Raw genomic sequence first — 72089 nt, 5'->3', positions numbered from 1 at the left:
ATATTGACTCAAGTGACCCATATCAACATCAATGCCTCATATCGAAGTCAAATGAACCCATATCGATTCTAGTGACCCATATCGCAATCAATTATCTCATATCAAAATCAAGTAACCCCTTCTGTGATGCTAACCACACTAGAGTTTTGATCCTACACTCTATCAATCAAAACATAAATTTGAGATCTCACCAAGTCCTATTACTGTCAATAATCATCATTCTCGACAAACTGGACTACATCAAGACCTATCAATCATCAGACCTAATATTGCAGATCATGGTAATTATTATTATCAATTTTGTACATGTCAAAAATATTAAAAAAAATTTGTTTCATATGCACTACGAGAGTTGTTGTATGCACTAATTCAAATGCGTTATGACAGCTAGAAAATGTGCCACAATATTTATTGTATGCACCAAAATAGTCAATGTATGCACTACAATCCTAGTCAAATGTGCTAAATCCTTGATCGTATGCACTAACTAATCATTCACATGCGTCATGACAAAATTCAAATGCATGACGCAAACATACAAATGCACTTCAAAAATGAATATATGTGCTAAAAGAAAGTACAAAAAACTAGGGCATGGATTCGTGCTAAAAATGACTAAAAAACTTGAAAAATCTAACTAAAACTACGTACAAATCACACAAGAAAGTTTCGAAATCCCACTTACCAGAGGTCCATACATTGTCGGCCTCTCAAATTGATGAAATCACTCAAATCGGTGGTGGTGATGAGGTGGCACCATCTTGTTCTCTCTCTTCTTCTTCTCTCTAGGCTCAAATCTTCAAATGCCAAGTGCACAAATGAGCTGGAAATGGACCCTTGGAGGCTTATATAGCCAATGGTGATGTAAACGAGGCATGTTGCCTAGATGGATGCATTGGGAATGTTCGTGCTATGCTCACACCATATTTTCTCCAAATATAAATAACTTTTATCGATAGATCAATCTCAAAAAATTTTAAAATTCCAAAAAATTGAAACATTTTAAAAATCCAAAAAAATTTCAAAAAATTTAAAAAATCAACAAAAATAAATTGCAAAACATCCAACATCAATGAATCGACTCAAGTATCAAATTTTTCTCAATTTCTCTCCCGAGGGGACATCATTATCATATCAACTTCATATCAATATCAGTATTCATATTTAGGACATCATATCAAAAATTTTGGCAATGACAACAAAATAAAAAAATTTGGTGACATATCGAGTGATTTTTGTTTGAATCAACATGTGGTCACACCTCACTTCAAAGAGGGGCAAAATGTAGACACCTAAATTTGCACACTTAATTAAATGAATTTTATTTGTTTAATTATCATTTATCCACCTATTAATTAAACTAAGGTTTGATTAATATCCCTCTTTCTTTTATCTAAATGTTAGTTAAATTGAATATTTGATTAATACCCCTTTCTTCCATTAATTGAATAAATTCTATTTATTTGATTAAATTCCCTCTCCACCATTTAATTAAATTATATTTAATTAAAGTCAATTCTTGCATATAAATAAATCAAATTTATTTATAACAGCCCCCCCTTGCAGTTTCCTACAAATGCAAGTTGCATTCATTTTTAGTTAAAATAAATCTTTTTATTTTAATTAAAATCCCTATTTCTCCCACTTGCATTCTCCTACATTTTCCATTAACCTCCTAATCATTCTTCTATAAGTCCTCAAATCCCACTTAATGAGCTTGACTCTTTTAATCATGTCACATCCCTAAATTTGGGGAAGTCACTTCTCTAGATTTGAAAGAAAGTCTTCTAAATGCATTAAAGACTTTATGTCTTCAAAAATTTAACTTGTTGAGTTCCCCAAATTTGTAAGCCTCTTACAAATTAGCCTCCAAAGTCTTACAAAACATTAAAGACTATTGCAAAATCTTTGAAGGTTTCCCTTCACACAAGCTAAACCTCCAAAGTCTTCAAAAAGCATTTATTACTCTTTCAAGACTTTAATTCTTCATCACATCACCCCTTGCACAAGATTTTATCCAATGGATAATATCTTTCACCATTGGATAAAACCTTTATCAAACAAACTTTCCCATAGGGGGTTAACCATTAAGTCTTCCCAAGCATTTAATGTTTCCTTCCTCTCTTCTTAAGCAACCTCCTAGTGACACTTGTCAACATGAGATTGGGTTGAAAATCTCACATCGATTGATAGCTTTGAATCTTGGCCCTTCGTAAGCCAATTCAATCTTGGCATTTTTATTTCACCAATTCTTCTATAAATAGAGTTCATTTCCCCATATCAAGGATCCCATCTTAGTTATTTACATCTAAGCTATAGCTAAATTGTCTTGTACAGGTTATCAAGGAACTCCATTGCCATCTTCAAGCATTTTAGATCATTTTAGTTGCATTATAGCATAGATTTCATCATGTTTACTATATCATGCTAGTTCCATATAATTTTCATATCTTCCTCATGCTAGGTTAATCTCACACTAATCTTCCCATTTTGGTAACATAACTAGTTTCATATCCCTAATAATATCACTAATATCATAGTTTCATACATTTAGATCTTAGATTCACATATCTCTCATTCTTTAGGTTGTCATCCTAGAGATCAAGTGCTCTTCCAAGTTGAGAGCCACCTTGAATCTGAAGATCCTTGGAGATAGAGGACAAGGAGACACTTTTAGAGTTTCTGGTTGATTAATATATTTTTCTGATTTGAATCCTCTAACATAATGTCCCATTGGTGTGTTTGAGTTGTTTGTGTCTCTCTTGTAGGTGTCACTCTTTCAAGCATATAGTCACCTGTCTAATAAGTCATTGTTGGAATCCAAGAACACTAAGAGGGGGGTGAATTAGTGTTCTACTGGTGAAATCAATTTTAAGCTTATTAGCAAAGTATTTTAGTAACCGGTAACCATAAAAGAATATAATAGTAAGTAGAAATGAAGTGACCATAAGAACACACACTATAAGACGGATATTTATACGTGGAAAACCTCAAAGAGGAAAAACCACAGTGGGATTGGTGACCCACAATAACTATCCACTGGCCAAATGAATAAATATTGCAATAGGAGCCTACACATGTAGGAAGGCCAATAGCCTAGAGCTCACTTCTCATCACAAAAGGAGCCTCACTAACTATAAACACCAAATATGGAGTTACAAAAAAAAGTTTGAACCTTAGAGAATGCATCTACTATGATGGATGAGTTCTAGTTCAAGCACTGTCTATACCATTTCTCACTGTGTCCTCCCTTACTGATAACTTACATCACATCCCAAACCTCTAAACCAATAACTAAGAATGACTACAAAATATTATATTCACATTCAGTTGATCAACATTGCTCGGACAATATCACATCACTATACATTTCATCTATCTGTGTATATCTGCAAAATAACCTAACCGGACTGACTTAAATACCCTTCCCAATCATAAACATAAATGCCTTATGTTGACTTACAATGATATTACAAGTTATTTACATGTCGACCTAGACAAAAATAAATGCATTAAAATTTGTGACCAATGTCGTTGATTTCTATCGTGTAAACCTACCAGATCTATCTCCTATGCCAGCCTCATATAGTGGTTCTTAGTTTGTAGGTTTCCCTAAATGTCAGTTGTTGAATCATGAATAACGATGAGTAACAGTTAAATGTCAAACCCAAAATGATGTGTGTTGCCATCAATGACAACACAACTAAACTGAATGAGTGTTAATTTCCAACAATCTCCCCCTTTGGCATTGATGGCAACACTCATGTGAAAAAATGGATCGCTGAAGTGTTGTCCTGGTTCCTCCCAAAACTGATGACCAAAACTGACCTTGCTCCCCGTGAGGTATACATCACTTCTTATGTCCCTTTACATTTTTCACATCAACCTCTCCCCCTTTGACATCAATTACAAAGGCTGGGGAAAAAAAAAGAAAAAAAAATGTGTTTATTGGATCAAGATGTACTTGAATATATTTGGGTAAGCACCCTTCAAAAATCCTAAGTATCCCAACCAATTTTCAATGTTCCCAAAATAGATACAAACCCATTAAGAATTTATGCATTTAGTTATTTTTCTGTTAGATCTGGTGTTGTGGGTTTATTCATCAATTCTATACTTTCCCGCTTATGAAGTAACAAAGTGTTCAAGCGGGGACTAACCAATCCTCTCAATTCTATAGCGCACCAGATTAATTTGTCCATATCTTTCTCCAAGGCTGATATCTATAATTCTGTAACCAAAATTTGACCTTTCAATAGTGCTAGTCAATGACTGATTACCATCAAAATTGTTAGCTAGATGTTCCAATCAGGCCTTTGCAGCTTTTATTTTTACTTCTAGGTCAGTTTTAAGTTTGTCGGTGTTAGTACAATATCTATATATACAACTGCACTGATCAAGAGCCTCATCAATCTTTGTTAGTTCCTCTATCATCTTGACCTTTTCTGATGTGATCATATTGTCATAGGTGACCTTCCTAGCTACATTGTACCTTTCTATTAACAATCGGTTTGATATCTGTTGAAGAGTTTGAAACTCTTTTGCAATGTGTTCAGTCAAACTCTTAAGCTTACTAGAGGGGCTAGCTACTAGACTAGTGTATCCTGGAACTAGTTGTTGCACAACCAGAATGACCTGCTCAATGACTTGCTTGTCTTCTATTCCTTCCTTAATTCTGACCTGCAACAAACATCAATTCAAAACTGCTTAGTTGCTTAATATTCCTCTGTCCAAAGTCAACTTGATCGGATGAGCCAAGTGCCAATAATGAATGACTAGAATCTTCAACCTACTGACTGGCACTGGTGGCTTCTCCACTTGGTGTAGTAACCTGCTCAACCTTAGCCTCTTATATATGTAAATTTGTTGTTGGAGGTTCAATATCCTCAACCTGTTTATTGTCTGTATCCACATCAATAACCTCTACATTTGGAATGTTTTGTTCTGGTGTATTCTGCTTATCATGCACAACTTCAATGTTATCTATCGATTTCTCTATATTATGTACAAGTGATTTTGCCAGAGGAATATCCTCTATTAGTTTCTGTTCCAAAACCAATGAATCCAAACCTAATATACCTTTCTCCTTACCATCAACTAAGATGCCTTGAATACCAAACTTAGGAGGGTATACCAGTGGAGTAAAGAAATCAAGTTTATCCATAAAGAATTTTACCCATGCCTCATGGGTCTCCTTAACTATTTCATTTACTCTACCTACCATGAGACTCACATGCAAATGTCTACTCTGGAAAATTGTTTTAATTGCATATTCTAGACACTTTTGCATCTCCTCATCAGTTATAGCACCACAAACAATCAATAACTCCTGCATCTTTATATATTTATCCTCTTCAACTACAGACAATCTCCTAGCATCTAGCTTATTGTACAAATTTCTTGATATTTGTTTTTCAATCTCAAGTAATGCTTTGTTGTATATATCTAAGTATAACAAAACTTCTTCCTCAATCTCCATTTGTTCCTTATCATCCATATATACATAGTAATGTAGGACATTGGTCAAAATTCCATCTTTAGTTATTTGATCAATCAATTCAGCAACTGAGAGAGGATGAATGACTTCAATACTCTTACTGGATTCGAGAGCAATATCTATATAAGATTTCTTCTTCTTGCCAGAAGTAGAAGTAAAATCCTTAACCGATTTCCTCTTCTCTATTGGTTTCCTCTCCTTCAAAATTTTCTTTGGGGCTGCCGGAGGGGTGACCTTTACTTTTTGTTTCTTTCCTTCCTTAGGCTTCCTCCTCTGTATCCTGATGCAAGTCTAGGAAATCTTTGGGGGCACAACATCAATATCAGAACTAGATTCAACAGGGGCAATTTAAGTTTCTAGTTTCTTTCTCTTTAATATGCCCTTGCCGGTTGTTGTTGCCAGTGGAGTCTGAACTGCTGCTAGAGATGACCCTTCTACTAGTCCAATGATCTATTTGATTTTAGAGGAAATTGTCTCCATAGCTTCCCCAACCTTCTTGATTTTTCCTTCCCTTTTGTTCTTGCTAAAACCCATCTGAACTTCAGATTCCTTTTTCTTTGTTGTCCCAAAGGTTTTCTCAGCTTCATCAACCGAGGCATCAATAAGAGTCTTGGCATATAAGTCCAAGTTCTTAGCATCAACCTCATAGCCCATCTTAGTGATCCAGACCTTTCATGGTTGCACTGCCTCCATCAATGTTTCATCCTTCTTCACCATAAAGAGGATTTGTGTAGAGTATTTATCAACAATATGTCTAGGCACTTTTTCTCTCTTCTTCATTGCCTTCTAAAATGATTTGAAATAACCCCATAAAATGGAGTCTCTCTCCTTGTCCTATCCCAAACCTCTTATAGCATTTTTTATTTGTTTCCCTACATATCAAAGGCCCATTGTGTTTTGCCAGATCCTAGTAACTCATTCAAAAAGAAAAGCATCAAGCAAACAAAGAGGTTACCATACCAGAAAACACCTTTCTTCTTACCCTTAATCTTCCCAAGGTTTAAAATTAGCTCTTCACACATCCATTGATAGAGATCATACCTATCATTTTCTTTGACCATCTTATGAGCACAATAAATGCATGAATTGGAAATAGAGTTCAACCAGTTTGATTGGGTTACCTTTTAACCGATGATCATGCTTGCAAATTGAATAACTTTGTCTCTGATAGTGCTTATCCTCATTGACCAGTTATCAAAAGTTGCACCAATTAACTTCTCCACCTCATTATTAGATATTTTCTTCCTTTTGGGAGTTTGACCAATTTGGGGAAAACTGGTAATTGCATGAATAGCCTCCTTGGTGATTTTGTAAGGTCGATCTAGCCACATGAATTCCCTGTGGACAAGGCTCAGCACATACAGGATCATTTCATCTTCAAATTTCGGCATCTCCAAAATGTCTATGAAATCTTGATCCTTCATAATTTGGAATTCTGGTTTCATCGATCCCTTCCTATCCAACAGATTTGTCATGTACATTGATTTGATTTCAGCAGAACCTAAAACCTCTAGAATGCAGTGGATATATGCATGAACATCTTTAATATACAAAACTCTATCTAGAACCCTATAAAGTGCACCGACTAAATCATCACCCTTCGCAATCTGAGGGCAGTGCTTGAAAATTGGGCGAGGATGATCCTTGATGTCAACAACAACAGGGATAGCCACACCTACAGGAATGAGAGTTGATCTAGAAGCCATTGCAAGCAAAATATAGGATAGAAACTGATAAAATACCTCATAACTTTCTCCGGTGAAAGCTCTTAAAAATCCGCTCTAAATGCACTCAAATTCACTTGAAAATTCTCTATATCTTCTTGAATAATTTTAAACTCTCTCTGAATGTTGTGTGATCAGAAAGGAACCAACATTTCCCTTTTATTATGTGAAAACCCAATTTTACATTGACATAATTGCGTGTCGGCCTATCATACCAAATTCAAAATCCACAATCTCAGTACCCGAAAACCTTCAGACTAACTTCTCTAAGATTTGAAACAAGCTTTGAAACCACTACTAGGGGTAATGCAATATCTATCATTAATTTTCCTCCTCCTAAGGTTAATGCCTTAGTTACCGGATGAGTTTCCTACCAGTGCAGGAACATTCTGCTTTATCAGTTGAGTAACGGGGTTGTTTGTCTCTATCAATTGATCTTCAGATTTCCTAAGCCATTTCTTCTCATGCTCCTTTCGGATATCATCTATTTTCCTTTCTCATCATTTCCTACTGGATTGTTCTTTCTTCTACAGAATTTAGTAATATGTCCTATTTTGTGCATCCATAGCAAGTGACATTAATTTTCTGAATTGCTTTACTATATCCTTGATCATTCCTTGACCTGCATTGATTAGCCATATGTCCAAACTTTCCACATGCATGAAATTTCACATTCATTCTACAATCTTCTTTCCTATGACCATACTTCTTACAATTTGAACACTAACTCGAAACTGCATTATTATTCTGATTTTCTCTATTTCTATAATGTCTGGTTCCAGTTGACAAGTGGATTCTCCTTCTGATCGGTTGCTTCAACTTCATTTGTAGTACTAGAGATTTCTCCTTGCTCAAATGCAAGACCTCTAGTGTCTCCCTTGCACCTTTTATCCTTCAATAGCTCATCAAGATTTGTAGAACTGTCCTTAAACTTGTATTTGTATTCATTTGTTGTATCCAAACCTCCCCTTAGAATTGTTATCAATTTTTCCAACTCTTGCTCATTATTCTAGGATTGCACTAGCTCAATTCTCAACATATCATTCTCATGTACCAACCTAATGCATTCCTCAGATATGTCTTTTTGAGATTTGCCAAGATTTTTTGCATTCTTCTTCTCATCTTCAATCTCCTTAGACATCCTCATAGTTAGGGCTTGCATTTCATTCTTCATGACACTATTTTGCTGACTCATCTTCTGACATTGTTCTTTAGGGACATTCTTTTATTCATCATCTTGATTTTGTAAAATTTCCTTCATTCTAGCTTGAGCAAATGACAACCTGTCCTGTATGATAAGAATGAATTCCTTTGCATAGTTCAATTCATCTTGCTACTTCAAGTTCTTCATCCTTTTAGCATCATAGTCTTCAAGTGCTACTTCAAGTTGTTTTTCCATACTCATCTCCATGGATTCCAGATTCAGGATCTTCCTTAAGTTGTTAGAATTACTCCAAGCTACCAGGCTCTGATACCAATTGTTGGAATCCAAGAACACTAAGAGGGGGGGGTGAATCATTGTTCTATCGGTGAAATCAATTTTAACCTTATTAACAAAGTATTTCAGTAAATAGTAATCATAAAAGAATATAATAGTAAGTAGAAATGAAGCAACCACAAGAACATACACCATAACACAAAGATTTATACATGGAAGACCTCAAAGAGGAAAAACCACGCTGGGATTGGTGACACACAATATCTATCTAGTGGCCACATGAATAAATATTACAATAGGGGCTTGCACATGTAGGAAGGCCAATAGCCTAGAGCACACTGCTCATCACAAATGGAGCCTCACTGACTACAAACACCAAATATGGAGTTACAAACAAAATTATGAACTTAGAGAATGCATCTACTATGCTAGATGAGTTCTGGTTCAAGCACTGTGTGTACCAGTTTTCACTATGTCCTCCCTTACTAGTAACTTACTTCACATCCCAAACCTCTAAACCAATAACCAAGACCGACTATACAATATTATATTCGCATTCCATTGATCAACATCACTCACACAATATTACATCACTATACATTCCATCTATCTGTGTATATTTGCAAAATAACCTAACCGAATTGACTTAAATACCCTTCCCAACCATAAACATAAATGCCTTATGTCGGCTTACAGTGATATTGCAAGTTATTTACATGTTGGCCTAGACAAAAATAAATGCATTAAACTTCGTGACCAATGTCGGTGATTGCTACCATGTAAACCTGCTAGATCAATCTCCTATGTCAGCCTCATATATCGGTTCCTAGTTTCTCGGTTTCCCTGAATGTTGGTTGTTGAATTATGAATACCGATGAGTACAAATTAAGTGTCCAACCTAAAATGATGTGTGTTTTCATCAATGACAACACAACTAAACTAGATGAGTGTTAATTACCAGCACTTAAGCAAATTCAATCTTGGCATTTCTATTTCACCAATTCTTCCATAAATAGAGCTTATTTCCACATATCAAGGATCCCATCTTAGTTATTTACATCTAAGCTATAGCTAAATTATCTTGTGCAGGTTATCAAGGAATTCCATTTCCATCTTCAATCATTTTAGATCATTTTAGTTGCATTAAAGCATAGATTTCATCATGTTTACTATATCATGCTAGTTTTAATTTCATGCTAGTTCCATATCATCCTCATGCTAGCTTAATCTCACACTAATCTTCCCATTTTGGTAACATATCTAGTTTCATATCCCTAAGCATATCACTAAGATCATAGTTTCATACATTTAGATCTTAGATTCACATATCTCTCATTCTTTAGGTTGTCATTTTAGAGATCAACTGCTCTTCCAAGTTGAGAGCCACCTTGAATTTGAAGGATCCTTGGAGATAGAGGACAATGAGATGCTTTTAGAGTTTTTGGTTGATTAATATTTTTTTCTCATTTGAATCCTCTAACATAATGTCCCATTGGTGTGTTTGAGTTGTTTTTGTCTCTCTTGTAGGTGTCACTCTTTTGAGCATACAATCACCTTTGTCTAATAAGTCTTGCACTAGAGTTTTCAATCATTTTCAATCATTTGTCCTATGACCTTTGCTTCTATTGAATTCACAATGATGTGCGTCATTCCACCATGATGGTTTAACTTATGGTTCAAAGTCTCTTGTGTTAGGTAATATTATAAGTTTGTTGGCAAGAAGTTCCTTGAACATTGATTCAAGTGACTTCCCCAAACGTGTAAATTTACTCTGATATGGGGTAGGTGTTGGCTTTGGTTTGGCATTATCTAAATTGTTCAAAGGTTTAGTTCCTGATAGGTTCAATACAGGTTGTTTTGGTTTTACTTTATGTGTGTCTACTACACCGTCATTAACAATGTTCTTGTTCCTTGTCCAAAATTTGGATTTGTCATTGTTATTGGGATTGTTGTAATTGTTGGAAGGAAAGGCTCCCTCCTTGTAGAGTTGAACAATACTCCTTTTTTTGATTAAATCCTCCTCAATTTTGAGACCATTTTCTATCATCTTTTTAAAAGATGGTGGAAATTGTAGTTGAAGTTGATAACTCATTTCATCATTTAAGGTTTTAATGAATATATCCATCTTTTTGGTTTTTGGTATAGGATGAGAATACCTAGCAAACAATCTTGGTCATCTTTGCAAGAATGTAAGGAAGGGTTCACCATTTTTCTATTTTGTATGGCATAAGTCAAGAATGGTGATATTGTGTTGAATGTTGTATGAGTATTGAGACACAACTTTGTCTACCAGCTTGTTGAATGTCCTAATTCCTGATGGGAGTTTTGAGAACCATTCCATACTTGGTCCACCTAAACTTTTTGGAAACAATCTCATTAAGTAGGTATCGTTGTATGCAAATTCCAGGCTCATAGTGCAAAATTCCCTCACATGGTCTTGTTGGTCAATTTTGTCATTGTATTTGTCATATCTATAAATCTGACAATTTGGTGGAAAAGGAGGCATGATCAAATTTCACTCAAATGGATAAGGGAAAATGTAGATTCCAAAGTATATTTTCTTGTTGTACCTCTTTTCATGTTTTCCCTTTTTTGTTGAAGTTCTTGGATCTATTGTGTTAAAGAAATTAATGGATTGTTGTTATTGGTACTTGACTAAGCTTCCGCTTTCTTGGTATCGAAATCAGCGGATAGTTTGGCACCATGACTATTTAACATTAGAAGATATTTATCTTTATCATTTTCTAGAAGCCTTTCCATAAATTTTTGGAGCTTGGGGTCTTGTTGGGATTCTTGAATTTTTTCATCACTTATGTCTTCTACATCAATATCTTGATACTCGCTCCAGGGGTTTTATTCTCTGTCTAACATGGTAGGTGAATTTTCTACCTCCTTTTCCTTTAATTTTAGTCTCTAAGATCTTGTCTAAGTGGGCATGTCTGTGATCTAATTGTAACTGTCTCAATAGGTGATTTCTTGTTCAAGAAAATATGATAACGAGATTGTACCACTCCTATTGATACCTTGGAACAAATAAAATCATTGTTGAAAGGCACGTGTTTTTAGAGATTCCTCATCAAAATCAATTCCACGACCGTGTAGATAATCATGAAAATGGTGTAGGAATGTGCGATGTTTGAGAAAGAGTTCACGGTTTATGTAGAGAAATATTTTCAAGATTGCCTTTTGACTAAGTTTCCTCTTCTTTGATTGATGTTGAATGGTCATTCAAGTGATTTACAATTTATCCTAAAATTAAGATCCTTGTTGTGAGTGCTAACTAGATATGAGATACCTAAGTCAAAATAGGAAAGATCTTTCCTATTTGATAAGACTAAGGTGATCTGATTTTTACATTGGTTTCTTGATAAAGGATGATATATCCCGATGATGAAACTTTGCTAGAAACTAGAATGAAGATTGCACTATTTTGATTAATCTAAGTTTAGTTGAAAAGAGATACTTGTGATAACCTGATCCTCCTGAGGAAGTTTCTAAGCTTCTCTCTGTCTTAGGAATTTTTTTGAGTATGCGCTAAAGCTAACAAAGGATGTGATAAAATATGAGTCGAATGCGCTATACTGATCCTCCAGAGTGCTATGCTATCCTTTGTGAACACTGAAATGCTCTTGGAAAATGCTAATCTGATTGTTTGAAGTTTAGAAAATTTGATTGGGTCACATGCGCTAGTATGTGTTGTTGATGTGCTAATGTTTTCTTTGAAAGCACTACCTCATGGATTGGATGCACTATTCTAATGGTTACATGCACTAATTAGCTCTATAAAAGCACTAAACTGCTTTGTTGGTTGACAATTTGATAAACATGACTTATGTTTTGTAAAAATTTTGATAGACGATCTTCTGAAAAATAATTTAAAAACACCATAGCAATCAAGAAGACAATTTGTTTCAATCTATAATCTAAACATTGAGTGTATGTTTGATAAGACCTTTTCAAATACCATCTTGTTTTTACTATTTTGGACAAAAAGACACATCAATCAGACTCACTTTTAAGGTCAAAAGGTCATTAGAATATCAAAACCCCACATCTTGGAACTCCTTTAGTTCACACAGCCATGTCACACCCAAAGGTGCACTTGTGTTTTTGCCTTTTTCGGGAAATTAACCCAAAGAGAATTGCTTCTCAATTGGATTGTTATCTTGGGAGTCATATGGTGAATGTCTTAAGGCAAGATTCTTCCCTACCCTTGTACTTTGAATATTAGAATGTCTAGTTACCGACTCGGTTTGGCTTCTAATTCTTAAAGTTCATAGTAAGGCTTTCATTTAGTCTTCATTGATAAAATCTCTCAAGAGGCTTCCCAACCTTTAGAACAAAGGCTTTACGTATCACAAGGATAATGGGGGAAGGATAATCAATGAGAAAAACCGTTGGACATGCTTTTCATCACATCCACATTTGATTATATTTGGTTGGAATACTTGGGGTTAGCCATTCCCCACTTAGGTCATTCCCCTCTCACTGGCCTTATGGGCTTCTTGAGAGGGCGAGCCTGCTAAAGATTGTATCCTATTTTGTAAGAAAGGCAAAGAAAGAAAAATAGTGTGTTTGGCTTTCTGATCACCCAATTAAGGGGAGAGCATATACCTATCACTTTCAAAACACAGTAAATAAGCTTTCTTTTTATACCAACATCGCAGAATGATCTAAATTCTATTTGGAGATGTTGCTCCAACAAGCATGGTGTTCCTTTTATCCAAGATATCAATGATTAATTATTATTTTTAAACCAAAATCACAATGTTTGAATCTTGAAAAGATTTTTGGAAATAAAAAGCTGGCAACAAAATAAAATCATGAATCAAAGAAATTGTAACAATGAACTTTGAGAATTTTGGAAAAACGGCTTGTTCTTTGTTACCTTGCAAAAAGAAGTGTGAATTGTTCATTTTTACCCTTTGCAAAAGAAGTGTGAATTCTTCATTTTTACCCTTTGCAAAAGAAGTGAGATTTTTTTTAAAGCACCAAATAAAAGATGAAGTTCTTTTTACCTTGGAAAAATGAAGTGAAGTTCATTTTAACCTTTGCAAGAAAAGAAGTGAGATCCTTTTTAAAGCACCAAATAAAAGATGAAGTTCATTTTACCTTGCAAAAAAAATGAAGTGATGTTATAACCTATTTGTAACAAGAAAGTAAAATAAAACTAATCTAACTCCTTTAGAACCTACACAAAATGCTAGCACCTACAAAACCAATGAAAAATTAGTCTATTATGGTGGGCTTAGAAGCCTAAATTCTTCTTGTTGTTACAAAATTTGGCTCTTTGTCAAATACATGATCTGTCAATACATGATAGGAATCTTGAATATGTCAAATTCATGATAGGAACCTACCAATTCTCTCAAAAACGTGATACAAAGTTTCTGAGTCTGTCAAAAACATGGCAAGAGCTTGTTGATTCTATCAAAAACACGACAGGAAGTTTCTAAGTCTATAAAAAATGCAACATGAACCTACTGATTCTAACAAAAATATGACATGAACTTTTGAGTCTGTAAAAAGTGCAACAAGAAGTTTCCAAGTCTATCAAAAATGCGACAGGAACCTAGTTTTTCTATAAAAAATGTGACAGGAAGTTCTGAGTCTGTCAAAAACATGACTTCAACCTACTGATTCTGTAAAAATGCGATAGGAACCTACCTATCAAAAATGTGACAGGGACCTAAAAAACATGTTAGATTGATAAAAGGTGTTGCAAATCCAACCTTCAACTTTTGAAAATGCTGCAAATCTTCCCAAAAAAGATTAATAAAGTGACAAAGTGCCCCATGGTGGCCACCAAAAATGTATGCAAGAAAGATGGTTAGATGTCAATTAAGAGTAAACACAACAAGAATACCAATGAAACATTAGATGTAAGGATTTAGCAAATAAAATAAAGTAAATAAGCTATCCTTTGCAAGACGTTCTATTGTTCTCTATCTCCAAGGATTCTTTAAATTAAGGTTGCTCTTAGATCATTGAGTGTTACATTCAATGATATCCCCAAAGACACTGAGAGTGGGGGTAAATCAGTGTCTAACCAAATAATATAATATTTAAACTTATTAATAACTTTGTATCCCAAAATAATGTACCGATAAATAAGAATTATTGCAATAAACAGAAATAATAGAGACAGCATAGAAACACACCATAACATAAGATATTTAACGAGGAAACCCAGTGTGGGAGAAACCTCAGTGGTATTTGTGACCCACAATATTTACTCACTGGCCAATGAATAAATACTACTTACAATGAGGGTCTTGCACATGTAGGGAGGCCAACAACCTAGAGCTCACTACTCAATAAAGAGTCACACTGACTACAAAGTGGATTATCAAATCCAATATAGTGTACTCCTCAAAATAGCATCTCTCATGCCAGGGTCAGTACCGTTTAAGCTCAGTCAACAACCAAAACCTTTTCTATCAACTATATCACCTTATACAAAATTGCCTCATCACACATTATATCTTTCTCTCATCACTCACATAAAATGACCTATAAGATCTCATACATATATGAGTCTTTTACAATATACCATGTCGGCTTATAAAAGATAATTACATTACAAAACAAGTCATATAAACAAAACTTTATCCCATGCCGGCTAGAGTGTTGGTATGCTTGTTGCCGATGTAATCTAAATGTTGATGAAGTGCCCACCGATGCTAGTGTCTGCTGGTGTATGAATTTTTGTGATGTCGGGCATGTAGAAACCAATTGCTAGTGACTTTCCAGTTGTTTGCCAGATGGTTGCCATCAATGACAACATCAGCTATTCTCACAAGAGTGTAGAATGCCAACAATCTCCCCCTTTGGCATTGATGGCAACACTCATGAGAAAAATCAAAATTGTTATCCAAAAACTAAAATCCAAAAAGATGTGCTCCCCCTGAGCAAGTGATCTCCTTTGTACATGCATTTTCCTCTCCACTACTCCCCCTTTGACATCAATGAAAAGGGATGTCATCAAAAGAGTACAAAAATGCTACCTCAAGGTTTGTAACCAGCTGGTTACAATCTGAAAGATGTCTGCCAAAATCATATTCAGCCTCTACATAAATTTGTTGCTGTCATGTAAAGTTGCCTCAGTCTGCTAGATCATACCGATGAGATAGTGCATCTTCTACTCTGGTGACCGTTCTCCTTGTACTATTGCCTTAGACAATTTAGTTCTCTGAGTAATCAGATTATCCAACCTTGGACCAAGTTTGTCTTTTAGTTCCTGGGCATTAGACTTTATCCTTGCCTTCTCTTTCTCAAGTTTTTCTAATTTCCCCTCAAAGATTGCCATTTCCTGTTCAAAAATTGATATGAGTCCAGATGAACCTATAATATTATTCACAATTTCATCAATTTCTTTTTGTGATCTCCTTATCAATGTCCTTAGTCAAAAAATGAGGTTTACATGCTTCCCTATATAGCTCCTTATACTCCAGAATTGTAGAATTGAGTATCGGTAAAAGTGTATCCACATGATCAGTACATTTCTTTATTGTGTTTTCAAAGAATGTGTTTCTCTCTTTTTCAACTCTCTCCTTTATGATATCCTCATTCACCTTGTCTATAGTTAGAACATTATTAGAAATGAATTTGGACAATGTGTCCAATTTACCTAAAGAATCCTTAATGTGATCTATGTTACAATTTGGTGCAATCATGTTAAGAAGAGGTAAAGTGTTATCAATTGCCATAAAAGCCAATGCATTGCAATAAGATATCCTCTTTATAGAATCAAAAGTAACTCTGTGATATTGGTAGGTCTGAATTCACCTATAGATGTACTCAATTCAGTTGTAGATTTCATCTCAACAGATGTCTGACCAATCACCTTCAATATCTCATCTTTATTTCCATTAGATGTATCGATTTTTCTTCTATTTTCCTATGGTGGATATGTCTATGTTTGCACCTCAACCTTTAATGGTTTCTCAAATTGTTTTAGTGTCTCTATAACTCCCGGTTTTTCAGTCTCAACCTTTGCCTCTGTTTGTTTCTCTGAAAGTTCTACTACTAGTTTCTCAGATTCTGGTGATCCTATTCTAGTACCTTTGTTCTCTATGGGTTTTCCAGTCACTACTGATTGCTCTATTTGATTTGGTATCTTAGTATCCTGAGAGTCAACAGTTTGTGCTAGTTTCTCTGAAATTTTGCTATTATCAACACTGTCTGCCTTAACCTCTGAATTATCTTTATCCACAACAATGTTTACCTCTTGAGTATCCACATTCATTGTAAAGAGTATCTCAGACCCAGGGTTAGTATTATCATGTGTTATACCTTCTGTATCAATAGCTGGTGGATCTTCTGAGTGTACCGGTGGTTTATCCAAAGGAAGCGATGGAAGGTTATCTATAACCTTTATGTTTGGAATACCACCAACTTTTCCTTTACCCTTCTCCTTGTATTTCTGATATACTTTGAATGTCTTTTTAGGTCTTGTCTTTTCCTCTTACTTGCCCTTCTCTACAAAGAATATATCCCATTTATCTGTAGTCTCCTCTGCAATCTCTTTTACCCTTCTAGCCATCAGGATTACTTGCTGGTGTCCACTAACAAATATAGACCAATTAGCATCAAAGATAATTTCATCAATTTCTTCCTTGGAGTTTACTAGATGAACAGCCAAGAGTGCTTCAACTTTCAATTTGTTATCCAATTCCATCACTGATAGCCTTTTTGCTTCTAGTCTCATATAGAGATCATTTGGTAGCTCATCAATCACTTCTATCAAAACTTTCTTGTATATATCTAAGTGTAAGACACTGCTTTCCTCAATGGTGTTTCTATCAGTATCATTTGAAGTGTTATACCATTTGCTTACATTAGACAAATTATCTTCCTCTATTATCTCATTCAGTAAATCATTCAATGTGGGGGTAACTGGTGTCTATTTCTTCTTAGTTGTAAGTTTCTTCTTTGGTTCCCTAACTGCCTAATGTTTCTTCCTTTGTGTCCAAGTTTTCTTGGGTGAAGGAGAGGGTACCGGTGATAGTTTTCTCTTCTTTTCTTCTCTTTTAAACTATGTAGCCTTACCATTGTTTGTGTCAGAAGATGTTACAATCGGTGAAACATGTGCTTCAGGTTGTAGTCCTTCAAGTTCACTTGCTGATATACCACTGATATTCATGACATTTTCTTTGATTTCCTTTACCTTCTTGGAGGCATCTCTAATGAATTTTTCTCTTCTCTTAGTCTTTTTCTGCATAGACACTTTATGCTCTATGGTTTTTTCATTTCCAAATAATTCCTCAAATGGCTCCCTTGGTTCATCAAGTAGAGCTTTAGCATAAGTTTCCAAAATAGATAAGTCTACCTCGTATCCCATCTCCATAACCCAAATAGTTCTAGGACTTTCTGCTTCCAACCAAGTTTCATCTCTCCTAATAACAAAGCAGATTTCCTTGTCATATTTATCAACTATGACTTGTGGTAGTCTCTCTCTTTTTCTCATCTTAGATTGGAATGTTTGAAATAGTATGTAATGTTCTTAACAGTGTCAGTGCCCATACCAGTGAAAGCATCTTGTATCTGTTTTCCTACTAGGATGTCATAACCAAAATCCTTGTGACCTATGCCAGGTATCTCCTTGGTAAAGTACAACATCAGACATACCAGAAGGTTTCCAAAATGGAAAGTACCTTTCTTGTCACCCTTAATCTTCTTTAGGTTGTCAATTAATTCATCTTTAAGACACACATCAATCTTAGCATTATTGTGTACCATCTCATATGCACTATGAATACATAGGCTAGAAACAAAATTTAGTCTATTTGCATGAGTAGCTTTGTAACCTAGTACCATACTCACATATCTTACATTTATGTCCTTAACATCATTTACTCTAAGTGACCTGTTATCAGATATTGCTTCGGTTAAATCCATAACTCCTCTGTTAGGTATCTTCTTGGTTTTATCAGGCCTACTACCAGTTGAAGGTAGACCAATAACTGCCTTAATTGCTTCCCTGGTTATTTTGCAAACTGATTCTAACCACATGAATTCTCCATGGACTCTTCTCAATACAAGTCTGACAACTTCCTTAGGAAATTCAGGAATGTTTAGAATCTGTACAAAACCTAAATTTTCCACAATCTTATGTTTGGGTTTGATTACTCCATTTTTATCATAAATGACCCCATTAAACATTTTCTTCAACTCCTCATTCCCTAGGTTTTCTATGTTGCAATGTATGTAAATTCTAGGGTCTTCTGCAAACGCTACACCCTTAGGGATTTTCAAAAAAGCTCCTATAGAATCATCTTGTTTCGCAATCTTGGAGATAATCTTGAATATGGGTCTAGGGCATTTAACATTTTCCACAATGGTAGGGTTTGAAATAAACTCTGGAACAAAAGACGAGGAAGCCATTTCAAAGATAAATACCTCTACATCAAAATTTTGAATGCTTGAAAATCACTTTGCAGCTTTGCCTTAGAATGCCTTGCTCAATTTCACACTCTCTGATCATTTGAATGCTCATTGAGTTTGAAATGAGGGTTTCTCGGTGCTTTAAAGCCAAAAAGTTCTTTAAAACGACTTTAAATGCTTGTTGGTTAAGTGAAAACTTAACACATCTGTCGGTAAAGAAGAAATGTATCTTTTCACCATCAACTGAGGGTAGAATGCATGATCTTCAACTTGCTGCAATACCCCCTAAGGATTGTTCCTTAGTTAGATGAAGAATTTCTTGCCAGTGGAGGATTACTCTGTTCTACCGGTGAAGATATAGTTTCACCAATTCTTTGATCACTCTTCTTAATCCATTGTTTTAAAAATTCTTTCTTAACTTCATCTACCTTTTCTTTGCCCTTCAAAATAGATCCTTTGTTGTTTGCTAGTGCATTATTGCTTCTAGAAAATTTAGCAATATGTCCAATCTTGTTACAAGCATAACAAGTTACATTATTCCTCTGAATAGCCTTTCCATATCCTTGACTGGTTTGTGATATGCATTAATTAGATAAATGCCCAAATCTTCCACAAACATAGCATTTGACATTCATTCTGCAATTTTTTTAATTATGACCAACTTTGTTGCATTTGGAACATTGACTGGTGGGTGAGTTTGTATTCTGATTATTTCTAAATCTACACTGATTTTCTTTGTGACCATATTTATTTCAATTAAAACATTTGCCATTAAATTTATAAGCATTAGGTTGTCTTACTGGTTTGTTCTAATCTTGATTGTTTGCAGTACCAGAACTTCTCCATGTTCAAATCCAAGTCCATTAGTATCTCCATTAGGTTTCTATTTTTTAAGCATGTCATCAAGTTCTTTTGAACTTTTCTTGAATGTGTCTTTGTGCTTATTTTCAGTAGCCAACTCATTTTCCAGAATTCTGACTTGTCTCATAAGCTCAACTTTATCATGTTGCATGTGAATCAAGTCTATCTTTAACATATCATTTTCATGACCAAGTCTCAGATTGTCATTTCCAGCATCATTAAGTCTCCTAGTCAAGTCTTCTTCATTCTTCTTCCTGTCTTCAATATCTATACATAACCTCATAGTCGTATCTTGCATTTCATTCTTCAAATTATTGTTTTCTTGTCTCAACTTGTTTGCAATGTATCTAAGAGTTTCTTTTTCATCATCATCATTCTGCATCTTCTCATGAAGTTCTTTTATTTTATTTTGTGCTATAGAGAAGTTCTCCTGAAGTCCTTTAATGAATTCCTGTGCAATCCTCAGATCATCTTCAAGTTTGATATTCTTCAATTTTCCTGCATCAAAATCTTCAAGAGCTCCTTCCAACTATTTTCTTAAGTTCTCCATCTGTACCGGTGTCAGAATCTTCCTCAAGCTGTTAGGCTTTTGAAAATAGAGGACCGAGCTCTAATACCAATTGTTAGATTCAATGACAGTCCCAAAGACACTAAGAGTGGGGGGTGAATCAGTGTCTAACTAGTTAACAAAATATTTAAACTTATTAATAACTTTGCATCCCAAAATAGTGTACCGGTAAATAAGAATTATTGCAATAAATAGAAACAATAGAGACAACATAGAAACACACCATAACACAAAATATTTAACGAGGAAACCTAGTGTGGGAAAAACTTCTGTGGGATTTGTGACCCAGAATATTTACTCACTAGCCAATGAATAAATACTACTTATAGTGAGGGGCTTGCACATACAGGGAGGCCAACAGCCTAGAGCTCACTGCTTAATAAAGAGTCACATTGACTACAAAATGGATTATCAAATCCAATACAATGTACTGCTCAAAACGGCATCTCTTATGCCAAGTTCAGTATCGATTTAAGCTCAGTCAATAACCAAAACCTTCGTTGTCAACTATATCACCTTATACAAAATTTCCTCATCACACATTATATCTTTCTCTCATCACTCACATAAATTGACCTATAAGATCTCATACATATATGAGTCTTTTACAATATACCAGGTCGGCTTATAAAAGATGATTACATTACAAAACAATTCATATAAACAAAACTTTATCCCATGCAAGCTGGAGTTCTGGTATGCTTGTTGCCGATGTAATTTGAATGTCGGTGAAGTGCTTGTCGGTGCTGGTGTCTCCCGGTGTATGAAGTTTTGTGATATCGGGCATGTAGAAACCAATTGTTGATGACTTTCTAGTTATTTTCTAGATGGTTGCCATCAACGACAACATCAGCTATTCTCATAAGAGTGTAGAATGCCACCATTGAGCAATTTATCCTTAGATTGACAACCTAAAGAATGAGGGATTAGTTGATAAAAGGTCTATATACAAATGAAACTAAGATCTATTATGTGATAATGAAAGCTAGTTATGATGGAGATTATTATGCTATGCTAATGAAACTAAGCATGCTATGATATTGATATTATGCTATGATAAAGAGATACTATGCTAACATGATATACTATGCTAAAATGTTCCTAAATGATTAAGCTTGCAAAGAGAGGTAAATGTGGATTCTTAATAGACAATAACCTAGATGCATAAAACTTCGATGATGGTGTTAGAATCAATGACAGTCCCAAAGACACTAAGAGGGGGGGTGAATCAGTGTCTAACCGATTAGTAGAATATTTAAACTTATTTAGAACTTTGTATCCCAAAACAATGTACCGGTGAATAAGAATTAATGCAGCAAATAAGAATAATAGAGACAACATAGAGAACACATCATAACACAAGATATTTAATGAGGAAACCCGGTGTGGGAAAAACCTCGATGGGATTTGTGACCCACAATATTCACTCACTGGCCAATGAATAAATATTACTTACAATGAGGGGCTTGCACATGCAGGAAGGCTAGTAGCCTAGAGCTCACTGCTCAATCACAAAACAGAAGTTTCACTGACTTACAAAATGGATTATCAAAATCCAATACAATGTACTACTTCATATCAACATCAACTATGCTAGGTTTAGTACCGGTTTAAGCTCAGTCTATTACAAAAACTTTTGCTGTCAACTATATCCCCTTATACAAAATATATCATTTATATCCACTCTCACTATCATCTCTCTTGACTTAAATGACCTATAAGATCTCATACATATATATGAGTCTTTTACAATATGCCATGTCAGCTTTTACAAAAGATAATTACAATATAAAACAATAAACAAAAGTTTATTCCATGTCGGCTTGAGTGTCGGTATGCATTATTGCCGCTACCAGTGAAGTGTCTGCCGATGAATTTAGAAGTCTATTGCTGGTGCCGGTAACTGCTGGTGGGTTGACAGATGATTTCCAATTGGTTGCCATCAATGACAACATCAACTATTCTCATAAGAGTGTAGAATGCCAACAAATGGATAATGGGAGAAATGAGGCTTATTTATAGAAGAAATCGACAATTGGATGGTCAAGATTGATCAATCTTAACAAGGGCCAGGATTTAATGATTCTTAATCCATGTGACACTTTTAAACCAATCCCATTTTGACAAGTGTCAATATGAGAGGGCTTGAGAGCGGAGAGAAGAAGCATTAAATGCCTTAAGAGACATGAGGGTTACCCTAGGGGGGTTTGGTTAGGGTTGAGTTAGTGGATAAAGATTTTAACCAAAGGATAAACTCTTGTGCAAGAGTTAAAGGGATAACCATGGTCAAAGCAATGAATGCTTGAAGAGACCCATGAGTTAAATGGATGGTTAAGTTAGAGAGGAAGTCTCTAACCAAGGGTCAAGGGTGAATGTGCAAATAATTAGGAAAAGGATTAGGCTAAAATGGAAGTGATTAGAAGAATCTAGAAGGGGTATTAGTGGGTAAGTGAATTTGTAGGAGAATGCAAGTGGGAGGTTTTTTAGGATTTTAATTGGAATAAAATTTATTTATTTCAATTTATTGGTGCAACTTGCATTTGGATAGATATTTAAATAAATATTGATTTATTAAATGTGAATGTGAATTTTGGATTTTATTTAAATAAATCTTAATTTGCTTAAATGAGAAAAAGGGGGATAAAGCATTAAATGCTCGAAGACTTGAAGGAAGTCATTAAAGGCTTGAAGACTTTGAGGGAAATCATTAAAGGCCTGAGAAGTCTCTAGAATGAAACCATTAAAGGTTTGAAAACTTTAAAGGAAGCCATTGAAGGTTTGGGGACTCTAGAAGAAAACCATTAAAGACTTGAAGACTTTAAAGAAAGCCAATAAAGGTTTGAGTTGATGGGTTTTGGGTTAACCTTTTGTTTAGGAATGTGAAAACCATTAAAGGGTGACTAGGCTAATAATAGGGGTTTAGACATGATTAGGAGGAAGGTTACCTTGCAAGCATTTTCTAGAAAGTGCAAGTAGGGGAGGTATTTTTAAATCAATATTAATTTATTTAAATGCGAGAAATGAGATTTGGGGATTTTAAATAAATATTAATTTATTTAAATGTGAGAGAGGGTTTAATTAAACAAATATGATTAATTTATCTAGTTAATGGTCTGAATTTGGTTAAGTGAATTAAATCAAATAGATTGAATAATCTATTTATTTAATAGAAGAAGAGTGTTGGGATGAATTAATTGAATATTAATTTAATTAATAGTTGGATAAATGATAATAAAAAAAATAAAAAATTCATTTAATCAAGTGGACAAAAATAGGTGTCTACAAAAGTAATCATTCACATAGTCACGAAGGTTAAGAACATTGGATCAGAGCCAATATAAAGAATAAGTAAAAAGTAGGGGAGACATTGTAAGGGCAATTCTCAAGAGAAAAGTAAGATACAAAGGAAAAAATATAGGATGCATCCAATGAGTAGTATAGAAGGGATCTTAGGCCCATGTAGTGTAGAGGATATTTTCATAGGTAAAGGTGCATGATTATTTTTCTCATAATTTATAGAAGAATTTTTTGGTTTTTTAGAAAAATTTCATAAATTTTTTAACACTATTAAATTATGTGTTTTTTATTAAGTGGGGAAGGGCCCCAACCCATACATTTCACCACTTAAAAAATTCAACCAAAAAATCAATCTTGGAGAGAAATCCCACCATAATAAAAAAAATTAGTTGGAATTAAACAACAAAATTTGAACAAAACTGTCTAGAGTAATTAGAGAAGCATTGAAAAATAGTATATAAGATCTATATCTAAGAATAAAAAATGAAACTACAAGGACACTAAACTAGATATCCCTATTTATCTAGAATTCCTTTTAATTTCTCATCCCATGAGAGAAGGTAATTGTTCTTCTTTATCTTTGTCCTTCCACTATTCATTAGAATAGGGCCCTTTACTTCCTTCTTCCTCAAATGTTCTTAGCAATCGTCACAACCTACATAACAATTTTATGCATCGGATAATAGTTGATATTTATCTTGTACTCAATACCACCCTCCAATTTTCTAATTCATTACCCGTTACTTTCACATCCTAGATAATTTTGACGTCTCTCTAGATTTTCCACTCTCATATTGAGGTCCTCAATCTCTGTAGCTATCCTCTATAAATCACAGTGTTTCTCAAGTTCCTCTTCAAAATCCCGATCTTTGTCTTTCATGTAATCGTTAAGGATATTAAGCCATTCCAAAGATTATTAAACTAATTTTCTATTGGGGGAGGAAGATATAGAGTCATCCAGAACTTGATTTTTCTCAATGCTTTCAAAGCTAGATTCAATGAAATTAGAATCCTCTTAATGATCCTTCGCTATCATAAAGTTCAATAGGAGTGGAGGGGGGGAATAATTAGGGATATTCTCAAAATACATCCAAGATGCTTTGCCCTTAGCACTGATAGACTTAGAACAATCACAACTAGGATTTGTATAGATTTGCTTACCTTTTCCCGAGGTAGTCTTAGGTCCTATATAAACAATCAAAAGAATAGTATCACATCTGAGATTGAGTTTATTCTTCTTAGGAGAGATAAGAAAGTATTTTTGAAGAGGGATGACATCCAAGGAAGACGATGCGTCATCTTTAAAAACAAAATCGTGTGTTAAGAATTAGTATTCCTTTAAATTTATTTAGATGTTTGTTGAAATTTTTTCTTTTCCTTTTATTTGATTTGATCTTAGCTAAAATGAAATACCAATACCTTACCTATGAGGATTTGTTTAGACTATGGAGAAAATTTTCTAAAATTAGAGAACTCAACATAATTTGGATAAGAATGAATGTTGATAAAATGTGTCTAGTTATAGAAAAGACAATATCTAGATAATGGGTTGCTTTACTATGGTGGTAAAATGTGTAGACCTATTTATGAGGTGAATTAATCACTTTGACCTCAACACTTGAGAAGTGAAAGATGCAGATAACATAGTGATTGCTGGGAAAAATAAGTGGTTACTTTAATGTTCAGTTACATATTTGAATGCTCAACTAAAAACAAATAGATGTTAAATATGCAAAAAAAAAAAAAAAAGATTTTTAGTTGATTGCAATGGTTGAAAGTAAGCTTCCCCAACCATACAAGGTATTTAAAGAATCAAGGGAAAGAGTTGTTCAATTAAATATGAAATCGCCCCAACAAACTTTTGATCAATTTTGCAAGTCAATTTGAGATGAAGAAGATCAACTTGTTAAAGAAGGTTATATTAAGAAGAATCATGCATATGCAATTAAGGGAACATCATTTTATAGAAATGTTGATGGAAACAAGAATTGGAAAAGTAATAATAAACCTCTAAATAATGATGGTTCTAACCACTTTTTTAGAAATAATGGTGTAGAAAATCAAGTGCGAAGAAAACCCATTGTTTGTAGGTATTATGGAGGTGAGAATCATATGGATAATTTTTTAGTGAAGAAGTGGGACAATGAAAGACAATAGTATAAGCCCAAGGATGAAAGATTTAAGGATGTCAAGGTAAAAAGACATAGCTTTGTAGCCATCTCTGTCAAAAAGCAAGAACAACCAAATGTGAAGGTAAGTGCTAGACCCAAAAGAGAATCTAGTGTTGAGGAGGGATACTTTTCTTTAGACACTAATAAATAAAGGATTTTAGATTCAGGAGCATCGTTTCATATGACTGGACATAGATCTTTGTTTATTGATTTTCATGTGGGGAAGAATTCAAATTAGGAAATTGCTATTGGAAATAAAATGAAACTTTCTGCATTAGGATCAGGGACTGTTAATGTGACAAATGAGTCTTTGAAAAATGGTTTATTGGTTGAAGGATTAGGGGTGAATCTTATTTCAGTATTTAAAATTACACAAGTTGGATATTAGGTAGTTGTTACTAATAATCAAATTGTTGTTAGAGATAGAAAAGACCCAAGAAATATAATTTCTATTGGAAGAGTTGATCATAAAGAAGGTGTCTTTAAATTCATTAGGTTTGTTGATGATGAACACACACTCTCACATGATTTTATTTCTCAAACTAATTACATGTCAAAACTTTAGCATGCTAGACTTTGACATATGAATTATAGAAAATTAGAAGACATGGTTAGAAAGGATATGGCTAGAGGACTAACCAAAATTCTAGCTTCTGAAGAAATGTGTGAATGTTGTATTTTAGGTAAACACCATTGAGACCCTTTTGAATCAGGAAAAACATGGAGAGATAATGATTCACTCTAACTCATTCATATTGATTAATGTGAACTGGGTTATCCATCGCTTTCAAGTGTCAGGTGTGCCTTCTCACTTTTATTGATGATTATAGTAGGTGAGTATGCATAACTTATTTTCTTGAAAGAAACAGTGAAGTGTTTTAAATTTTTTAAAAAGTTTAAGGCATTAGTTGAAAACCAAAGTGGAAAAGAAATTAAATTCTTAAGATCATATAATGGGGGTGAATAATGTAATCGTGCACTTGAATCATTTCGTGCAAAATATGGTATTAAGATGTAAAAAGTATTTCCTTATACCCCTCAATAGAATGGGGTCGCTGAAAGAATGAGTAGAAATCTTCTTGAAATGACTCGTTGTATGTTGCATTCGAAAAGCATGCATAATAAATTTTGGAGTTTGGTTGTTTCTTGTGCTGCACATATTGTGAATAGAATCCCCACCAAAGCCATCACAAATATTATTTGTGAGGAAGCTTGGAGTGGAAGGAAACCTCACATTGGGTATTTCAAAGTATTTGGGTGTATTGCTTGGGCACACATTCCTGATGAAAAGAAGAAAATGTTAGAAACAAAGACTCATAAGTGTTTATTTATGGGTTACAATGAAGAATCAAAAGCTTATAAGTTATATGATTTGACAACAACAACAAAAAATTGTTAGTAGAGATGTAAAGTTTGATGAACTTTCACAACTTTCAGCCTCCTCTTCTACAAAAATTAATAATTCCTATATTAATGAGAGTGAAGTATGCACTAATGAAACAATTGATACTTGTGATCAACCATTGTTTGTAGACAGTGATGATGAAGAAGATAATACTTTAGCTAAACAAAAGACAAGAAGTGTTGAAGAGATCTAAAGTCAAGGCCCTAAGAACCAAGGAAAGAATGGTAGTACTCTCATGGCCAAAGTATTACAGGTACATGACCCAATCTCATTTGAAGAAGCTAGAGGGAAGAAAGAATGGGAGAAAGATATGAAAGAGGAAGATGATGCATTGCTAAAGAACAACACTTGGATACTTGCGCCACGTCCCAAAGGTAAGAGTGTTATTGGTTGCAAATGGGTTTATAAAATAAAACTTAAATCAGATGGTGCTATTGAAAATTTCAAAGCTAGATTGGTTGATAAAGGGTTTAATCAAAAAGAGGGTGTTGATTATGAAGAAACCTTTGCTCCTATCATTAAATTAAATAGTTAGAATTATTATTTCTTTGGCTGCAAATATTGGGTGGAATATTTGTCAAATGGATGTTAAAAATGCTTTCTTAAATGGAGATTTATATGAAGAAATATATATGGATCAACAACAAGATTATGTAGATAATAAAATCCTAATCAGGTTTGTTGATTAAAGAAGTCACTTTATGGTTTAAAAGAAGTGCCACGAGCATGGAATGAGAAGATTGACAGGTACTTTCTAATCCATGGTTTAAGAAGTGTAAATCTAATCTGAATCTTTATGTGAAGAAAGTACAAGAATTGACTCTTGTTGTAAAAGTTTATGTAGATGATCTACTTATTGTCGGACCAAATATTGGGATAATCAATGATTCAAAATTTGATCTTAAGAAGGTATTTCATATGAACAATTTGGGATAACTCAATTACTTTCATGGTATACAAGTCTACAGACTCCATGATGGAATATTGATTTCACAATAAAAGTATGGTTTGGATCTTGTTGGCATTTTCAATTTGTTGGCATTTTGCATATAGATTGCATTAATGATATGTTGTCATTGATGTCAATTGAACTGGTAATGGTATTCATGTTATTGCTGATATTGTTGTCTTTGATATTGGCTAGTAACCGGTAAGAAGAGCTTTGTGGAAGATGTTGTAAACCGGTAAACCGGTGTATAGGGTTAAACCTTTCTATGTAATGTAACCGGTAAACCCTATTAGTTGTTAAACCCTAACCGATCAAGTTTGTTGGTTTGTTATCTGATGAGCAGTAATGATGGAGACACGTGTGATCATTGTATGAGGATAATTTCAAATTGTTTTGGCACATTTGTTTGATGTCTCGGGAAGGACCAAAGTGGATAATTCACAAAGTCCGATGAAGCAACGATCATGGAGTAGTTCAAATTTTCTTGAAGAATGTGAAGAGATTGTTATGATTTATAACGATCAAGATTGTACCGACTTGTTTATAATCTCAATGATGAGAATTAGGTTTTTGTTATGTTACTAACCTCATTGATTTGTATTTAAGGTCGATGAAATTGTTTGTAAAATTTGTTGGCAAGATGGCAAAAACCTATTCATCGAGTGTGTAGTTGCATAACCGGTGAGTGGATCTGCACTTTGAGTAAAGGCAGATTGAAGCTTAAAAGGATCTAATCAAGAAAATGTAGTGATATTGAGACAAATCAAGAAAACTTGTTGTTTTCTAACAATTACAACTGTAGACGTCTAAAAATGGTCAATGCTTGTGGAGTCATACTTTAACATTGACGCATTGCCTTATTTTAGGGTTTTTGCGTCGCATTAACATTTCTCCTATGATTTGCACTTGGTCTTTATCATTTATGAGCATCGAGTCATTCTTCTAAATTCTTCATTTTTCTCGCTTTCGAATTAGGTCTTGTTGATAACAAATCTTCAGTCATGATTTTGGTTGATCTTATCCTGTCGCATCAATGTGCGTGTTCATTTGTCATCATTTTGGACATTGTCAATCCTAATTAGGGTTTTTGTCCTCTTATCAATCTTGTCATCTTGCGATCGATTTGTCATCGATCGAGGTCATTTTCAATCTTATCGTTTTGCAATCTATTTTGTCATTGATTCTTGTCCTCTTGTCAATTTTATCATTTTGCGATTTATTTTTCATCGATCGTCATCTTTCTCAATCATGTCATATTTGGATCAATTAGTCATTGTTCCTTGTCAATTGGCGCATTTATCAATCAAATCATTTGTCAGCATTGGTTCTGTTTTTAATCAGAATCATGATCGAATTGACATCAATTATCTTTTGTCAAGACCTAATTGTCATTCTTGCATTTTCTAATTCATCTTTTACAGTTTCATGATTTATTCATTTAACCTTGTTTGTCCTTTCTCCCTCTAGGTTAAATAATTTATTTATTTATCCTAAGTCTTCTTGTCACAATTAAATGTTTATTTAATTGGCTAACTAATTCTTCCCTCTTTGTGAATTAATTAATAAATGAAAAATTGTTAATTAATTTACTTAATTCCTAATTTCCTCATTTTCTAATTTCCTAATTTCTAATTCATCTAATTCTCAATTCTCTCCTATTTTTCTCCTAATTTCATGGGAATGACATTTCAAGTTGTCATAATTTGTCATAATTGTCAATCAATCAATTTTGACATAGAAATTTGTCATAATTTTGTCAAAATTATCAATCAATCAATCTTGCATAGAAAGTGCAAATTTGTCATAATTTGTCATATTTGTCATTCTTGATTTGAAATTTCCTTTCAAATCTCTTCATGCTAATCTTGTCTTTTCTCCAATTTGTCTATAAATTGGATGATTTTCTTCAATCAAGGTCCCTGGTCGAATCAATCACGCTTCTAGTACCCTTATGCTATCATCTTGTCTTAACAATCTTGCTTTCACATTATACTCATGCACTTGAAGGTGAGATCCACAAAACAAAGCTATTTGAAGGAGAAAGAAGGACAATGGAGCCACATGATGAAGACATCTGCATTTGGTTTGCTTAGTTTCAATCTTGAATGTCTTGTTTTCATGTTTTCATTGAATGTAATTAGGATTGGTCACTGCAATTGAGTTTTTGTGATTGAACTAGGCTAATGTTAACATTGCTTTGATGATTCCACATTTCCTATCTACATTAATTGGTGAACCCAATGTGAACTAACCCCCTAACCATGCTTTTGAGATGATTTGCAGGTTAAAAAAATCAAGAAACAGGGCGACTCAGAGCTTTCTAGACACTTTTGCGCCTGTGTCAAAGCATTCTACACCTATGTCAAGGCATTCTGCGCTTGTGTAAGGTACACAGACACATCTTTATTGGTTTTGCACCTGTTTCAATGCATTATGCGCTTGTGTAAAAAAAAAAAACTTCGCTTGTGTAGAAGGGATCTGCACCTGTGTAAGCAATTCTGCGCCTGTGTAAGGTATCCTGCACCTGTGTAAGGTATCCTACACCTGTGTACATCCTGCGCCTGTGTAAGACATTCTAAACGTATGTAAGGCCAGAAATAGAGGTGAAAATCAGTGTTTTTACTTGCAAATTACTTTGTTTGGCATTCTGTTCTTGCATTTTGTTTTTCTTTGGTACTGATTCTCTATGCAGAACCTTGGAATTACATGGGATGAAGACTAAGAATTAAACTACTAACAAATCTTATGCAGGTTGCCTTATATTCCAACCAAACTTTGTGTTTGTGATTCATAATTAGGCACCTAGTATTTTTGCTAATTAGGATGGAATGAACATGTGTTTACTTTGCTTGTTGAGTTTGACATTGGAGTAGGAGAGTATGCTCTCATCCTTCTTGGGGTGATCAGAAATCCAGATCTTTGATACCATTCTCTTGTTTTGGATTGTTTGTTACCTTTAGAGGGCCTGCCTTCCCGACCATTTGCTTTCTTTTGCAAGCAAGTGACAATCATGAGAAGGGAACGACCCAAAGTGAGTACAACTAGAATACCTTGGCATTCTAACTCACTATAAATAAATACCTAATGGGCAAAAGCTTTGAAGGAAGGGTTACGTGGGAATTGTAGTTACTTGGGAAGTGATGACCCTTGGACTCTTTCTCATATCAACACCTAAGTAGGGCCTCAAGGTCTAAATCATGCTTGCACGACTACATTTGTTTGGTATCTTGGTGGGCTTAATGTCTCAATCACACTTGCGTGACACCAAGGAGTAACGCTTAACAGAAATCCTTACTAAACACCTTGTATTTAGAGGCCAAAAATCCTTCTAGTTGCTTGAGAAGGACAAGTTCAGATACTTGGAAGAGATACTAAGTTCGCCATGGGGAGATTTCCATGGGGACTGATGCTTGGCTGCCCTGAGAAGTGAGTGTCGTGGAGGGGAGCCCATGGGGTCAAGCATCTATGTATTCTCCTTGAATCTCATAACGAGTCTACCTCTCAAGTACCTACTATCCTTGCCTACCATAAGAAATGTGTGAATGAGCATGATTGTCTTGAGTCTAAGTTGAAATATCTTGTCTTCTTTGTTTGTCAAAAGTTGAGTTGTGTCTCATTTCAAAAACAAGACAAATTGATTCAAAACAAGGTTAAACACAAGAGTATTTCATTCAACAAAGTTCAAAACATCTTCAAACATGGTTGTCAAACATTTTTCAAAATCTTGTCTCAACATTCATGTCACTTAGATTTAGGTTCATCCTAGGTTTGCATTTTACAAATTCATTGTCAACTACCAAGGTTAGGTTTCACTTAGGTCATACTCCTTTGCATATCAATAAGGGTCATCCATTTACATATGTCCTCTTGCATTATAATAATACCATTTCATAATTCAACCTTAGGTTTTGTCTTAGGTTGACATTGTCATACATTTGCATTTACATACCCTAGGTTTCTTCATTAAGCTTAGGTCATTATCATATCATATTAGGGGCATTTGCATAGTAATTGTCCCTTTGCATATAGTGTCAAAACTAGGTTTTGTCATACTTGAGTAATTGCAAATCTTTGATAAACCCTTAGTCATTGTTAGGAAGTCTTTACCTTATCAAACTTTTGTCTTTTTGTCATCAATGTCATTTGGTCAAACCTAGCTTAGTATCCAAGCATATAGGTGAGACATTGTCAATTTGCCCTATTGTCACTTGGTCCTTTTGTCCTTTGAGGTCTAGACATCGTTTCATTTTCCTAAGGGTCTCATTTTTAGAATTGCATTCATGAGTTTGTCAAAATCTTGAAAAAACAACAAAAACATAGGTTGCATTCTTTCCATAGATTGCATTTTCGTCTATTTAGTTTGCATTTAGTTGCATATCATACATTATCCTTTTAAAATCAAAAATCCCAAAAACATTGCATAGTGACATGTCTATTGAAACAAGGTTTCAAGCACCAATGATGCAACAAAGTTTGATGTATCAACCGACAATGCAATCAAATTTTAATCCAAGGCAATCACAATTATATCCAACCCAACAACAAGGCAATATCGATCAAACTCTTTATGATGAAACAAGTCTCCAAATACAAAAACTAGAGGAGAAACTAGCTCAAGAAAATGATATTTTGGAACAAAGAGTGAAAAACATTGAGAAGAATAGATCACAAATGTCCAAAATGTTTCAAAAATTTCCAGGTCAAAATCCAAAGATTGAGCCAATTGATGTAAGATCTCTTCATGAACGGTCAGACATACCAGCTCTCCTCTCCCAAATAGAGATGATGAAACAATTTCAAGAAAAGAGACAACATCAATTTCAACATTATGTGTCTCCACAACAAGAACAAGAAGGTGTTTACTATCAATCCGATTTTCAACCAATACAACCAATGGTTCAACCAATTGTTCAACATATACAACCAATACAACCAATGGTCCAATTTTAACAATATGTCCAACCAACTATACAATGTCAACAAATAATTCAACCAATGGTGGAATATCAACAAGTTCAACCAACATATCAATGTCAACAACCACAACCAAACATTCAAAAACAAAGGTTGCAGCACACACCAACCCAAGTTTCAAACATGTCAGAACAATTGAACCAAGTCCAATATCAAAACATGACATCAGATCAGAACCAACTCCTTGCCAAACAAGTTCAAATTCCAGATACAACTATGTCAAAACCTCGAAAGAAAGGTGGCTTTATTGCAATGCTCTTAAGGAAATTACCAAGTGAGTTCTTTGAATAAGATCAAGATAATACACTTATGTCTAGCAATGCCTCATCCCCCCACAAACAAATTGACTCTCTAGTGGCATCTATCCCTACACCTTTAGAAGTTTCACATGAACCTTCCATATTGTCCTCATCAAACAATACACCCAAGGATGAAATTATCCAAGGACTATCCATAATTGATTGCCACGATAATCCAATTCATGATGCACATCATTGTCATGTTTCAGAAATACAAGACCCAATGCCACCATGCACTTTATTGCCATTACCTATTTTAGAGGACCCCATTCGAAGTCCCTCTTCCTTATGTTCAAGCATTGATTCCTTGCCAAAATCCATCACAAATGTTCAAAGTGCATTTCCTTCATGCCAAAACATTGATCCCTTGTCAGAATCCTCCATGCATATCCAGAGTCCAACCCCATGTCAAGAGGATAATTTAGAGCACGAAGAAATGAGTCCTAAAGAAAGTCAAGATCAAGATCCTGAAACCTTATCATCCCATCCAATTGTTGACCAGGACCCCATGTTCCCAGACACTCATGATGATTCCCCTATTCTTGTCCATCCTATCCAAAGTCCTATTGACACTCCATTCCCTGAGCAAGATCAAGATATCCTAGTCCATCCAATCCCAACTGATCCCCTTCCATTTCATGAAAAAAAATGTCCTTTCAAATCCCATTGACATTCCACTTCCTAAGAAAGATCAAGATATCCCTTCCATCCTTTCCAATGATCCCATTAAAAGTCAAGAGCAAAGCACCTTTAAAGAGGATTCCAATGATCTTCCTCCTTGTCAAGATCAAATTATTCCTTCAGATCCTCCACAAGATTCACTTGTTCCTCCATCTCCACATCCTAATCCAGCATATCCACTCCAAGATTGCATTTCTTTTGATGATCCCATTATTTCTCCCATTCCATCTCTTGAAGAGCCTCTCATTGAACCATGTCCACTACACAATCCTAGTCCCCCTCATGATCCTAATCCCCCTCATGATTCTAACATGTCAGTGCAAGATGTTCATGAACCCTCGACATGCATAATGGGTTCTTCCACTTTGGTGCAATCCGATCCACTTCAAGATCTCATTATTTCTCTCATATCATATCCACCTCATAATGGACTCGCATCTTCTTCCCAAAGAAAAGATTCTCCTACAAGTCAAGATATTTATTAAGGCAAAGGAGTAGACCTTCATGAGAAAGAACCCCTCCATATCAAAGAAAATATTAAGGGTCATGGCCTCAGTGAATTTCCTCAAGACGTGGGTACCCCTACTAAATCCAACATCCCTTCAAAATCCAGACATATCCCTTCCCCATCATACTTTCCATCCATCTTAGGTCCTTATATCCCTTCATCCTCTATGCAAGGTCAGCAAAGGCACACATCCTTGAGTAAATTTCATCAATCCAAAAGAACTCCATTTCATTCATATCCATCCATGCATTCCTTTCCTCCTCCAAGCAATTTGGATGCCAAGTATAAAAGTCATAAGTCTAAAAATCCACATGTATTCAAGGATCAACATGTCCAATATAATCGACATGTCAAAACAAAGAAAAATATGATCCATAAAGAAATGGAAAAATCCAAAAGGTCACAAAGGCCCACTAAGAAAAATAAAGCAAAGTCAAAATATACATGGGTTCCTAAATCCCTTGTGCAAGCAATGCACTCCAAGGAACCACAAAAGCATGAAAAATCAAAAACCATGTGGATCCCTAAGCAGCTTCTTGAAGCACAAAATCCTAAAGAAACATCTAACTTGGCATCCAAAATTTTTATTCCTCTATCCAAACCTTCCAAGTCTATTCCTCCACCACCTTCTTCATCCGTTTTGGGCCCTTATGTCCCAAAATCCACAGCTATTCCTCCATCAAAATCTCAATATCCAAAATACATTTTTCCTCCATCAGTTCGTCACCCCTCAAGGTGTGTTCCAATGTTGATCTTGCCTTCATTTCCATCCAGTGAAGCCCAATTCTTCCAATACCCTATCCATTATCCAATGCATATTTTCCATCCTTCGATCCCTTTGATCCCATCCTTTGCATAAATCCTTGCCTTAATTTCATCTCATTTTCCATGTCCTTATCCTACCAACGTCTTTGAGCATACTTTTAAAGGTCATGGTCCATTTTTTTCAAGGCTACTATCCAAACAAAAAGACGGTTGAATCCTTCTTCCATCCCCTATCATGTGTCCATCTTCTATTGAAAATGTCAAAATACAAAAAAAAAACTGAGAAAAAAAAAAGGAAAAGAAAAAAAAAGTAAAGCAAAAAATAATTCGTCCACTGGTGAAAACCTGGCAAACAGGCGCCTTGGGCAAGTACCGTGATGAAAACCTGGCAAATAGGCGTCATGCGTAATCTATGAACTTCTTGCACACCACACTTGGGGGTAGGTTTCCTCCTTCATATCCTATTGCCCTTCATTATCCTATCATACCATGTCATTACCCTTCATATCCTATTGTCCCTCATGTCCAATTTCCTCTTTCCACCTTTGATCTTGACAAGGATGAGGATCATCATGAGCATCATGCATCTTGTTTGCAGCTTTTAGTCTATCATAGCTTTTGGTCTTTATCCATTTGCTTATTACAACCTTTCATCCATATTCCCTATCTTATTGCAACTTTCTGCCACTATCTTGTATCCTATCCCGACCTTCAGTCCATATCCCTTATCCATTCTTGGTCTTGCCTATCCTATCCATATCTTATCACTATCCATACACTCTTTTTCATTCCTTGATCTTGATCTGTAATAAGGACGCAAAATTTAAACATGGCTTCAAAAACCTCTTGACATGTCCCTCATGCCATTTCACTGCTTTACATTGTCATATCTAGTCTCTTGTCCCATCACGCCATAACCCTTGAAAATTGCATCCGTATTGTCTCTATAAAAAAAAGGCCTTTGTCTTCCCTCTATCCACCAACATTTCAGCAAGCCTATTTATTCACCTGTCATATTCCTTGCCTTGCTAGAAACTAGGGGCAAAATCATAAAAATTGAAAAATGTCCTGAAAAAATCATAAAAATCAAATAAAGTCCTAAAAAAATCCAAAAATGTCCTGAAAAAATCCCTAAAAATCAAATAAAGTCCTGAAAAAATAAAAATAAAAATCAAATAAAGTCCTGAAAAAACAAAAAAATTGTAAAAACTCGAAAAAACAAAACAAATTTTTTTTCAAAACATTAAAATCCAAAAACAAGCATTTTGCATTTTGTCAATAAATATCCCCTTTGTGCATAGACAGATCGCTGAGCATACCTCCAACGACACTCGCTTCAAACATTGTGCTTTAATGAAATCATGCATTCACAGATGAACTGTTCAAACAAGCATTCAAACTGATCAACATTGTCTTATCAATTGAACATCAGCATCAACATTATCTGTGCTTGTCACATTATCATGGGTCTTATACAGGGTACGGTATACTCGAAACCAGACTGTGTCTTGTCTTAGACGGGGTACTGCATGTCCTAAAACTAGACAACATGATCGTCCTATCCATACTTTCAACTTTTGACAATGCAGATCAAGATATTTGTTTGGCTTGTTTGGAATTTGTGCATCTTATCTTTTTACTGATTTATGTTTGGCTTCGATCATGTTCCTATGTTGCTTGAGGATGTCATTGAGTGATTTAGAGTGACCGGGATGGTTCATGGTCCCTTTCCTTTTTTTGTTGTGTTTACTATTTGTGGAAAGTTTGTTACAAATTGGGGCAACTATATCATTGGGTGTCTGTGATAAGTACGTTCGCTTTGTGAATGCCGCACATACCTCGACCCGTGATGTATGCACCCTAGGATGCTTCACTCATTCCTTGTGCACGATGTGTCTGTCTTTCGCAAAAGGGGTTGCATTCTAGCTCTGGCCTTCAATGCCATGATGCTTTGCATCCGCTTTGCTACATTAAATAAAGGTTCTCACCTACTTATGTGCATTTGTGAAAGCAAGTTTTCCTTCATCTCTAACGGTCCTCTATCTAATTTCTTCTTACTAACATTTCTTCTGTCAGTCTTGAAAGTCCGTTCGAACCTATCATTTTATGTCATTCTTATCGATCAATTGGCCTCTTTTTTGGACATTTTCGGCCAATTCCTCGAGGGGGCATGCATATGTCATTGTCATTGTCTAGGGCATTTTCATTACTGTTCTTTGAAACAACGCTTAGAATTGCATTGTCTCAAAGAGGGGCAAAATGTAGACATCTAAAAATGGTCAATGCTTGCGGAGTCATACTTTAACATTGACGCATTGCCTTATTTTAGGGTTTTTGTGTCGCATTAACATTTCTCCTATGATTCACACTTAGTCTTTATCATTTGCGAGCATCGAGTCATTCTTCTGGATTCTTCATTTTTCTCGCTTTTGAATTAGGTCTTGTCGATAACAAATCTTCAGTCATGATTTTGGTCAATCTTATCCTGTCGCATCAATGTGCATGTTCATTTGTCATCATTTTGGACATCATCAATCCTAATTAGGGTTTTTGTCCTCTTATCAATCTTGTCATCTTGTGATCGATTTGTCATCGATCGAGGTCATTTTTAATCTTGTCGTTTTGCAATCTATTTTGTCATTGATCCTTGTCCTCTTGTCAATTTTGTCATTTTCTGATCGATTTGTCATCGATCGTTGTCTTTCTCAATCATGTCATATTTGGATCAATTAGTCATTGTTCCTCATCAATTGGCGCATTTATCAATCAAATTGTTTGTTAGCATTGGTCCTGTTGTTAATCAGAATCATGATCGAATCGACATCAATTATCTTTTGTCAAGACCTAATTGTCATTCTTGCATTTTCTAATTCATATTTTAGGGTTTCATGATTTATTCATTTAACCTTGTTTGTCCTTTCTCCCTCTAGGTTAAATAATTTATTTATTTATCCTAAGTCTTCTTGTCACAATTAAATGTTTATTTCTTTGTGAATTCATTAATAAATGAAAAATTGTTAATTAATTCACTTAATTCCTAATTTCCTCATTTTCTAATTTCCTAATTTCTAATTCATCTAATTCTCAATTCTCTCCTATTTTTCTCCTAATTTCATGGGAATGACATTTCAAGTTATCATAATTTGTCATAATTGACAATCAATCAATTTTGACATAGAAATTTGTCATAATTTTGTCAAAATTATCAATCAATCAATCTTGCATAGAAAGTGCAAATTTGTCATAATATGTCATATTTGTCATTCTTGATTTGAAATTTCCTTTCAAATCTCTTCATGCTAATCTTGTCTTTTCTCCAATTTGTCTATAAATTGGATGAATTTCTTCAATCAAGGTCCCTGGTCGAATCAATCACACTTCTAGTACCCTTATGCTGTCATCTTGTCTTAACAATCTTTCTTTCACATTATACTTATGCACTTGAAGGTGAGATCCACAAAACAAAGCTATTTGAAGGAGAAAGAAGGACAATGGAGCCACATGAAGAAGACATCTGAATTTGGTTTACTTAGTTTCAATCTTGAATGTCTTGTTTTCATGTTTTCATTGAATGTAATTAGGATTGGTCACTGCAATTGAGTTTTTTTGATTGAACTAGGCTAATGTTAACATTGCTTTGATGATTCCACATTTCCTATCTACAAGAATAGAAGTGAAATCCCTTAACCGGGTAAGCTCTAACAATCTTGGTTACTTATTAAATCCTCTAAAAAGGTGGTCCATTAGCTTGGATTCTTCAATCCTCCAGCGAGGTTACTCCTAATAGGGTATTGTGCTTTTCATCAAGGCATATTTGTAAATCCCTTAATCGCGTGATTCCTAACCAAAATTAGTTTTTAATAGGAATTATTGTTAAGATTTAATAGGCTTGGCTCCTAACAAGGGAAAATTTAGAAGAGTTCAGATAGCTATCCTTGTGAGTCTCATCTCACTGTGGTTTTTACCTATTTGGGTTTTCCACGTATAAACATTTGTGTCAAGTGGTGAATTTTTTTGTGGTTATGATCTTATTTGTTGATTTAATTAACTTCTGATAAGGCATGATAACTAGAAGCATTGAGAGATGAATATGTTGAGATATGATTAAGCATTGTTGATGTTTACAAGATTGGAGTTGTTTACTGTTAAGTTGTCATAACCGTCAAATTGGTTGATGTCAAGTATTCTTATAAATATTGATCTTGACTGTGATATATTTACTTTGTGTGATTGAATTTGAGTTTGGGAACTTTGTATCAGTTTTTCAGTATATTGATTCACCCCCCCCCCTCTCAATATTCTATCGGATACTTATTATTTCATCATACCATCAAATCTTTTAGAAAAATTTAACGTGCTTGAATGCAACTCCCTTTCAATCAGAATTCAAGCTTACTAAAGAATGTACTTCTAAAAGTGTAAATGCCACTTTATATAGACAACTTGTTGGTAGCTTGGTTTATTTGACTCATTCTGGACTAGATATTTCCTTCAAGTAGTTAATCTAGTATCAAGATTTATGTAGGAACCTAAATAAAGTTATTGATTGCCTACTAAGAGAATTTTAAGATACATTTATGGAACACTACACTATGACATCCACTATAGCTATAAGTCTTCAATTTATTTGGCTGGATATACAGACTCATGTTGGGGAATTGATATAGATGATAGAAAATCTACAAGAGGCTATATTCTCATCTTGGGAAAAATCTAATTACATGGAGTAGAAATAAAAAAAAACTACATCATTGTCTTTATGTGAAGCAGAATATAGAACAACAAAAGAAGCAGGAAAGGAAGCAGTTTGGATTCACAATAATTTACTCAAGCTTGGCTTTCCCAAAAGTTTAGCTACTTCTTTGTATTGTGACAATCAAAGCACCATCCAAGTTGCCAACAATCTAGTTTGGCATGCAAAATCAAAGTATATTGAGCTTGATGTACACTATATTTGAGATTTGGTACAAGCAGCTATTGTCAATCTCCAATTTTTTCCAAGTGAAGAACAAACTGCTAATATATTTACTAAGAGTATGACAAAGGCCAAATTTTTTAAATTAAGAGGAATTCTTGGCATGTTAGAGGTGAAAATTAAGGGGGGGTAGTGTTTTAAAGTTCCCCTCTTCCTTGAATCTCCTTTATCTTTATAATATTCTAGCCAATCTTAAGGGGGGATATTAAGGTATAAGATTGTCTAGAATGTTATATAGAAACATATTTTTCTAGAAATGAGAAATAGCTAGAAGCTGTCTAGAAAAAATAACTTTCTAGTTTTACAATTCTCTAGAATTCTAGAAGATTCTAAGCTCAACTATAAATATGAAGATGTGCAATTAAATGTGGTACCACATAATGTGTTGTGGTTGTATATTGTTGGATTGAATAAATAAAAACTATCTATTGTTATATTTGAGTCATTTCTCTCATACTAGTGCCCTTGTTTCTCTAGAACATTATAGACAATATTATACCTTAACATCCCCCCCCTAAGATTGGCTAGAATATTACACATAAGGAGATACAACGAAGAGGGGAACTTTAAAAAAGAAAAGGAATATGTACTCAAGTAAAATCTCTCTGATAAACTTATAAGGCACTGAGAGGGGGGGTGAATCAGTGCAAGAAAAAACAACAACACAAATCTGATCACCACTTTTATCAATTTTAAACTTAACAAGAATGCAAGGAAAATAACCACATAAGCTAACACCCAATAAAGCATGCAACTCATAAAATGATGTTTTTCACTTGGAAACCCAAATGGGAAAAACCATGGCAGGAATTGGTACCCACAAGATCAACTATTTGCAGAATAGGCATCTTATCGGTTAAGGTCTTACAACTGCTCTATTAGGAACACACCTGGTTAAGAGTGTCTAGTTAAGAGCTGTTACAATAAGTCCTATTAGGACCAGCCTTGTTAGGATCTTCCCAGAAATGGGATTTAAACAACACAAGTTAATATGTGACCTTGTTAAGGGATTTAAACCTTTGGACCTCTGAGGATCCTACCGCACCCTATTAGGAGTAACCTTGTTAGAGGATTTTATCTTGTTACAACTGATAGGAAACACCAAGTTTAACTGATTTGCATATAGCACCTATGTCTTTGATTAGATCCACTTCAAATCTGCTTCTAACATCGACTAAACATCAATACAAAGCTTCTTCTTTCACTACACAATCACAATCGCACTTCGGATCTCATGTCTCATACATCATACATTATTACTCCTTTTTATAAATAGCTCTGCTAAGTCAGCTAAGAACCCTTGGAACAATTTCCTATATTCAATGTATCTAGTCAATATTTCCCACTATGCTTTCCTCATGTCGGCCACAAAAAAATTAACTCAAAAATAAAACATTATGTCTACCAGTTTACTGATCTAAGTGACTATGCTCTACCGGTTAATAGTTCTTCAAGACTGACTGCTCAGATATCATAACTCACTCATTCAGTTGGATTTGTCAATACAGTTCAAGTCATAGACTCCTACCAATGTCATAAACATGTGTATCAAACTGCAACACTTAACTCTTCACCAATCTCTAGTACCGGTTGCTTGAACATAGTTTTGTCACTATTTTATTGATTCACTGTTTAACTGCTTCCTCTACCAGTTAGGCTTTACCGATTGGACTAAAAGACTTAGATGACTAATAAAACATGGTTTCCATCAATGATAACACAACACAAGTCATCAATAAACTTTTTACAACAAAATCATCATCAAACCAACAATCTCCTCGTTTAACATTAATGGCAACACTTAGGAAATTTTTTTTTGTCTAAGTGCCACATTACAAAAATTATGACTCATAACTCATAACTCAAAACTCCCACTTAGAAATTACATGCTATTACAACTACAAAATTTTAGGTTTCAATACTACTCCCCCTTTGACAACAATGACAAAGGTAAGCAAGTACATGTGAAACAAAATAAATACATTAGACAAAAAAATGTATTACCAGTGCAAAGAGTATAAGAGTCAACATGTTACACATTACATTTTTTTTTAAATGTCATCAAAATTAATCTTAAAAGCCTACAAGTCATTATCCCATGTTGCCAAAAGAGAGGATGTGATATTAATGTGTGTCTGGATCTAGGATGCAAGTAACTCCATTGCATCTAGAGTGCTCATCTCCAGTGTTCGCAAGATTGCCTCTGTTTCCTTGTAGCCTCTCTGCAAAATTTGCAACTTGGGGACTATATGTGTCTTTAACTCCAATAGAGTTGTAGTCCTCTTAACCTTTTCTACCTCATATGACTTCAACTTATGATGTACACTTACAATAGAACGGCCTAAAATTGTAGTTGAATCATTTAGAGGATCAAATGATTCACTCATAGCCTTTATTGCCTGTTGTTCTACCTTGATCTTCTTTTCTATATCATCAGGAAATAATAAAAAATTAAAAAATTTAGACAGTGTTTTACCTCCGGTCTTGAGTGCATATTTGATTTGTTCCATATTGTCACTAAGACCTACCTATCTATATCAATTTACCTGATCAAAATTGCAATCCTTCTTGTCTCATATTCCTTCTCAACAAATTCTTGATTGCAACTTCTTCTAGGCTCTTAATCTGCTCACTTGCTGATGTAACCAAATGTTCCAGTTTGTCAATAGGTGTAGGAAGACTGTCAATATCATTCTTCGTTAATATATTGAAAAGTATATCTATTGCGCTTGAATAGTTTATGCCTCTTTTATCTGAGCCTCCATAATCTTATTCTGTGCCTTAGATTGCATGGTAGATGCAATTTCCATTAGCTCAGTAGGACTCAACATATCCATATTTATTTGTCCTTGTATGCTCATAGTGTCATCTTCCTCATCTTCATCAATTATCTTATTTGATGTAAGTGATCAGGGAGTCACTTTCTACTCTTTCTCTTCCTTCTATTCTTCTTCCTCCTTCTGTTTCTCTTCAACTTTCTCCCCTGCCTTCTAATTGTCCTCCACCGGTGGTGTAGTGGTTTGTACATCATCTATTTGTGTAACTACCGGTGGCTCTTGTGCTTCTATTTTCTCTGGTTGCTCAATGGGTTGTACATTATCATTCACTGGTGGCTCAGTCATATCTTCATCTTCTTATTGTGCCTTCTCTTCATCTTCTTTACCTATATCGGTTAGATTCACTTTTGGTATTATTGTCTCATCATTAGTTATGGTGATTGTTTCTTGCTCAGTGTGTGTATCAACTATTGTGTCAGCAAAAACAATCTCATCCAGTATGATTTCATCAATATTCACATTGTCAAGGACATCTTCTCCCTTTGATCAATTTTTTTTGAAAATCTCCCCAGTCTCATCTTGTACTGACTGGGATTCACTGACAAGTAATCTAGTAATCCTTTTCTTTGATCTTTTGAATTCAAAAATAAATTTTCCAATTCCTCCTTTGAGGCTTCCAGTTGTAAACTTACAAGAACAAATTCAATCATCTCCCTTTCTTGTTTTATTGCAACTTGGCATCTTGCATCTAATTTACTGTACAAAGAATTTGGTATTTGCCCTTGCATTTCAATTAGAGATATACTGAACTTATTCATTGACAAAACTACTACATCGTCAATTTTCCTTTGCTCTTCTTCATTGAATTTGTCATAAAATTTATTCAAACCAGCTAATATACCATACTCCTTAATGTGTAACACAATTTTTTTCAAAGGGAGTAAGTTTAGTTACCAGTTTCTTAACTAATTTTACAGTAGATGCTCCAACAACCTTTGATTTCTTACCATTGGCTCTCATCTCTTTCTTCTCTCCTTCAAACTTTGTTTCTTCTTCATCTGCAACTCTCTTTTCCTGGTCCTTCTTCCTCTTACCGGTGACTACCGATGCTTTAGGTTTAGGGGGTTTGATTTATTTCCCCTTTCTCTTGAATTGAATTTTAGAAGGTTTATCCTTAGCAGTTGTGCTTCTTGTTTGTCTACTGGTACCAGTACCAGCTGGGGCACTATAGGATTCAACAACCTTCTTTTCTTCAATTTTTTCTCAGCCCTTAGCAATTGCCTCTTTAGTAAATCCTTGTGAAACAATAAATTCTTCCATCTCTTTTCTGACTTTCTTTGAAATGATCGGTTTGGCAAGCTCAGAATGCACCTCAACAGATTTCTCCTTATTTGTTCCAAACCTTGTTGCATTAGGGTCTACTAGTTGATCTAGGAGATGATCAACATAAGCAATTAGTAAATACTCTTCAACTTCATAACCCATCGGCATCACCCATGATGTCTTAGGTTCTGCTGCCTCCATCTGACATGTGTCAGTATCCACCATGAAATAAATAGAATCTTCATATCTTTTAACAACTTGTTCTAGTATCCTTTCTCTTTCATGCATCCTCTTCTAAAAATCTTTAAAGTATCACCACATGACCTTATCAAATTCATTATTGATAATCTTAATGTTGTCCTTGATGTGTAACGTTGCCAATGTATCTTTTGACTATTGAATATCACCAATACTGGGAAAGGAGTTCTGAAAGTAGAAAAAAAAACCTATGATCAACTATCCAAACTTGAATTTATACCTTTTATCCTTCTTAATTGTTTCAAGGTTCAGTACCAACTGGGTTCTCAAGGATTCTGAAAGATCATAGTCTTCATTGTCCTTGAACATCTGGTAGGCAGTATGAATCGCAGCTCTGGGAATACTATTTGTTTTACTAGAATGATAAACCATGTAACCAATCACCATAGATGCATATTTCACCTTAGGGTCTTCAATTTCATTTGACATAGCACATCCATCCCATTTAGACTTTGTCAATTTAGTTACATCATTCTTTGAGATTGACCTTAGCACAGGAACTTCACCGGTTGCACACAGTCCAGTGATATCATGAATAGATTTCTTTGTAGTCTTATATGGTTGATCAAGCCACATAAGCCGATCATGTATTATTCTCAACACATATATGATATGGTCTTCTTCGAATTCATCAAGAAAAATCAATGCATGATGAAAACCCTTGTCGACAACCCTTTGGAATTGATCCTTCAAAACACCTTGTTTGCCACAAATTGTTCGGAATTGGTTGAAGATTGTAGATGTTCCCAAATCTTCTAGTTTGTAATGAATGTAGGATCTAAAATCTTCAACATGCAACACACCATATGAAACACTAGATAGGGCTCCAGTGGGATCGATTTCAATTGACTTGAATGGATGCCTCTTGAATTTTGATTGAGTCCTTTTAGTTATATCAATAAAGTGTGGTGTATCCATCTCAAGATATCAAACACAGATAAAAATTCCAGATAAATACCTTTTCCTCCTACACAACTAGGGTTTCTACACTTTCTAGTTTAAATGCACTTCACTGATTCATAAATCCACAAATCTTCTCAATCCACTATTAATCTTCACCAATGCAACAATCAAAATCTCTTCTCTTCTTTAGTCGCTCTCCAAATGCTCTAAAAAATGGAAGGTAACAAATGAAACTGAAAAGCATCCTTTGATTCAACCCTAAAACTCACTAGTGGTTATCATATCACATCAAACCTATTTGTTTGATCACAAAATAACTTTAAAACATCATAAAGAATCATAATATGCATATTTAACTCACCACACAGTCATTTTGTGGGTCCACAAATAGATCTCACAATAGGCTCCCCCTAAGCTTTATAACAACTTAGTTTACCAGTGAAGTATTCACCATAATAGGTGAAGAATGGGAATCTTTAGGTGATTTGTCTTCATTTTTCTCATCACTCTTCTTTCTCCATATCTTGTTCTTCTCTTCTTCGGTTTCCTCCACATCAACCTTCTTCTTACCTTTCTGGTCAATAGTCTGATTAACCGGTTGATTCATTCTTTCTCTGCAAAACTTTGCAAGATGTCCCTGTTTGTGATAATGAAAACATGCCATTCCAAATGCTCTCTAGGGTCCAGCATTGCCTCTACCAGTTCTTCTTTGGCAATTCAAAGCAACATGTCCAAAGTTATGACAAGTTGAACAAGTCACATTCTATCTATACTCCATCTCATAAGGACTAGATCGGTTCACATAAGGTCTCTACCAAGTAGGGTTTCTCCGGTTATTGAAATATCATTGCCATTCACCATTAGGTCGTTCATTCATGTTTAAGGTCTTTGATTTTTTTCTCCAAACCTGCACTCAACAACTCTATGCCCATACTTGTTGCAAGTGTAACAATAGCCATTAAAAGTTCTAGGCTTATATCCTTCATAAGTATTAGATCTATAACCATCAAAATAACTAGATCTACTTCTACAAACATTAGCAGTATGACCTAGCTTATGACAATTAAAGCATGCCGGTTTGTAGTGTTTCTTACCGGTGTTCTTCTTTGTCTGAGGTGCATATTTTACTTCATGCATGATGTCCTTTGTGTTGAAAGGCTCTCCTTTCTAAAAGGTAGTGTATCCCAAGCCAAGTGTATCTCCATTTTGTCTTTGTGACTGGATTTTCTCATCAAGCATAGTAGAGCTCTTGTTGAATTTAGCTAGGATCTCATTAGCATCAGCCAAATCCTTAGTAAGATCTTCATTCTTCTTCATAAGACTCTCTCTAAGGGACATAGCCATGTCTAGATCAACCTTTATTTCTTCTTTTTATTCTTTTTCCTCATGAAGATAGGCATGCAAACTACCAATCTCCCAATTCAGTTTAGAGATCTCATGATCCTTCTCTCTGATCTTATCTTTAGTAACCCTTTTGGCTTCCAGCTCTTGACTCCTCCTGATAGTTAGGGCTTCTATCTCTCTCCTCAGATTTGACTTATCATCACTCAAATTTTCCACCTCATTAGTCAATGCATCAATGTTATCTTCTTCACATGAACTATTATCATTGATTTCATACAATTATTTAGCCAACTCTCTCCTTTTATCCAATGAAGATTTATACTTGGTCCTTAACTCATCTAGGGCTTTTTTGGATTCTGCAAGCTAGTTAGAAAGCTCTCTATAACTCATATCCTCCATGATAGCCTTAAGGATCCTTCCCAAGTGGTTAAGCCTTAAAGGAATTAGGCTCTGATACCAATCGATAAACTTATAAGGCACTAAGAGGGGGTGTGTAAATCAGTGCAAGCAAAAACAACAACACAAATCTGATCACCACTTTTAGCAATTTGAAACTTAACAAGCATGAAAGGAAAATAACCACATAAGTTAACACCCAATAAAGCATGCAACTCATAACACAATGTTTTTCACATGGAAACCCAAATGGGAAAAACAACGGTGGGAATTGGTACCCACAAGATCAACTATTTGCAAAATAGGGATCGAACCAGTTAAGGTCTTACAACTGCTATGTTAGGAGAACACCCAGTTAAGAGTGTCTTAGCCTGGTTAAGAGCAATTACAATAAGGCCTGTTGAGACCAACCCTGTTAGGAGCTACCCAGCAATGGGATTTAAACAACACAAGTTAATGTGTGACCCTATTCAGGGATTTAAACCTTTGGACCTATGAGGATTCTACCACACCCTATTAGGAGTGACCTTGTTAGAGGATTTTATCTTGCTGCACTTGTTAGGAAACAAAAAGTTTAACTAATCTGTATATAGCACCTATGTGCCTGACTAGATCTGCTTCAAATCTACTTCTAACTCCGACTAAACAGCAATACATAGCTTCTTCTTTCACCGCACAATGACATTCGCACTTTGAATCTCATGTTTCATACAACATCACACAATATACTCCTTTTTATAAACAACTCTACTAAGTCGGCTAAGAACCCTTAGAACAATTTCCTAGGTTCAATGTATCTAGTCAATCTTGCACATTTTGCTTTCCTCATGTCGGCCACAAGCAACTTAACTCAAAAATAAAACATTATGTCTATCGCTTTACTGATCTAGGTGACTCTTCTCTACTAGTGTAACAGTTCTTCAAGACTAACTGCTCAGATATCATAACTTGCTCATTCAGTTGAATTTGTCGACGCGGTTCAAGTCATAGACTCCTGCCAATGTCACGAACATTTGTATCAAACCGCAATCTTCACCAATCTTCTATTGGGATTCAAGAACACTGAGAGGGGGGGGATCAGTGTTCTACCGGAATGGAGAAATTTAATCTTATTATTAAAACAACTTATCAACTGGTAAACATAAAAGCATATAACAATAAGAAATAATGTAATCACAAAGATGAACACCATAATACCATAGATTCATACGCGGAAAACAACAAAGAATAAAAAATACGGTAGTATTGGAGACCCACAATATCTATCCACTGATCAGATGAATAAATATTACAATAAGGGGCTTGCACATATAGGAAGACCAACAGCCTAGAGCACACTGCTCATCATAGAAGGAGTCTCACTGACTACATAAAACATCAGACAACAATCCAGAATGAAGATTGAATTGCAGGAATAGCATCTCCCATTCCCGAGTACAGTTCTAGTTAAGCTCAATACCAGAGGCCTACAACCTCTTCCACAATCCAAACTTGATCACCTATGATCGACCAAATCTTCTGCATGAATGATTATTACATTATTAACTCGCATACAATATCCCATATATTCCATACCATGATCTACAATGACATCTTACATCATATTTATACCGACCCGGGACCTAAACAATTAGGTCAGCCACCTAAAATATAACACAATAAATTAATAACTTAAACCTGCAGTCAAATGATCAACCAAGTCGGCTTAGGCTGAAAAAAATGTAAACCAATAGTTAAATCCTGTTGGTAACGCATCAGGAACATCCTCCAACACGTTACAAAAATGGGTCCATAACCTAGATAGCACAGGACCCAATTTAGGTCCACACATGCTAAAGTAATGATCCTAATCAGCCAAGTCTTGATCACAATCATCATCAGCATCCCTAATATCTACTATAAGCCCCACCAATACCACTTATGCATAACATCAAAGATATTCATCAAAGCTCTATCGGTGAAACCCTCATCGATAACCAAAAGGCCTACTTGAACAAGTGATAGCTTCTGGAACATCAAATTGATACCAACTCAATGTGATACACATCAGGAACACATGAATGACCAATCCAAACAAATTCCTCAAACCAAGGCATACCAGAGTATACTGGATGAACATGATCTAACCCAACCAGAAACCAAACATCCTATTGGAACCAACCAGATACCAGTAAACAACCAAAGTAGCTAGTGTAGCCAATGTTGCCAGGAATGACAAACATCAATGCAACACATAACCAATTCCTCCAAATTGCCAACAATCTCACCCTTTGGTATTGATGGCAACACTAGATGTGAAAAACATCCAAGTGTCAAGAAATGCCAAACGAGTCTCCCCCAATGGAAGATAGCCAACAATCTCCCACAACATGATCTGATAATCAGATTCAGAAATGTCTCTGTACCAAATAACCATCCATAGACTTGAACCAAACTCCCCCAATGGGATACAACCAATCTGAAATTAAGTTCCTCCTCTTTGTTTCAATAATCTTCCCCTTAGCTTGATATCTCTGTTAGGCTTTGTATTACACATAAGCATCTCTCCCCTTAATGTATATAACTCCTTATGTTTTTCACATGAATATCTCTCCCCCTTTGACATCAATGCTAGATATTTGACAAAAATATTAAAGCAAAACCATAGACCACTGAATCACAAGAATAACTACTCCTCCAGAGTAGTAGCATCACCTACATCAATCTAGAATAAACAATAGCTATGATAATGCATACCAGACTAATGTAAAATAGAATCAATCAGTTCTCTACCAGAGGGGCAGAAAACCTCAACTTGTCTCTGAAATGCTCAAATGATTTCTTAAAACCAATCCGACCTCATTTGCTTCTACCTACTCCAAAAAATTATACTTGATAGAAATACCGGATTCTTGATATGTCAATAGCAGTAGAGTTATCACAGTGAATAACTACCGGTATATTACAATCCATCCTTATAAATCCATATGCTTCACCCATAGAACTTGTGTACAATTAGTAGCAACAACAACATACTCAGCTTCAACAGTAGATAAAGAAGTACATGATTGCTCCTTGCTGATCCATGAAACAAGTTTCTTTCCAAGAAAGAAAGTTCCATTGGATGAGCCTATCCAGTTACCTGTATCTCTATCCCAATCTGCATCTGAACATGCTCAAAGTGTAAAGTCATCATTAAAAAAACCATACCAAATAATCCTTTAAAATATCTGAAAATCCTAGCTACCGGAGCAAGGATTCAACATAATCAATTCCTTCCTTTTGAGAATATCCATTGCAAACTAATCAAGCCAAGTTCCAATAACATCCAAGACCATGTGTTGTCCATTTATAACTAATCCAATTCTTCTTCCATATCTTTCATCCAACATTCATCCTTACAAGCTTCAATAATTGATGGCGGTACAATAAAGAAATTAAGCATACCTCATCAGCTGCCAACCTTCTTCTTGTCCAAATATCTGATCTTCTAAATGATTCAGCCTTTCATACCTAGAAATATTCTGAGTCTCTTTTCCTCTTCCCTGATCTTTAGTTACTATTGAATTTTCTGATACTACCAGAGTAACTGGTTCAGCGTTTTGTTCCAACAAAGGTGTTATCGGTTTAGTAAGACCATTTCCACTGCCGATTCTGTCTCATAAATTCAGATTTGACTTCTATTCTACTCATTCAACTTGACATTAGTGTTCTCCACAATTCTCTGCAATCTTTTGTTATAATATCTATATGCTTTTCTTTCATTAGAATAACCAAGAAATATTCCTCCATCACATTTAGGATAAATCTTGCCAATGAAATCATCTCTCTTGATATAACATTTACTACCAAAGATTCTAAAATACTTAACTGTAGATGTATGACCAAACCATAACTCATAAAGTGACTTACTGGTGAACCAAACTAGATCCAAGATCCAACAAATCTTTGTTGGTTAACCTCCAAACTAGCTTCCAAAGATTTGAAACAGGCTTTCAAACCACTACCAACGGATGCAAGATCTGTCATCAATTTGCCTTCCCCTAAGGCGAATGCCTTAGGTACTGGATAAGTTTCCTACTGATACAGGAACATTCTGCTCTATTAGTTGAGTAACTGGGATATATCCTTCAACAAAATGAACATCTGGGGCAAATGATTCTATCGGTTGAGCCTCATACTTCATAACCGACATCTTCTCATGCTCCTTCCGAGTATCATCAACCTTCTGCTTTCCCTTCTTATTATATTTATCACTTCCTATTGGTGGGTCCTTGCTTTTGCAAAATTTAACAATATGTCCTACTTTGTTGCATGCATAACAAGTGACATTGTTCTTTTGAATTGCCTTACTATAAGCTTGACCATTCTTTGACCTTTATTGATTAGCTATATGTCCAAACTTTCTACATGCATGATATTTTACATTCATTCTGCAATCTTCTATCCTATGACCATACTTCTTACAATTTAAACACTGACTGGGAACTACATTATTATTCTGATTTTCTCTATTTCTACAATGCCTAGCCATATGACCAAATATATTACAAACAAAGCATCTACCATTAAATTTATATAGATTGGGTTGCCTTATCAGTGACCTTTGATTCCAGTTGACCTTCTGATCTTCATTTGCAGTAGTGGAGCTCTCTCCATGCTCAAATCCAAGACCACTAGTATCTCCAATGTCCCTTTGATCCTTCAATAATTCATCAAGCTTAGCAGAACTAACCTTGAACTTATCTTTTTATTCATTTGCAATAGCCAAATCATCTCTTAGGATTGTTACCATTCTTTCAAATTATTGCTCATTGTTCTATGATTGCATCAATTCAGTTCTCAACACATCATTCTCATGAACCAACCTAATGCATTCCTTGTTAGGATTAATGACAGTCCCAAAGATACTGAGAGGGGGGGGGGGGGGGGGGGCTGAATCAATATCTAACCGGTTAGCATAATATTTGACCTTATTAAGTATTTTGCATTAAAAAATAGTGTACCGGTAAATAAGAGTTGATGCAGTAAATAGGAACAATAAAGATAGCATAGAAAACACACCATAACACAAGATGTTTAATGAGGAAACCCAGTGTGGGAAAAACCTTAATGGGATTTGTGACCCACAATATTCACTCACTAGCCAATGAATGGATACTACTTACAATGTGGTGCCTGCACATGCAGGAAGGTCAACTGCCTAGAGCTCATTGCTCAATCTACAAAAATAGAAGTCTCACTGACTTACAAAATGGATTATGAGAATCCAATATAATGTATTGCTACAATTCAGCATCTTCTATGCCAGGTTCAGTACCGGTTTAAGCTCATACTATAACCATAAACCTTATACAAAATTTGCCTTAATATTCGCTTATTCCATCTGTCTATCCTTTCTCTTATTCAATATGATTTACAAGATCTCATACATATATGAGTCTATTATAATATTCCATGTCGGCTTTATAAAAGATTTTTATAATTAAATACAATAAACAAAAGTTTGATCCTGTTGGCTGGGGTGACGGTATGCATAACTGTCATTGTCGGTGAAGTGCCTACTAGTGTCGGTGCTGGTGGTTTACCAGATGAATTCCACAAGGTTGCCTGAAGGTTTCCACAAGGTTGTCATCAATGACAACACCTTCATTTCTCAATAGAGTGTATAATGCCAACAATCGCCCCCTTTGGCATTGATGGAAACACTCATGAGAAAAATCCAAAAACTATTCCAAAAAGTGAATTCCAAAAATTTACCAAAAATGTGTGCTCCCCCTGAGCAGATGATCTCCTCTGATTACCCATTTTTCTCTATCCACTACTCCCCCTTTGACATCAATGACAAAGGTTGTCAAAAATTGTCAAATGAGTGCAAAATTTCACCTTGAAGTTTGTAACCAGTTGGTTACAATCTGAAATATGTCAGCCAAAACCAAGCTTAAACTCTATATGAATCTATTTCTATCATTCATGGTTTCCTTAGTTCTTTGGATTGTTCCAGTGAGATGATGCATATGCTCCTTCGGTGACCTTTCCCCTTGAATTACGGCCTTAGAGATCTCATTCCTCAGAGAGATAAGGTTGTCCAATTTAGGATTGAGTTTATACTTAAGCTCTCTGGCATTTGCCTTGATCCTTTCTTTTTCTTTCTCTAATTTCTCCAACTTTTCTTCAAATCCTGCTATCTCTTGCTCAATAACTAATATAGGTTTGGATGAACCAATAATATTATCAGCTATATCATCTATCTCCTTTTGTACTCTGGTTATTTCCTTTTCAATGTCCTGTGTCAACAGATGTGGCTTGCATGTATCCCTGTACAGTTCCTTGTATTCCAAAATTATTGTATTCAATGCCGGTAAAAGTGTGTCAATGTGTTCAGTATACTTCTTTATTGTTTCCTCAAAGAATTTTTCTTTTTTCTTTTTCTATTTTCTCTTTGAATGTTTCCTCATTTATTTTGTCAACTGCTATTACATTTCTAGCAATAAATTTAGACAATGTGTCTAACTGACTTAAAGAATCCTTTACATGATCTATATTGCATTTTGGTGCAATCATCTTAAGAATAGGTATTGTATCATCAATTGCCTTGTAGGACAATGCATTACAGTTAGTTATCTTCTTAATTGAGTCTAGAAGTACCTCTGTCACATTTGTAGGTTGGAATTCACTTAGTGAAGTACCTAATGTCTGACCAACTACCTTTACTATCTTAGTGCTTGCAGTATTAGTAACCAATTTGTTTGTATCAACCTCTGGTGGATCAGTTTGAGTTTTCATTTCAACTAACAATGGTTTGGGTTTCTCAGTGATTACCAGTTGTACTCTCTCAATATGTACCTGTGTATCTACTGATTTCTTTGTTGGTTTCTCTGTGTTATTAGCTATCAGTATCTCTATATCTATCTTTGTAGGGTTCTCAGTGCTAGCATCAATACTACCAGTATTCATTCCACTATCCAAGGGTTGCTATGAATGCTCTATTTGCTCTGTTTATGTTTCAACCTCAACATTTTTTGCCGGTTGCTCAGCAATGTTTCCAGTAATATCATTCTTCACCTTTGTGTTGTCCTTATCCACAACAATGTTCATTTCCTGAGTGTCAATATTCATGGTGAATAGAATTTCCAATTCAGGGTTAGTGTCATCATGTGTTGTGTCTGCATTTTCAGTAGCCAGTGTATCAACAATATGTGCTGGTGTAGTAACCAAGGGTGGTGGTAAGTTGTCAGTTATTTTGATGTTTGGTATTCCACCAACTTTACCTTTCCCTTTGTCTCTGTCCTTCTGATATACTTTGAAAGTTTTCTTGGGTCTGTTTAATTCTTCCTATTTTTTCTTCTCTAAAAAAAAGATATCCCATTTGTTTGTTGTTTCCTCTATAATTTCATTAACTCTTCCTTCCATTAAACTCACTTGCCGATGACTGCTAGCAAAAACTGATCTGTTGGCCTCATAAATTAATTCATCAATCTCTTCTTTAGAGTTAACTAGATGTACAGATAGAAGTTTTTTAATCTTAAGTTTCTTGTCTAGCTCCATTACTGCAATCCTTTTTGCATCTAACCTTCTATACAATTCATTTGGTAAGTCATCTACAACTTCAATTAACACTTTCTTGTAAATGTCCAGATGTAGAATTATGTTGTTCTTAATACTTTGTTTTTTAGAATCAGTGAATTTATTATACAGTTTGCTCACATTTGTTAAGTTTTTGTCATCAATGATTTCACTCAGTAAGCTATCCAAAGGTGGTATGACCTATTTTTGTTTCTTCTTGGGTGTTAGCTTCTTTTCCGGTTGTCTTACTACCTGTTACTTCTTCCTTGTTTTCTTGGGTGAAGCAGAGGGTACCGGTGAGGGTTTTCTCTTCCTATCAACTCTCTTTAACTCAGGAGGTATCTCACTATCAGATGATGTACCAACCGGTGAAATGTGTGCCTCTAGTTGCAATCCTTCTAGTTCACTTGCCTTAATTCCACTAATTTTCATGATGTTTTCTTCGATTTCCTTTACTTGTTTTGATGCACTTCTTATGTGCTTTTCTCTTTTCTTTCTTTGTTTCATTGTCTGTACACCGCTCTCAATTGTATTTGCATTACCAAAAACTTTTTATGTGGGTTCTCTAGGTGCTTCTAACAGGGCTTTAGCATAAGTTTCAATAATATTTACATCTGCCTCATACCCCATTTTAGTTACCCATACAGTTCTAGGAAGAACTGCTTCCATCCATATTTCATCCTTTTTAATCACAAAACATATTTCCTTATCATATTTGTCTACTACTTTTTGTGGTAGTCTCTCTCTGGTTTTCATTTTGTCTTGGAAAGCTTTGAAATACTTAGTTATATTGTTTTCTTTAGCAGTGCCCATGCTGGTTAAAGCTTCTTGCAATTGTTTGCCTACTGGTATGTCATATCCAAAATCTCTATGTCTAATACCAAGAACTTCTTTTGATAAATACAACATAAGGCATACCAAAAGATTACCAAAATGAAATGTCCCTTTCTTATCACCTTTTATCTTTTTCAGGTTATCTATTAGTTCATCCTTTAGCCACTCACACACATCTATTTTTGCATCATCATTTACCATATCATTAGCACTTTTAATGCAAAGACTAGAAACTAAATTGAGTTTGTTTGCATGTGTTGTCTTATAACCTAAGATCATACTTATGAATCTGACATTTATATCCTTGATGCCATTTACTCTCAGAGATATACTATCAGATGTTGCTCCGGTTAAGGTCATGACTATGTTATTAGGTACCTTCTTTGTCTTGTCTGGCCTGCTACCAGTGGAGGGTAAACCTATCATTGCCCTAATTCCTTCCTTGGTGAGTTTGCAGATTGAATCTAACCAAATAAACTCCCCATGTACCCTGCTAAGGACAATTCTCACTACCTCCTTAGGAAATTTAGGGATGTCCAAGATTTCTATAAAACCTAAGGTCTCAATAATTTTGTGCTTAGGTTTGACATTTCCATTTTCATCATAGATTATGGTTCTAAACATCTTTAACACTTCCTTAGAACCTAATTCCTCAATATTGCAGTGAATGTAAATTCTAGGGTCTTCAGCATAAGCTACACCTTTAACAATTTTTGAAAATGCGCCTATGGAATCATCTTGCTTAGCTATCTCAAGAATAATCTTGAAAATGAACCTAGGGCATTTTATAACTTCCGCAAAAGTAGGGTTTGCAATAAATTCGGGAGCAGAAGAGGAAGCCATTTGAAAAATACCTTAAGCTTCCTGATAAAGGTTGAGTGCTTGAAAGAAATTGCTTCACTTCTTCGCCTTGAATGCCTTTGCTTATATTTTTGCGCTCTCTTCTGGTTTGAATGCTCAGTGAATCAAAAAAGAGGGAAAATCGATGATTTATAATGACTTTTCTTTCAACAACTGCATTAAATGCTCGTCAGTTAAGTGAAACATAACACATCTACCAATAGAGAAGAAGTCTATCTTTTCACCATCAACCGAGGGTAAACTGCATGATATTCAACTTCTTGCAATACCCCCAAAGGGTTACTTTCAATTGGATGAAGAATCTTCTGTTGGTGGAGTAATACTCTATTCTACCAGTGAAGGAATAGTCTCATCAACATTCTGATCTCTCTTTCTAATCCACTGATTTGGAAATTATTTCTTTACTTCATCTACCTTCTCTTTGCCTTTCAAATTGGGTCCTTTGTTATTTGCCGGTGAAGTCTTACTTCTACAAAATTTGCAATATGTCCAATCTTGTTACAAGCATAACAAGTCACATTATTCTTCTGAATAGCCTTTCCATATCCTATGCCAATTTGTGTTCTGCATTGATTAGATAAGTGCCCAAATCTTCCACAAACATAACATCTCACATTCATTCTGTAGTTTTCTGAATTGTGACCAATTTTGTTGCATTTGGAACATTGACCAGTGGGTACATTAATGTTCTAGTTATTTCTAGATCTACATTGATTTTCTCTATGACCATACTTGTTATAGTTAAATCATTTCCCATAAAATTTGTAAGCATTAGGTTGTCTTACCGGTTTACTATGATCATGATTGTTTGCAATACAGGAACTTTCTCCAACTTCAAATCCAAGTCCATTAGTATCTCCATTAGGTTTCTGACTTTTCAGCATATTATCAAGTCCTTTTGAACTTTTATTGAATTTTTCTTTAGGTTGATTTGTAGTAGCCAACTCATTTTCTAGAATTCCCATCTGTCTCATAAGTTTAGTTTTATCATGTTGCATGTGAATAAGATCTGTCTTCAACATATCATTTTCATGATTGAGTCTTAGATTTTCATTTCCAGCATCATTGAGTCTCCTAGTCAAGTCATCTTCATTCTTCTTTCTATCTTCAATGTCTTTACAAAATCTCATAGTCATATCTTGCATTTCATTTCTCATAGTACTATTTTCTTGCCTCAATTTGTTCAGAAGATTATTAAGAGTTTCCTTTTCATCATCATCACTCTGCATCTTCTTATGAAGTTCTTTTCTTTTATTTATAACAATAGTAAGATTCTCCTGAAGTCCTTGAATGAATTCCTATGTAGTCCTCAGATCATCTTCAAGTTTGATATTCTTCAACTTTTCTACATCATAGTCCACAAGAGCTCCTTCTAATTGTTTTCTTAAGTTCTCCATCTATACAGGTGTCAGAATATTCCTCAAGCTTTTAGGCTTTTGAAAGTAGAGGACTAGGCTTTGATACCAATGATTAGGATTAATGACAGTCCCAAAGATACTGAGAGGGCGGGGGGGGGGGGGGTGAATCAATATCTAACCATTAAGCAGAATATTTGACCTTATTAAGTATTTTGCATTTCAAAATAGTGTACCGGTAAATAAGAGTTAATGCAATAAATAGGAACAATGAAGACAACATAGAAAACACACCATAACACAAGATATTTAATGAGGAAACCCGATGCAGGAAAGACCTCGGTGGGATTTGTGACCCACAATATTCACTAACTAGCCAATGAATGGATATTACTTACAATGTGGTGCCTGCACATGCAGGAAGGCCAACTACCTAGAGCTCACTACTCAATCTAAAAAAATGGGAGTCTCACTGACTTACAAAATGGATTATGAGAATCCAATACAATGTACTGCTACAATTTAGCATCTGCTGTGCTAGGTTCAGTACCGGTTTAAGCTCATACTATAACCATAAACCTTATACAAAATTTGCCTTAACATTTGCTTATTCCATCTGTCTATCCTCTTTGTTATTCAATATGATTTACAAGATCTCATACATATATGAGTCTATTACAATATGCCATGTCGACTTTACAAAAGATATTTATAATTAAATACAATAAACAAAAGTTTGTTCCTATCGGCTGGGGTGCTGGTATGCATAGTTGCTGCTGCCGATGAAGTGCCTGTTGGTGCCGGTGTCGGTGGTTTACCAGATGAATGCCACAAGGTTTCCTGAAGGTTTCCACAAGGTTTCCATCAATGAAAACACCTTCAATTCTCATTAGAGTGTATAATGCCAACATTCCTCAGATCTGTCTTTCAAAGATATAGCAAGATTTTCTTCCTTCTTCTTCCGGTCTTCAATCTTCTTTGACATCCTCATAGCTAGAGCTTTCATTTCATTCTTCATGACCATATTTTCCCGACTTAGCTTCTAACATTATTCCTTAAGGGCATCCTTCTCTTCATCATCCTAATTTTGTAAAAGTTCCTTCCTTTTAGCTTGAGCAGTTGATAACCTCTCGTGCAGGGTAAAAATGAATTCCTTCGTAGATCTCAACTCATCTTGCATCTTCGTGTTCCTCAATCTTTCAGCATCTTAGTCTTCAAGTGCTACTTGAAGTTCCTTCCTTAAACTTATCGCCATAGATTCTAGAAATAGGATCTTCATTAGGTTGTTAGACTTTCTTAGAGGCATGGTGTTCTTGAATCCCAACATCTTATGTATCGGTCGGTTGAACATAGTGTTGTCCATATGATGGAATTGATTATGTGTTGCACTGATGTTTTGTCATTGATGTCAACACTAGCTATTATGGTTGTTTACTAGCTTTCAGTAGAAGGATTGGATTGGGAATATTATCAGTTGATTATCACCAATATGATATGGATGATGGAATAAGTTTGTATGGATGGTTCATATGCTTCTGAAGTATGTTTCAGTTAGTTGGTATTGACTTGATGATTGAAAGCTATCTCATGTTCTAGAAAGCCTGCTTTGTAGGTCCAGTAAAGGTTTCACCAATAGAGCTTTATTGAAGATCTTTGATGTAATGCATAAGTGGTGTTGGTTGAGTTTCTAGAAAGGATTTAGGATGTTGATGGTGATTCTATTCATACCTTGACTGATTTGTGTCATTTCTTTTGCATGTGTTGATCTAATTTAGGTCCAGTGCTATCTAGGTTATGGACTGGTTTTCATGTAACATGTTGGTGGATCCTTCGATGCACTTATAGGATGTTTTATTAATTGAATGATGTTTGTTTGGCCTTAGGCCGACATGTGTTATGATTTTATTTTAGGATTATGTAATGGATCTATTGAATTATCATTTGGGTGGCTGACCTAATTGGTTAGGTCTCAGGTTGGTGTAAACATATGTAAGATCTCATTGTAGATCATTGCATGGAGAGAATAATGTGATAATTATTTGTGCAGAGGATTTGGTCAATCATAGGTGATCAAGTTGGGTTTATTTAAGAGATTATACCTCCGGTATTGAGCTTAACCAGAACTATAATCTGGCATATTTGATGCTATCACAGGTAGTTCTTCTTTCTGGATTGTTGTCCAAATATTGGTTGACATCTCTGTAGTCAGTGACTCCATTGTGATGAGTAGTGCACTCTAGTCAGTGTGCCTTCCTGCATGTGTAGGACCCTATTGTAATCATATACTTGCTGTAGAAGTATCATCTGACTATGGGTAGGGTTTCCCACTGTGGTTTTTCCCTTTATCAGGTTTTCCAAGTACAAATCATGGTTTTATGTGTTATGGTTGCATGGTATTGATTCTCTGGTTTTTAAGTATGCTTTAATACTTTATCAGTTATTTTGGTATAAGGTTTTTAAGTGCTATAATTCACATAATCTATTAGCAACTGATTCACTTGCCCCCCCCACTCTCAATTGTTCACCGCTTATCCTAACAATTGGTATCAGAGTCTAGTTCTCTTTTTGCAGAAGCTTAACCACTTGAGGAAAATCCTATGCCAACTAATAGCTCAACTACTATTTTCGAGAAGGACAACCCTAGGCTTGATGGAACAAACTATGGAGTATTGAATATTCAGATGGAGACTCATTTAAGATGCATTGGAAAGGAAATTTGGAAAATAACTCAGAAAGGTTACACTCCTCATGATTCAGCATCTAGCAATCCTACACTGAAAGACTTGGTTAAGAACATTGAAAATTATTGCAGAGCTAGAGAAGCCCTCTTAAGCACCTTATCAGATCAACAAATCATGGGACTATAAGATAAATCAGTGGTGAAAGCTATATGGGACAAGTTGGAGACTCTGAATGAAGATGATCCCATTGTTAAAATTGTAAAAGTTGAATGTTACCAGGTAAGATATGAAAGTTTGAAGATGGAGGAAGATGAAAGAATTTCTGCATTCATGGAAAGGGTAAATGAAATTATATTAGGAATTTAGTGTTGTGGTGGATCTCTAAGAAGGGAAGAGATTGTTTCAAAAGTGTTAAGGGTTTTGCCACCGGCATATACGATGAAGGTAACTATAATTAATGAGCTAAGAACCATGCAGAAAAATTTGAAGACAAAGATGAATGGGTAATAGACAGTGGATGTTCTCATCATATGATAGGTGACAAAAAAAAAATTCTAATCCTGCAATAATTTGATGGTGGTCAAGTCATATTTGGTAATAACAAAGAATGCATGATCAAAGGAAGAGGAACCATTTCATTGGATGGTAAGCATAACACTGATAATATCTATTATGTTGAGGTTTGAAGCATAATCTTTTGAGTGTAGGATAGCTGGTAGATAGAGGATTTCAATTACAATTCAAGGATGGAAAGTGCAAAATCATTAGCAAATCAGGATTGGAGATTGCAACCGGTACACAGACAAAAGATAACATCTTTAATTTAAAATCCAGTGAAAAGGCATGTTTGATTGCACATATTGATGAAATTTGGCTATGGCATAAGAGGTTATGTCATGTAAATTTTGATTGCATTGTAAAGATCATTTCAACTAATGCATTTAGAGATTTACCTAAGATTGTGAAGCCTCATAATCTGATATGTAAGGAATGTCAAATGGGTAAGCAAATAAGAACTTCTTTTAAGAGAGAATACCTAATAAATCTAATGATATTCTTGATTTGATTCATATTGACCTATGTGGTCTTGCTAATACAAGAAGCTTTCAAGGAGATAGATATTTCATGTTAATTATTGATGACTATTCTAGAATGATGTGGGTTTCTTTTCTAAGGGAGAAATCTAACGCCTTTGAGAAATTCAAATCTTTAAAGCTATGGTTGAGATAGAGATAGGAATTAAAATCAAGTGTTTAAGATCAGATCAAGGTGGTGAATTCACATCCGGTGACTTCAATAGCTATTGTGAGAAAAATTGCATTAGGAAACAATTATCTGCACCCCAAACACCTTAATAGAATGGCATTGTGGAAAGAAAGAACAAAACCATTTTGGATGTAGCCAGAAGCATGATGATGGAAGATAATTTGCCTCATATATATTGGAGAGAAGTAGTAAGTGTTGGCAAATGCACACTCCAATGAGAAATTGTAGGTGATTGAAGGTATTTTCGTTGATGGCAACCTTACAATCATGTGATACCGGTAGGCACCAGCACTGGCAGATACTACACCAAATAGAAAGATTACCTGCATCGAAAAGGAAGATTACTAGCACTGAAAAGGAAGATTACCAGCACCCTGGTCGATAGGAATTTTGTGTAATTGTATTTTGTAATTAATTGTAAAATCCTTTCGTAAGCTGACTTGGCGGATTGTAATATGACTCATATAAGTATGAGATCATTGTAGATCATTTAATAGAGATATAGATGGAAGGATTAATGCAAACCTAATATGTGAATTGTAAGGCAGATATTGGATAAGGGTTTATGTATATTACAGACCTTAAACCGGTATTGAATCTAGCATAGTAGATGCTGATCTAAAGCAGTACATGACATTGGATTTGTATAATCCATTTTGTAAGTCAGTGAGACTTATTTTGTAACTGAGCAATGAGCTCTAGGCATTTGGCCTTCCTGCATGTGCAAGCCCCTATTGTAAAAAGTAATATTCTCTTATTGGCCAGTAAGTGAATATTGTGGGTCACAAATCCCACCGAGGTTTTTCCCACACTAGGTTTCCTCATTAAAAATACTGTGTTATAGTGTGATTTTCATGTTGTGGTTGTTGTTGTTATTTACTGCATTAATTTTGGTTTACCATTACATAGTTTTGAAATGTTTTTTATGTTATAATTTAAGAAAGTTCTTTTACCAGTAAGATACTAATTCACCCCCCCCCCCCCTCTTAGTATCTTTGGGAATCCTAACAATTGGTATCAAAGCCTGGTCATCTATTTTCAAAAGCTTAACAGCTTGAGGAAGATCTTGACATAGGTAGAGATGGAAAACTTGAGAAAGCAATTGGAAACAACTCTTTCAGACTTTGATGCAGAAAAAGTGAAGAATATCAAACTTGAAGATGATCTAAAGGCTACACAGGATATCATTCAAGGACTTCAAGAAAATCTCACTATTGCAAGAAACAAGAGAAGAGAACTTTTTGAAAAGATGCAGAATGATGATGATGAAAAGGAAACTCTTAATAATCTGGTGAACAAGCTGAGACAAGAAAACAATACAATGAAAAATGAGATGCAAGATATGACTATTAGATTTTATAAAGAAATTGAAGATAGGAAGAAGAATGAAGATGACTTGGTTAGAAGACTAAATGATGCTGGAAATGAAAACACAAGACTTAATCATAAAAATGATATGTTAAAAACAGATTTGATGCACACACAAAATGACAAAACTGAACTCATGAGACAAAACGGAATCTTGGAAAATGAATTGGCTACTGCAAATCAATAGAAGGAGAAATTCAAGAAAATTTCAGAACAACTTGATGACATGCTGAAGAATCAGAAACCTAATGGTGATACAAATGGCCTTGACTTTGAAGCTGGTGAAAGCTCTGGTATTGCAAACAATCATGATCATAGTAAACCAGTAAGACAACCTAATGCTTACACATTTAATGGGAAATGCTTTAACTATAACAAGTATAGTCATAGAGAAAATCAATATAGATCTAGGAATTTTTAGAATACTAATATACCCACCGGTCAATGTTCTAAATGCAACAAAGTTGGTCATAATTTAGACAATTGCAGAATGAATGTAAGATGTTATGCTTGTGGAAGATTTGGACACTTATCTAATCAATGTAGAACACATACTGACATAGGATATGGGAAATCTATTCAAAAAAATAATGTGACTTGTTATGCTTGTAACAAGATTGGACATATTGCAAAATTTTGTAGAAGTAAGACATCACTAGCAAATAACAAAGGACCCTACTTGAAAGGTAAAGAAAACGTTGAAGAGGTAAAGAAATAATTCTCAAAGCAATGGATTAGAAAGTCAGATCAAAATGTTGATGGGAATACTCCTCCACCGATAGGAGACTCTTCATCTAACTAAAGGAAAATTCTTTGGGGGTTTAGCAACAAATTGAAAAACATGCTATCATACCCTCGGTTGATGGTGAGAAGTTGAATTACTTCTTTACCAACATATGAGTTAAGTTGTGACTTAACCGACAAGCATTAAATGTGGTAGTTGAAGGAAATAACAATATAAAGTAAGTATTTTGGCTCCTTTTTCATTCACCAAACATTCAATTCTTCGAGAGTGCAAAAATTCTGAGCAAGGGCATCCATAGTGAGAAGGAAGCAAATCATTCAAGCACACATACCTAAAGGTAGATTAAGGTATTTATAACCATGGTATCCTCCTTTGTTCCTGAATTCATTACAAACCCTATTATTGTAGAAGAAGTTCAACATCCTAGACCCATGTTTAAGATCATTCCCAACATTGCAAAGAAAGATGATACCCTAGGGGCATTCTCTCAAATTCCTAAAGGAGTAGTATATGATGAACAACCTAGAATGTACATACATTGTCACATAGAAGAACTAGGAGATGAAGAAATCAAGAATATGTATCAGACTATTTTATGTGATGAATCTGGAAACATCAAACCAAAACATAAGATAGTGGAAACCCTAGGTTTTACTAAAATCCTTAGTATCCCGGATTTTCCCAAGGATGTTATAAGGATTGTGCTAAGAAGAGTGCATGGAGAATTCTTTTGGTTGGATTCAATTCATAAGATCATGAAAGAGGCAGTTAGGGTAGTGACAGGCTTACCCTACACCGGAAGCAGGCCTGACAAAACTAAGAAGGTCTCTAATGACACTATGATGACCCTAACCAGTGCAACTTTTGACAAGAGATCACTTAGAGTCAATGATGTTAAGGATGAAAATGTCAAATTCATTAGCATGGTACTTGGCTACAAAGCTACTCATACAAACAGACTAAACTCAGTCTCTAGCTTGTGTATTAAAAGTGCTTATGACTTAGTAAACAACAATGCTAAGATTGACATTTGTGAATGGCTGAAGGATGAACTAATAGAAAACCTAAAGAAAATCAAAGGTGACAAGAAGGGAACTTTCGGATTTGGCAACTTACTTGTAAGATTAATGTTGTATATCACCAAGGAAGTACCCGGTACTGGTAGAAAAGACTTTGGATTTGATATACTGGTAGGTAAATAACTACTGAACTTACTGAACAACATGGGAGAAAACAGAGATAAGAACATCAATGAATATTTCCAAGCATTTAAGGCAAAGATGAAATCTAGAACAAGGTTGTCCCAAGCGACTGTTGACAAATACAAAGATGACATATGCTTTGTGGTAAAGAAAGATAAAATCTGGATGGAAGCAGTTGTCCCAAGGACTATTTGGGTAACCAAAATGGGATATGAAGCTGATGAGAACATAATTGAGACATATGCAAAAGATCTACTTGAGGCACCAAGAAAACCGGATGAGAAATTCTTTGGCAATGCTGAAACAATTGAGAGTGGCATTCAATCCTAGAAAAGAGTTAAGAAAACTGAACAGATAGTGAAGAAAGGTACAAGACAAGCAAAAGCTATCAAAGAAGATGTATTAAACAAAACCGGTATTAAGGAAAGTGAGTTGGAAGGACTTCTACCGGAAGTTCATCTTTCATCGGTTGCAACTTCTTCTGAAAGTGATATACCGTCTGAGTTCAAAAGGGTAGAAAGGAAAAGAAAATCCTCACTGGCACCCTCACCTACACCCAGGAGAACAAGAAAAAAGCAACAGGTAGTGAGGGCCCTAGTTAAGAAGTTAACTCCAAAGAAGAAGAAGGTAAAACAGGATATTGCTCCACTGGACAAACTTCTAAGTGAAATAACAGAGGATGGAAAACTAAAAAATATTAGCAAGCTGTATGACACACTTTCCACTGATGATAAAGAAAGTATAGAGAATGATGATTAATTTTTAATGGATATTGTTGATGAAATTCCCAATGATTTATATAGGAGACTAGAAGCTAGAAGGGTAGCTATTGTTGAGATAGACAAAAAGATAAAAATAGAAAAATTGCTTGCAGTACACCCAGTGAACTCACCTGATGAAATAGATAAATTAATTAGTGAGGCCAACTGGACAGTATTTTTAACTAGTCACCGACATGCAACACTAATGTCAGGAAGAGTGAATGAAATTTTAGAAGAGACTGCGGATAAATGGGACATATTCTTTGTTGAAAAGGAGGAACAAGAAGAACTTAAAAGACCTAAGACCATCAGGGTATACCAAAATGACAAGGATAAGAGGAAAGGTAAGGTAGGTGGACCTCTAAGCCTAAAAATTACTGATAACCTACCACCATGTTCCTCTACTCCACCGGTACATACTATTGACAAACAACTGACAACTGAGAGTATGGAGACTCCTCATGAGGATACAAATCTTGAGTCTGAAATTTTGTACACTATGAACATAGACACCCAGGAGGTAAATATTGTGGTAGATAAGGAATCAACTAAGAAGACAGATGTGGCAACAGAGCCATTGGCTGAAAATGTTGGAATTGATAACATTGGAATTGGGGAACAACAACAAATTGAAGAATCAAATGATCCCCCGAACACTAGAAAGGCAGAGACCACAGATGTTTACTGTTGCATCTCTTGAGCCACCGAAAACTATAAAAATTGAAATACCAACTGAGTCACTGGCAGTAGATAGTGCAGAAGTGAATATAGAGAAACTGATAGTGCATATTGAGACTACATCAGAAAAACCGACAGTTGAGAGCACAGAGAAACCCATTGAGGCATAGGTTGAGAAATCGGAACAAAAACAGTTAGAGTCACGGGTTCAAAAAGAGACAGTGCCACCTTCATCTGAAAAGCCCAAACCTTTGGTAGTGGAAATGCAAACTCAAATAGATCCTCCTGAGAAAGAGGAAGCAAAGCTATCACTACAACTAGCGGACTACAGATTGTGAGGATAGTTGGACAGTCATCTGGCATGTCAATGACTAAATTCTGGCCAACAAATGTGACAGAGGTACTCTTGGACTCAATAAAGAAAATAACAGAGTGTAATGCACAAGCTTACAAGGCTATAGATGACACATTACCAATTTTGAAAATGATAGGTCCAAAGTGTAACATAGATAATAAAGATTCTTTGAGCCAATTAGACACATTGTCTAAATATATAACCGGCAATCTAATTACACTAGACCAGATAAATGAAGACACATTCAAAGAGAGAATGAATAAGGAGAAAGAAAAATTCTTTGAGGAAATAGTGAAGAAGAATAAGGAACAAATGGAAACCTTATTACCGGCACTAGGAGAAACAATTTTGGATTTCAAGAAACTATACAAAGATACCTGCATAACTGATATTTTGACAAAGGACATAGATTTAGACATCAGCAAAGCACAAGAAGAAATTAACAATATTGCTTACAATTTAATAGGAACATCAGATTCATTTTTGGAAATTGAAAATAACATTGCAGACCTTGAGGAGAAAATTTAGAAGTTAGAAAAAGATAAAGAAAACATAAAGGTTAAGGCAAAGGATTTAAATTGCAAACTAGGTCCTAAACTAGATTACCTCATTTCTTTGAGAAAATAAATTTCTGAGGCTCTGGTTCTTGGACTTATGACACTGGAAGAGCAAATGCACATACTCACCGGTACAATTCAGAGAACTGAAGCGACATTGAAGGACAATGACAAGTTCATTGAGAGCCTAAATTTGGTATTGGCAGACCTTTTCAAGGTTGTAACTGTTGGTATTTTGGTATGGTTTTGTCATTGATGTCAACACCTACTAATACTCTAACACTTTTGAGATCCAACAACATTCACCGGCAAGCAAGTGACTTTTGTATAGTCACTGGTATATGGTCCACTGATAGGAAATAATGATCACCGACACTTGAAATGACTTGGAAAACACTTGGTAATGTCAAAGACATTGTTTGGACATCTTATCTTGGAGAATTGTTTATTGGCATATTCGTATTTGCATATTTGTTGTTATCAGCAAATAGGTCCAGGGTTACACCGACAGGTTTATCTTTTCCAGATCAGCATGGCACGCTATGGAGATGATTAATTAATGTTGTAAATGCATTAAGTCGACATGTTCAATCGGTTATTGCATCGGATATTTGTTTTGTTCATAAAATATTTTATTGTAATATCTTGTAGAGCCAACCTACTAAAATTGGTCTTAGGCTATGGTATAAATGTAAGATCTTAATTGTAAGATCGATGAGGGAATGTGAAGAAGGTTTTGTGTGAAGGTATATGCGAGATTAAGCAGAGCTACACACGCAAACATCATTTGAAGATGAAGCTAGGTTTTTTTGAAAGCATATCAGAACTACACCGGTATTGAATCCAGCATATGAAGATGCTATTTTGTGCAGTACATTATTATTGGATTTAACCATCCAACTATAAGTCAGTGTGACTTCCCATTTGTGATTGAGTAGTGAGCTCTAGGTGCTTGGCCTTTCTGCATGTGTAGACCCCATTTATATACACTTACTATCTCCAGTAGTATCATCTGATTGTGGGTAAGGTTTACCACCGTGGTTTTTCCCCTTATAGGGTTTCCACGTACAAATATTGGTGTTATGTGTTGTGGATGACTTTGTCTTTTGGTTTCATGCATTAATCTTTACCAATATTGCATTTATCTGTTAAATCTGTCCATCGGTATAATAGACTGTCTCACCGTTATTAAGCAGTAAATTGATTAAGTTGTTTTTGGTTAATATTATTAAGACAACTGATTCACCCCCCCCCTCTCAGTTGTCCCCAGGACCTAACAATTGGTATCAGAGCCTAGTCCTCTTTTTGCAGAAGTTTCATAGCTTGAGGAGATCCAATGTCTACTAACTATTTTAGGAAGGACAGTCCTAAACTTGATGGAACCAACTATGGAATATGGAAGATCAGGATGGAGACACGTCTGAATTGCATTGGAAAGGACATCTGGGATGTAATGAAGAATGGATATACTACTCCTACTATAAGTCAACCTAATCCACCAAATCTGACTAAGGATGAGGAGAATGATTGCAACGCAAGAGAAGCACTCTTAAGTGCTCTATCAAATCAGCAAATCATGGGATTATCAGATAGGTCTACTGCTAAAGCTATTTGGGACCACTTGGAAACACTGAATGAAGGAGATTCCACAGTCAAAATTGCAAAACTTGAAAGCTTCCGGGTCAGGTATGAAAGTCTGAAAATGGAAGAGAATGAAAGAATCATTGCTTTTATGGAAAGAGTAAATGAAATTGTTTTGGGTATAAATGTTGTGGAGGAACCTTAAGTGAAGATGAAATTTTTTCAAAAGTTTTAAGAGGATTTCCACCGGCATATAAAATGAAAGTTACTGCAATAAATGAACTTAGAACAATGCCTAACACTTCAGTAACTAGGGATACATTGATTGGAAAACTATCAGCCTTTGAAATTGAGGAATTTGGTCCTGCTGCTACTATAAAAATAGATAGCTATTAAAGCATCAACATCATCTGCACCATCATTTGACAAGTCTAATTTGAAAGCCTTTTATGCGAAAGAACTTGAAGAAAGCAGGAGAGAAAATGAAGAACTTGAACAACTTGAAGCACTATTTGTAAGAAAAATGCCTAAAGGTCCAGTTGGAAGTAAGTATGAAGGTAAAGAACCCTTTAAATATTTTAACTGCAATAAGATTGGTCATATGGCTTCAAGATGCCCTGATAGACATGCTAGGTTAAGAGAAGAAGATAGAAGGACATACAAACCTAACCCTAAATATCAGAGATACAAATTCAAGAAGAATAAGGACAAATTTTGTTATGTTGCTGATGAAGGAGTGACTGATGATTCTGATGAGGATCCGACAGACAATGGATGGGTTTTTGTTGCTATAACAAAAGATCAACCAACACCTGCAGTGCAACTGGTAGAATAGGCCTTGGCTGCTAGAATTGAAACTAAGGATGAATGGATTATTGATTCAGGATGCTCACATCACATGACTGGTGACAAAAGTAAATTCTTAACTTTTCAGGAGTACAATGGAGGTCTAGTAAGATTTGGAGATGACAAATCTTGTTCAATCAAAGGTAAGGGTTCAATATCTCTTGATGGTAAGCATAACACTGACAATGTTTACTATGTTGACGGATTAAAGCATAATCTTTTGAGTGTTGGTCAATTAGTTGAGAAAGGATTTCAGTTACAATTTAAGAATGGTAAATGCAAAATCATGAACAGAACTGGTTTAGAAATTGCAACCTGTAATCAGACTAGAGGTAATATCTTTCATTTGAATAACAGTGAAAAGACATGCTTGATTGCACATATTGATGAAAGTTGGTTATGGCATAAGAGACTCTGTCATGTAAATTTTGATTGTATGGTAAAGATCAATACTACTAAGGTAGTTAGAGATTTACCTAAAATTGTCAAACCTCACAACACAGTATGTAAGGAATGTCAATTTGGAAAACAGGCTAGAGCTAGTTTTAAAAGTATTCCAGAAAAATCAAATAATTCTCTTGATTTAATTCACACTGATTTATGTGGTCCAGCTAGGACTAAAAGTTTACAAGGTGATAGATATTTCATGCTAATCATTGCTGACTACTCTAGAATGTGCTGGGTTACTTTTCTTGGAGAAAAATCAAAAGCACTTGGAAAGTTCAAACTATTCAAAGCAATGGTTGAAAATGAAACCAGTAATAAAATCAAATGTTTAAGATCAGATCAAGGAGGTGAGTTTACATATAAGGAATTTAATACCTACTGTGAAGTAAATGGAATTAGAAGACAACTATCAGCACCCCGGACACCACAGCAGAATGGAGTTGCAGAAAGAAAGAACAAAACTATCTTCGATGCAACAAGAAGTATGTTGTTTGAATCAAATCTACCACATGCATATTGGAGAGAAGTAGTAAGTACAACAGTCTATACATTCAACAAAGTTCACATCAAAGGTGAAACCAGTAAGACCCCTCATGAACTATGGTTTGGTATTACTCCTACTCTTAAATATTTCAGAATTTTTGGAAGTAAATGCTATATTAGAAGAGATGAGTACATTGGGAAATATTGATCCTAGAAGTGATGAAGGAATTTTCTGCAATCTCTTGTTAAAACATCTATATGATATAATATTTGGAGGAGAAAATGGATTATGTAAAGATTTCTCTATCAAAATGCAACAAGAATTTGAAATGTCTATGATTGGAGAAGTAAAATTCTTTTTAGGATTGCAGATCTCACAGACTGATAAAGGTATATTCTTGAGTCAAACTAAGTACTTAAAAGAGCTACTAAAGAAATTTGGAATGAAGAACTCTAAACCGGTAAGTACACCTATGACTACAAATGACAAATTATCACTAAGAGATGAATCAACACCTGTTAATCCAACTAGGTACAAATCTATGATAGGAGGTTTACTATATTTAACATAAACAAGACCAGATATTATGAATGGAGTGTGTATTGTTTCAAGATTTCAAAGTAATCCTAGAGAAAATCATTAATCAGCAGTAAAAAGGATTTTTCGGGACTTACAAGGCACTACAAATCTTGGCTTATGGTATCCTAGAGATGAAAACTTTGAATTATGTGCATACATAGATACAAATTGGGCAGGAGATGTAGATGACAGAAAAAGCACCACTGGCAGAGCATTTTTCCTTCGAAACAGATTAATTTCTTGGTTAAGTAAGAAACAAAGTTGAACATCTTTATCAACAGTTGAATCAGAATATGTTGCAGCAGCAACAAACTATACACAGGTATTATGGCTTAAACAAATGCTAAAAGACATAAAGGTAAATTGCAAGGAACCTATAACTATCTATTATTATAACACTGCAACAATTGATATATCCAAGAATCCAATACAACATTTTCTATCA

This window comes from Cryptomeria japonica, chromosome 8 (genome assembly GCF_030272615.1).
Source record: "Cryptomeria japonica chromosome 8, Sugi_1.0, whole genome shotgun sequence".
NCBI lineage: Eukaryota > Viridiplantae > Streptophyta > Pinopsida > Cupressales > Cupressaceae > Cryptomeria > Cryptomeria japonica.
The sequence above is the reverse complement of the archived record's forward strand: the minus strand, read 5'-3'. Positions refer to the sequence as shown.